The 72,089-nt window shown below is 34.5% G+C and overlaps 2 protein-coding genes across 2 annotated transcripts; one reads left to right on the forward strand and one right to left on the reverse strand.

Annotated features, from left to right (window-relative positions):
* Positions 1-30,048: 30,048 nt before the first annotated feature.
* LOC128230760 (neurogenic locus notch homolog protein 1-like) lies at positions 30,049-49,378 on the reverse strand. The gene is made up of 10 exons (XM_052943201.1): positions 49,217-49,378; positions 42,239-42,317; positions 41,186-41,362; positions 39,579-39,695; positions 38,116-38,241; positions 36,654-36,779; positions 35,194-35,319; positions 33,463-33,623; positions 31,718-31,823; positions 30,049-30,278 (listed from the first exon to the last, which is right to left on the reverse strand). Exons 1-10 carry the CDS (start codon positions 49,376-49,378, stop codon positions 30,049-30,051), a joined length of 1,410 nt encoding a protein of 469 aa, XP_052799161.1.
* Positions 49,379-55,050: 5,672 nt separating this feature from the next.
* On the forward strand, positions 55,051-72,088 carry LOC128230761 (multiple epidermal growth factor-like domains protein 11). Its single transcript, XM_052943202.1, has 11 exons — positions 55,051-55,068; positions 58,085-58,145; positions 59,286-59,426; positions 60,506-60,637; positions 62,786-62,917; positions 64,765-64,908; positions 65,916-66,053; positions 66,826-66,957; positions 68,566-68,712; positions 69,627-69,740; positions 70,481-72,088. Exons 1-11 carry the CDS (start codon positions 55,051-55,053, stop codon positions 70,555-70,557), a joined length of 1,236 nt encoding a protein of 411 aa, XP_052799162.1. The 3' UTR covers positions 70,558-72,088.
* The last annotated feature ends 1 nt before the right edge of the window (position 72,089 follows it).

Here is a 72,089-nt window from a genome sequence, read left to right on the forward strand (position 1 = left end):
TCGCGCCGACCTCCAGAATGCATCAGGGGTCAGAGTTTCTACTCAAACCATTCGATCTAGGTTGCACAAACGTGGTCTTAGGTCACGGAGAGCGTGTATACGCATTCCGCTTTCTCGGAACCACTGCCAGACACGATATGATTGGGCCTTGGATCATGTTGGTTGGCGTAGAATGGATTGGCGACATGTACTCTTCACAGATGAGTCCAGGTATTGCCTTTATTACACCGATCGGCGTGCAAGGGTGTGGCGGAGACCAGGCGAGAGATTCCATGCGGCAAACATTGCTGAACATGATCGCTATGGCGGCGGCTCCATTATGGTCTGGGGCGGGATCAGCTGGGATGGACGCACGGATCTCGTGGTCCTTAACCAAGGTACACTGACTGCCCAGCGGTATCGAGATGAGATCCTGGATACCCAGGTGAGATTGTATGCTGGTGCAGTGGGTGATCAGTTCATTTTAATGGACGATAATGCCCGCCCCCATACTGCCCATATTGTACAGAGGTATCTGTACATAGAGGGTATAACACGTATGGACTGGCCAGCACGATCCCCTGACCTCAATCCCATCGAATACATGTGGAATGAGCTACAGGTTAGACTTTCAGCACGTCAGGTCCAACCAAGAAGTCTCCAGGAGCTTGGTGTTATGTTGGTCCAAGAATGGAATTCCACAAAGAACCATCAGGAACCTTATAGGGAGCATGAGGAGGCGATGTGAAGCTGTTATTAACAGCAACGGGTCACATACCCGATATTAATCCTATACCAGCTTACAATATTCCTTTTTTAGCAAATTTACAAAATTTCACATTCAATCAATTTTTTTTATTTTCAAGGGTCACCTTACTAAACTTCTAAAAAGTCACAGAGAACAAAAAAAATCCTTTAAAAACTGTCGACATCATTAAATAAATCATCTATCTAAAAGTATAAATACTTTTCAAAACTGTATTTCAAATGTAGTATAAGGTATGCATGTGTATAGTTTTGGTGCTTAGCAAACTTTGAGTAGTAGTTTCTTTGATACATGAAAATGAAATAAATATGACATAAGGGTCATAACAATATTGGTACAATGGTTACATGAAAATGAAATGAAAATGACACAAGGGTCATAATAATATTGGTACAATGGTTACATGAAAATGAAATGAAAATGACACAAGAATCATAACAATATTGGTACAATGGTTACATGAAAATGAAATGAAAATGACACAAGGGTCATGACAATATTGGTACAATGGTTACATGAAAATGAAATGAAAATGACACAAGGGTCATAATAATATTGGTACAATGGTTACATGAAAATGAAATGAAAATGACACAAGGATCATAACAATATTGGTACAATGGTTACATTAAAATGAAATGAAAATGACACAAGGGTCATAACAATATTGGTACAATGGTTACATGAAAATGAAATGAAAATGACACTAGGATCATAACAATATTGGTACAATGGTTACATGAAAATGAAATGAAAATGACACAAGGGATACATGAAAATGAAATGAATATGACACAAGGGTCATAACAATATTGGTACAATGGTTACATGAAAATGAAATGAAAATGACACAAGGATCATAACAATATTGGTACAATGTTGCATAACTACAACTGATCGTCTGTAAATATGAGCATATATGAAAGAAGCCATGTATAGTTTATTTTCTTGGCCAAACATTTACGCAAACGACTAATCCATTTAAAGGAGTGCGGAGGGTCAACTGTATAAACGTGGAACTGATCTTTACATTCGCCGGATGTCAGCTCTGGTACATCGACGTGCTGCTATTTATGCTGCTTAAAGTTATTCCGTTTAAACCATGATGGAAGAGATGTTATGGGACTGATTCTATGTCATAGATGCATTGATTCTGTTTCTATGTCATAGATGCTTTGATTGTAGTTATAATATAACAACACGCTTACCTGAATGTCCCCTCTCATCATTTTATATAGCACCTTTAAAGTTAACCTTAAGATTTAGAATTTTATTTTTATGGAGAAAACCTACAAAATGGTGGTTAGTCCTATGAGGATTTGCATGCGTCTTTTCAGAGAAGACAATTTTAAGTTTGTTTCGGAAAACAACTATTTCATTAATGACAAGTGATAAGCACGTTTGAAAAACCAATACTGCAACATTTTGAATACATAGTAAAGCACACTTTTGAAAAGCTTAATTTTAATCGCATGCTTTGACTATCTTCAAATAACACGTAGACCAATGAAATGTATCAATACAAAACAAGAACGGTATACGAATTTATTGAATATAAAACAGGGGTCAGGGGTCGTCTTTTGAAAGAAAAATATACTGAATACCACAATTTATTGCTCCATTAGAAAATATGTATTGGATATCTGTACAAACTATTTTTAAGAATAATGTTGGTAGACTAACATTGAGTCAGATTTCCAATATCACATTTAACATTTAAAGAACAAAGACGTAAACATTTTTGCACTTCTTTTGCTTATATTTTCCATTTTCTGGAAAATAAATTAGGTACAATTTATCTGAGCCGGCTGTAAAATAAACATGAAGTTAAAAACATACATGGTTTCAAAATCAGATTATGAAACGTAAACCTTTAAAACGGGATAAAATTGTCGAGTCTAAGTGTCAGACAGGCCCTAAACATAATATGGAACACGTTAAAAAACAATTTACATTCAATTTCTAGACTCAATTCCGCATATTGATTCCAACCCGGCTCCAAACAACAATTCAGTTATTTTCTTAGCATTGTTTAAGGCGACAAATCGCTGCATTCATAGCTGTCGATTTAACATTAAGGAACAACACTACTGTGTTGATAGAGCAATGTAAATATTATGATCTTATACTATACCAATCAGTCTAGAATAAAACGTTTTTAAAAGAATAAGTATTTGATTGGTACAATTTTCAGAACGTTATAAAATGTGTTAGTGGTAATATAAATGTTCCTTACGATAAAGCCTCGAAAAAAGGTCTAGTTACAAAGTATCTAAATGTTAACTGGAAACAAGATAAGAAGCAAATAATAGCATTTATTTGTAAGAAGCGTTGAACAAGTTTCATAGACCCTTAAATATATTTCATCCATATCATTTATGTAATGTGTCTAGTGCAAGTATCAGGAGCTCATGTTAATAATCCCTTTTATTTGCCATACTAATTTGTTTGGTCTTGCACTCTCTTCGACATTTCAAACCACCGCCCGTTTATCATATTACTTGAAAAACAACCTCGTTACCATTTGGTTAATATAAGGTATACAGCAATAAAAAATACATGACTGACCTACATGAATGATAAATGTTGTGCTTGAGCGTGTCGAAAACGAAACTATTTTCATTATTTCTCTTTCCTTAGTTAAATAATCCATTTCAAATATATGTATATATATTTGAAGTCGGATCTCTATCTTTGTCTCTGCAATGAATATAGAAAAAATATGTATTGAATTACACGGTATTGTATTATATGATACGCTTGGTTTTAATATATCAATCAATTCGTTTGATATGACATTTCAAATGGACACCCTAACATCATTGTGACCTACCAGACAGCCCACAAACGATGAACGGTCCTCAGCCAAAGTGCTCTGTACTATTTTTAATTATTTCAATGCGATATGATTTTAGTTTCACTAAATAAATAAATTATGAGCTGCAGATATTATTTCCGTATCTATGGAGGACATAACTGTCAGATGTTATACGCCTTAATATGCAAAACATGAGTATCATCTATTATATTCCTAGATAAAGAAGACATGATTTTAAGATGTTTAACCCTGAATATAGAAAATAACTTGAGTGTCAGATAGTGTATCCATTCACGTAGGAAACATGAGAGTCATTAGATAGTATGCAAAATAATTCTCCCGGTACATGTGTATAATTAACTTCTTTAAAAACACCCAGGATATTTAAGGATACTTCGCAATTATCTGATTTTCTTCTTCAAACATCATTTTCTCATAATCTCAGATACAATCAACCACGTTTACTTATTGAATTTCAATTTTATTTTGATAGCAAAACTTATAGATATCGAAAGAGTTATCAGTTGGCAGTCTGTTTGCATAACTGTGCATCAAAACTGCAAGAAACATGGCTGCAAATAAATGTAATGTTGCAAATTTGACATGTTCAATGCAATATGCAATAAGCAATGTATTGCAAGGAAAAACTCAAATATCACGATGTCACTTGTTTAAAGCATGTTAAAAATATGATAAAGTATTTCATGATTATTTGAACGCCATTCAATACCCCAGAGCATTATAGTTTTGAATTTGGTTCTTTTTCCATGAACAAAACAACATTTATTCAGAATGTCAATTATAAAACAAGGTTTTGTCTGAGTAAATATTTGACGGAAACTGTCATTCCGTTTTCTTGGTCTGAAATCTACAAATCCATTGATCTGATTTGCGTTTGAGATTTATATACAGAAGACATTCGAGGAATTATTTGCATTTTCTGTCTGACACTATGTGCAATATCTGTCTGCCATTTACTACAAGAAGAAAACATTTCCAATACGCAATTAAAGATCTTTTTCCCTGTATAGCTTTTAACAGAATCCAAGAAGTTTTAACCGTGTGAATATAAAATGTCAAACTTATTCAGGACGCCACACACAAGATACCAGAAATTCAGTCTTAAAGCGAATTACGTAAGCTTATAGTTATGATTTTTTGAAAAAAATATTCGCGTTAATACTTCACATTTAAATTCATTGTTTATTCCTTATCATTAAGATCGCATCCAGGTATAACAACGGACATATCCAATGAAGCGACGTTTAATGTACGGTTTTTATGTTTTAACATAACAATGAAAATATGTGCCTTATTTTATATATTTTATTATACTATCATGTTTACGCCATATTATGACATCCTTCCTATATGTTTTGTGCAGTTCGATATGCCTTTTAACGGAGCATAACGTATAAAAATTCTAGTCAAAGAGTTACAGTAAAAAAATGCCATTCGCAATATTTATTCATAGCAACAGAATCGTGAATAACCGATATATAGTAATGTAACATTATTATCCCAAAGTTCGAAGCCATGCAATTGTCAAAAAGTCAAATTTTATGAAATTATTACCAAGAAATATTTTTTTTTTCTTCTTACTACAATACAAATTACATACATATATTGTATAAGCCCATTATTGTTTTGGTAAAAATGGTAAAACCTACAAACAACACTATGATATCATGGTTCGAATTCAAGGAAAGCGTTACTTAACTATTTTTGTTATTATGTCATTGATTCCTCAAAATAAGAAAATTAATTCCCGCCTAATGAAAGCAACAAGCTCGGAAGCACTCTTAAGCAAGTGCATTGTTGTTGTTTTCCTAAGAGAGTATATTTGTCTGTTTCATATTAGATCGTTAGACAATGTGTTGTTATCTTACAGTAAGAGGTTGAAGGTTGGATAATAACTCCGGCAATGGTATGATATTGGCTACACTTAGTTATGTGTTGTCTTCTGTTGACCTTGTTAAAAACATACGTCAAACTAGACACACATTTCTAAACTAGATATACGTTGATTAGATTGCATGGCTCAAGTTGTTTGCAAATCATAATCGTATACGTTTCTACAAGTCCGATGTAACTTGGACATTTTTTACTTTATAAAATTTAAAAAATATATAAGAAAATCATAATTTTCATAATAAGATTTAATTCTACTATTTTATGAAAATATGGTTGAAAAAAATATAATTATGATTGGCCTGAATACATTAAAATAAAATGTATGAGACACATAAAGGGCAAACAAATACTGGAAAAAAAATATAACAACAGCTGATCTGTGAATAAAACTCGTATTAAAGAGGCCATATGTATTTTAATTGTATAACTTAACGCGTTCCCAAATGACGGATTCCATCCAAAGCAGTGCGGATGTACAGCTAAAGCGCCAAGGAAGTGACATTTCATGAGCCGGAAGCCACCACTTGTACATTGACGTGTCGCTGCCATGCTGATATAGGTTATTTTCATCAAGACATCATGAAGGAGCCGTTATGGGATTGATGCTATTGATGGCAGCGAAGCTAAGATCGGTATAATAATATAATAAAACACTTACCCGAATGACGGAACCTTCTCTAAACAATGCGTCTTTCCGGTTGTCCCCACAGCTGTAGCGCCGTGGAACCGACTTTGACATTCGCCGGATGTCACCGCTGGTACAACGACGGGACGTGATCATGCTGTTTGTTATTATTCCACGATAGAGGAAGTATCAATAAACGGATCCCTCCGATTATTCCACTTTCACGAATTTAACACACTAACAACATGATTTTGAAGAATCGTTCCTTCACTTCGCTTTAAAGATCAATCATATTTATTGTCGACAAAATATTTGAAGTATTGCACAACCACTAGATGTTTATAATGGTTAAATAAAACAACATTTGATGCAAGGAAACAAATGTTGCTTCTTTTTAAAAACTTAATTAATTTAACATACCGACTTGAGCATTGGTGTCATTCACTAGGTGTGTTCAGAGTGACCAAATGCGGCAATGGTCAAGTTTTCAACTGAAACTTTTTTGTTAATCGAATTATTACAGTGAAATATTGTATCAATTATAATGACGGTTATATGAAACATTTATTGACTATCTTTTTATGTTATTATAAAATGCCGGGCAGAAACGACTGTTAAAAATGTTCGTTACATCTTATCAAGTTACTGTGTACTATATTTCGATTTGAATTTTATCCTTCGTTATTTTATATGGCATATTCAAAGAATATCTTTAATAGCTGCTTTTTGAAGTAAATACATGTATATTAAATAAACCAAGACCTGTGGTTGTTTTCTGCTTTGGGTAGTATTTGCATGCTTCTTTTCGGAGAGAACAATTTTCCGAATTCACATTTTTCAAGCATGACAACTGATTAGCACGCTTGAAAGCGCAATACTTTTTATGTTGAAATCATATTTAACCACTTTTTGCATAGCTTAATTTCCATCACATGTAATTATAATTAATCCTAGACCAATTAATTGTATCCACAAAAAGCAAGAATTGTCACAGAGAAATCCATTTATATAAAATCACAATCAAATTCAATACTGATTGAGCACTTGAAAGAACTTCTCCAAAGAAAACTTTGTTTATACGGAAATTTCGATGGAACTGCACAAATGAACGAGACATTCCGCTACGCGACAAATTCGTTGTGGTAATTGACACAAAACCGATCCTGTATGCATCCAGTCCTTAATTAGCTGGCTGATTGATTGTTGAAAAAATACCCGATAAATCAGGTTACATTAAATCTAACTATTGCGCATTCATATTTCATTATATATAACATATTCGTCGGGAAAACGAAACTGTATTTGATTAATAAACATTTAACCACATTGCTAAGAATGCATAACATAAAAGCGTTCCGTAAGACATTGGGTACCATTATTTAAAAAAAGTCACTGACTTGTAAACATGCAATATTGGTTTATATTTGCATATTAAATCATACTCGCGGTTTTTGGTTAGACAAAGATTATGAACAATTCTCCTTATTCATTAATAATGAACAAACAACCTAATGTTTATTATATTATTTTTTTACTTATTGTTTCATTGGACGGGTAGACACAATAACTAATTAATTTTCAGCTTCATTTCAAACATCATCCGTGCGAGTTCTACGTTTTATTTTAAATATTTGGTCTGGTATCTCATTACACGGTTATGCATGTACGGGCAAACATTTTTTTTAATTAATATTTAATGAAAAACCATACAACACTTCACTTTTGAAGCAGTCGTGACAGGACCAATAAATAAATTAATTGTTGGACAATGTCATGCGCAATGATTTAAATAACAGACAGTATAGGCAATTATCAAATATGTTATACAGGAGACAGGGGTCGTTCACAGCTTAACAACGCATTGAACGAGCTCGAAATACTTGGTTTATAAGAATGCGATATATTTGAATTCCAATTTTAACTTCCAAAACATTCAAAAGTTTGATATTCCATAAAAAGTCATATGTATTTGTTTCTAGGTGTCACAAAAGAAAAGAGAACCAGCTGGACACGTAGTTTCATCTCATTGAATGTCATCAAGTGATATGTAGTGGTAAAACTCTATTATAAGCACATAACCAAAGAGAACCTACTGGACGCGTAGTTTCATCTTATTGAATGCCATCAAGTGATATTGTGTGGTAAAACTCTATTATAAGCACATAAAAAGCTCAAGCTCGCAAATGAGGTATGAAATAGATTTTAAACGAAAAATACATGCGATCAAAGTTTTATCCGCCCGCTTTGTCCTTAAATAGATGAAGGTGCCGATTCAGAAGCGGCATGGCACCCACTGACCTGTCATATTCTTTAAGTTTACCCTGACATCAATTAGTTACGAACTGGGTTTGCATCCCTGCCATCCCATTCCCAAATGAACTGGCATTGGTTTTAAATGTGTCCTTTCTCAGCTTTTAATTCGCTATGTTGGGGATTTTTCCTTACTGTAACAATATAAACAACAATTATTAAAACAGAAAATCTTCGATTTAAAATAAATATTACCGTTCAATGAGCCCGAGGGTCAAAGGCTTCATCATATTCCTGAGATGTCTTCGAGGTACTCCGCTTCATTTTCAAGGTCTTCGGCTCCCAAGATCCAGTCTAAGATATCTGCAATGCTTACAGACTTACTGTTGTTATTTTCCGTATACCTTGTCGTGTCTATTTACATGATGAATGCCCGACAACATGGAACCGCACTCTTCGCATGAAGTGATGGCATTATTATCTATTGTTGTATTTTCCTGCAAAGGGTTATTATTAGCATTCGCCCTGTTTTCGTTACCTGCCGAGCTCGACTGCTCAAAAGTATATTCCAATTCTCGTTAGAGTTTACAGCTTTTTCAGTCGCCCCTCTTACATATATTAATGAATTGTGTGCGCATGCGCAATACCTACTGTTAAGTTGGTTTCAAATCTACCAAAAGGTTCCCGTAACGTTGACTTAAAAATTATATAAACTGTCTTAGAAGCTCCTAAACACGGGTACAATTTTCTGTTAGCGTCATGACCGTTTTTCTGTATATATCATTGTTAATATATCTGTTTCGTTGACAATATAATCAGATATAACCCGAAAGGGTACAACACGTGTAGTTTTATTCCCAAACGTATTCAAAATATGTTAATAAAACATATTATATACAAAGTAATTGCGCCTATTTCATCTTTCTTTTTGTAAAATTATTTTCGGTACCATATTACACATTCTTGCTCTACCTATTAAGCCCTTTTTAAATGATACCGAAATTATAAAAAGGTCACCATATACATGTATAAGTATAATTATATAACAAAACCATGATTATACATATGATAACTTCATGGAAAAACACATCTTCAACGAAACAGTTTTGGTTGCAAAAAATATATTTTATTATAGGGGCAAATGCAGCGTCAAATATTGCCTGCTGTCACATAATTCTCTTTCTTATGAAATAAATCTGTAGCATTGTCTGTGACTTGCGCTATATTTAGATATCTGAGGCTCATAAAGAAGGTTTTAATGTTTGGTTCACTCCCCCAAGATGCACATCTCAGGATGGTCAGGTTGGGCATCGGAGTACAAATATCTTAATGTCATGAAACACTTTTGAATCTCGTACCATCTACGTCCAAAAATATCTTAACAAAATCCTTAGGGTATAGAATACATCATATTTGTCCTGGACTTTGTAGCAAATTGCATACGCCAACCACACAATATATATTTATTCGTTCGTCAAATTAACGATAATACGCTTCTTTTCTCTATTTAAACGGCCGCTCCTTTATATAAAAAAAGAAATGTTGCAAATGTTGACACTCTTGGATACTAAGACAGCTTTTGTGCGAAACAATAATTGTATAAATTAACACAATCATTCGATACAATTAACTCAATTATTTGTTTGGAGTTATTTCATTTTTTTTATTTTCCTGCACACCTAATATACGGTATGCATTGTTAAATTTGTTAAATGTATATGTATTTCAAATTCAGTATTTTGTTGTAAAATAATCTTGTTTCATTTTACTTGACTTAGATTCATTAAAGTGAACCTTTTGTTTCCCTGTGAATTTATTTATAAGGATAAGTTAGAATGGGTTTGAATTTTTAATTTAATCCACATACAGAAGTTTTAAAATAAACAAGATTCGTGTAGAATTTGAGAACAAGATTTTGAACAATCTGTAAACTTTTCTGATCTAGTATTTTGGTAAAATTAAATTGTTTCTGCAAAAGTTTCACACATGCTTGATTTTTTAAGGGTCCTTACGTGAGGATAACCTTTCAACCTTTTTTGGGGAATTATTCTGAAAACGATTTTGGATTTAAATAATGCTGATATAGTTGTTCAACAAATCATGTATATTTAATTATGTGTACATACCAGAATTAGTGGAGCCATTGGATTTTGGTAATTATTCTTTATTCTAAATATTCAAAATTAAGCATTATTTATTTGTTTATTTGTTCTGTAATAACTGTTGTCAAAATTTTAGTAAATAACTTCAAAAACATCTGACCGGCATGAAATATCCCTGTGGCGGCAATGGTGTAGGTGATCAGTGATTTGTTCCTCTTTCAGCGTCAAATGCGTAACATAATGATGTAAATCATCAAGTTATGTCACTCAGACAGACGACCGAGGTCTTACCAGCTTACTTCAGACCACAATAATGTTGAGAAGGTGGCGACGCAGTATGTTTTGCAAGTGTTATTGACGTAAAAGCAAATATTCTTTACCTGCTTTGGAAAGTTTAAATTGTGATACAGCCATGATTGTACTGTTAAGCGGATATTCAATGTGTTCATATAAATATTAACGTATCATATTGTTTGCATTGTAATAACATAATCCGTTGCCAATTGTATACATCGTGGTAACGTTTTCCAAAGGTTATGGTTTGTCTAAATGTCACATTTAAATGATACCATTGGTTTATAAAAAAATAATTGGATACATATTGATCAATAAATAAACAGTTTGTTTCCTTATACCAAATAACAACATAAACACTTGAATTTAAATGCCTGCTGATATCGAACATGGATTGTATCTGCTTCAAAAGTCCACTTTGCATATACGTAACCGAAATAGGCAGACTGTTATACACTGTGAAAGAGTTATCATCTATACAACCATACGAGGTTTGTACAGAAATAGCTTATATTTCGTATCTTTAGAAGCGGAATAAAGAATACAATAACGCGGCAATAGCAATGAAACCCTTAAATATCAGGATAATTACGAGGATGTTATAAGAGCATGAATATAGTATAATATGGGATAGATAATCGTGTTTTATGCGAGAGCGCTGAGTTATGAATTCTTATCAAATATTTAGTTTCTGGACCCAATATCTGATGTATGCGTTGTAGTCATGATTTCACTGGTAAAATCAATGAGCAATTGCAGTTAATGAAATATTTCATTGGAACGAGCATTGCAATATTCAAGTTTGGTTATATTCAATCAGAAAAACCAGATAGGCAAATACAGACAGATGGACATATTGAAAATATACAGTGTTCAAGTTAATATCGAGTTCTAAATGCTGGATATATTTACATTAAGGTATACCCCATATCGTTTCAGTCAGTTTCTAAAATGATTGAAGTTAATCGACAGGTTATAGAACTTTGCACGACCAAAAATATAAATACAATATTACATACTTATTTGCGTCAATTAGCCTCCTCAGTAGTTTGTTCTACGTGATACGTAAAACTATTCGCCAAATTGTTGATGGTGACACTCGGTTTCTCCGATGTTGCACTCAATTCAAGATTAACGTCATATGTTGGGGCGGATTTAGAGCCTTCGTAGTTCAATGCCTCCAAATATTGAAGTTTGCAAATAGCCGTACCCGTTTGCCAACACAGGACAAATGCACTTGTTTAGGTCTAAACACGACCAATATTTTTCTTAAAAATCACAGGCTTTGTCTTCTAGTTTTGTCACGTAACGCCAACGCTCACTTAACTTTCGTGATAGTTCGTTCAGTAACCAACCAACAACTGTTCAAGTGTTCTAAGTCTTTATTGTTCAACGTTCTTTCTAAGTATAATAATCAGTATATAATAAAGTATCATACGGGCCATATGTCTAGTCCACGCCCCAAAATCTAACCTAACTAAAATGAGTAACATGCGTTCATATATACTGCTGATCTCGTCCAGTTTGTGACAGGTATGCATATCTAATATCTTATTACAGACGAAGGGATGTATTCTATAGTCATGAACTGTCACGCTAATTGGTCTAATAGCCAGCGGCTATCACGAACTGTCAGCATCTAAGTGTATCTACATTTGATCCCATGATGGAGTATTTGCTTTTTGATACAAATATGGAGTATTTACTTTTTGATACAAATAAATTTTGAATTCTATTATTGATTTTTGGTAATTACTTTAAAGTGTTTCATACGTAACTTTTATGTTACGTAACACTTTAAAGTTGATACGTAACGACGGTTACGTGACATTCGTCCGATTTTTCTTAAAAGAAATATTTCATCATGGGAATTATTTCATCTTACTTAATATATTTTAATTTAATTTCGTTTCGATATCTGAAACCAGAGAAAAAAATTAATGTTTCGTTTTGCCACCAATAATCCTTGCGTTATACCTTTTATCCCAATAATTTTTTCCAATAATTTTTATCAATTTACCAAGCGCCAATTTAAATCTAACAAGCGGCCCAAGCAACGCGTTTCCGCCCTAATCTTATTTTTAGGAAGTGTCATAAAGAGGTGATAATTATTTCGGTAAAGATCGGAGAAACTATCATTACTTAAACCCGCAGGGTTAATTGGTGTCAAACTGAATTGCTCGCGAGAATGATGACACTTGCTAATGATGAGGTGTCAACAGGAATGGTGTTAATGTAGACTTTTAATCGGAGAGAAATACTCTGCGGTATTTAAACTTGAGAAAAACTCTGTCAACTATAATTGATTAATGATAAAGTAGATGATTGGTAACAAAAATTTAAAAGGAGTTGGTGAATATGAAGGTACGGTTTTGTGTTGGTTTTTAAATGAAATATGAAGAAAACAAAAATACATGCACATAAATTATACCCGAAACCAAATATGAAAAATAATCAATAGAAACAAACACAATACACTAAACCGAAATAATAATAGTTCAACACTTCTGAAAAGTCACTGAAAATGTCTCTAGTCGACACTGTTGACGTCTAGGTTAAAGTTCGTGGGTGGTGACCGTGGGCGGTCACTCGAGCAGCCCGAGCACGTCCATGTAAGTGGCAGCACCGGGAGGAGGGGTGACGCGGCCGGTCCTTGAGGCGGCAGCTCTAGATGCGCTGTGGCACGTGTCCAAACGCTTTGGAACACGGCCGTTTTCGTGGTGAGGGCTCTCACCGACCTGCGAGAAACTGTGGCCTCGCAGCAGCAGACGCAGACATGGACCTGGCGTTGGGTCGCTACCCGGTGAATTTCTTCATGTACTTCAGTGAATAAGTCCATAAATATATAACGAATCTTATGTACAAGTCCATTAATGATGTCCATCACTATTGTGGTATCGTCGGCTGACGATCTTTTTAGTGACATATCAGAAGTCCTGGTGGCTGTCAACAATTTTAATTGTGGCCCTCAGGGTTTAAATCCATCCGATCCAAGCAAGGATAAAGTGGATGGATGGCTTCGGACATTGGGTTCGCAGCCGACGTTGATTGGTTGCAGATACCCGGTTTTTTTCAGGCCTCGCCTCTGATTGGGCGAGAGTAGATTCCTCACTGGCCTTGTAGACCACCTGACTGTATTGTGGGTGTTGTTTGGGACGCGATCGGTCAGGAATACATTTCAGAAAGGCAGAAGGATATTTACAAAGAATGAGAACGGTCACACTGACAAGCAGAACACCAGCTGCTATGAATGTAATTATTTTCCATAGTGGACACCCAGAGGATACGTCAAGGACAGAATTGGGTAAGTAAATTAATTTATTCATTAAAGCTCTTAAGGGAAGTTCGTGTATCTGTTTCAATTCATCAGGCATTTCAATTTTTGAGACGTTAGTAAGAATCTTATGGATAGGTTCCCAGATTTGAAGTGATGTGAAATTGGGAAGTACTTGATAATGTACATAATTATTTAATAGTAGTCTTGAACTATTTTTAAACCATGATCCCAGTGTAAAATGTTCATTATACGCTTTGCAGTTCATTTGCAACGATAGCAAACTTAAAGGAGCTTCTACTGTCTTTTTGCTATGAGTTTGAATGGAGTTTTGGCATATGATTACAAATGTTAAGTCCGTTTTGGAAGCGATCATCCAAATACCATCATATAGATATTCCGCGGCTGGTAGGCGTTTATTTGGTCTTGTTATGGTAGAGCATTGACTTTTGACTTTATTGTCTTGTTTCATAAATAAGGCTGTAATACAGAACTGGGATAAACTCATTTGATAAAGCGCCGAGCGAACTTCGCAGAATGGACTAATGCTTTGTACACAAGATTGTAATTCAAATTCAGTTAGGATGGAGAATTGAGTTCGTTTTTTTTATAAGTAATCATTCGCGTAGAATTTATTAATCTCTGATCAACTTGATCAAGAAAGTTTGCAAACACCTTAGTGTCAAATGCAAGTGCTAATAGCCAGTGTGATTTAGTATTCGAAATATCTTTAAGTTTTTGAAACATGACATTATCGTATATTTCTAAAGTATCACTCATGCCAATCGCGTACCAGAGTACAAGGTAATTAAGGTAATTCATCCTTGTTTTTGAAAATAGATGATTAATATAATTGATAACAATCAATCATTAATAATCGATGTGTAGGTATTTACAGTATTTACAAACAATTACAGTATTTTCACACAATTAAAGTATTTTCGCACCATTACAGTATTTTCACACGATTACTGTATTTTCACACAATGCACTTATATAGTGTGAAGTCTTCTACATATGTCAACATTCTTAAAGCAACTCGTAGTCGCAAGGTGTAGGTGTCTGATGTATAGCACATCGTATTCATAAGAAAGGTATTGTGATTACAGCATAACGGACAAACATTTTAACATTGTTTTTATCGCGTTCTTTTTATGCCTCGAATCCTTCTTATGTTTTTTGACGTTAAGTGGGGGAGCTGAAACAGCCTCAATATTCATTGCTTCATCGTCGCTAGACTCAGGGGTTATCAGATTATCAGAATCAATATGATTTGTATCTGCGGGTGGGTTATTTAGATTGATGCCGCTCATAAGAGATTCAGAATCAGAACTGCTTAGAGTATCATTTGTCACCTCTGTTGGCATCTCTGTGACTTTAGATTTATTTCGTAGAATCTTTTGGAGTTCTGCGAGGGGTATTTCATTTTCACTATCAGAATCGGTGCCAAGTTCTTGCTTAACTCTTTTTGTTATAGGAGGTAAATTAACTTGATGGGGTTCTGAATCAATGGGCTCAGAATCAATTGAATCAGAACTTGATAAGTCACTTGGTGGGACGACATAGTTTGCTCTTCGTATAGGTCGTTTATTAGTTGTTTTGGGAATTGGCCATTCGTCAATTTTTGAATGTCGTATTTGTTCAGCGTGCACTTTAACAATAGAGTTATCAAGTTGGTTTTTTATTAGGTAGGTTAGTGGTGATTTCTGTTCGATTATCCGATAATACGGTTTCCATTTAGCATCCAATTTATTATGTCTTTGAAAGTTCTTATAATAGACAGGGTCATTTAAATTAAAGCGTATGTCTTTGGCATTCCTATTTGCATACTCTGCTCGTTTTCGTTTAGATTTTTTAAGCTGTCTGCGGACTTCTACAAATGCCTTATGTTGCGCATTAAGCATAATTTGATAGTACTGTTCTCCATGGTATTTCATTCTGGGCTTAAGTAGATTATCGATTGGAAGAACCGGGTCTCGATTAAAAAGAAGGAAATAGGGTGAATGTTTAGAGCTCTCTGATGTTGAAAATCTCATTGCGGCCAAGGTCATGTTAAGATGTACATCCCATTGTCGGACATTACCCTCTACTAGTTTTGATAAAATGTTATTGATAGTTGCATGAGATCTTTCATTTTGACCGTTCGCCTGAGGGTGGTAGGTGGAAGTTTTTACATGATCTATGTTTAATTCTTTCAGAACGGCCTGGAAAGCACCGCTAGTTACTTCGCTACCATTGTCGGAGATTAAACGAAGGGGAGTTGAGTATCTACAACAGATTTCTTCTACCAGTAAGTGTATTAAGGTATCTGAACTTTTGTCAGGTGCTGGAAAAGCCTCTACAAAGCCTGAATACATATCTAAGAAGCAAATTATGTAACAATTCCGACTTAGCGTTTGGGGTAGAGGCCCCTGGACATCCACAGACACTACTGAGAATGGGTATGGTGCCATGTTGAGACGGTCTTGCATGGGAGCTTTTATTTTGGTTAAATTCCGACTTTGACAGGTAACGCATTTTTCAACATATGCGTGTAATTCTTTAAACAGTCCAGGCCAAAAGTATTTTTGTTTAATGGTTGCAAATAACCTTTGGCTACCCGGGTGCCCGTTATTATCATGATATTGCGTAATGACTAAAGGTGTTAAATGGCTGGGAATTACTAATCTCAAATTTGGCTCCTCATCGGCGTTTGATAAGTAATACAGAATGCGGTCTATTTCAATATATTTATTCTGCTCCGTTTTGCTAGGCTGACCATGTCGCAGTTTCATCTTTAATTGTAAAATATTGGCATCAAGATCTTGTTCATTAGCCATTGACATACTTTCAAATTGTTTCACTGGTTCTACGAAAGAATCTTGTTCCTCATATTCTTTATCAACAACCTGTTTTTTATTTAGATAATGGGAATTGATGGCGTTGACTTGCTTAATATTCTCTGGAACATAATTTTCGGAAATTTGAAAGGTGTTATCACTTATATCCGGTTCGTAATCCGTGGGTGGGTCAATCTGGATAGTATCGGACGATGGGGGGCGACTCAAGAAATCTGCTATGATATTAGTTTTTCCGGGTATATATTCGATTTTACAATTATAACCAGCTATGCCTAACGCCCAAAGTTGAATTTTCTTGTTTTGCATGGGAGACTCTAAAAGATATTTTAAGGGTTTATGATCGGTCCTAATAACAAATTCAGCATTGTGTAAATAATGGTCTAATTTTTGTAATGCGTAATGTATGGCAAATGCTTCCTTTTCCACGGTACTCCACCGCGTTTGTGTATCGGACAATTTATGTGAAAGCAGATAAATTGGTTTTTCATTAGCATAATCCCCAATCTCATTTTCTTCACATTTTTGTGTGAGGCATGCTCCGATATTTTTATCTGAAGCGTCTGTATATAAAATGTAAGGCTTGTTTATGTCCGGATAAGATAAGTAGGGAATTTTCGTCAGATTGTCTTTAAGTAGTTGAAAACTTCGTTCACAGTCTGGTGACCAAAAGAATTTGACTGTTTTCCTAGTTAAGTTAATCAATGGCTCAACCATTTCGGAATACTTTGGACAAAATCGGCGGTAAAAGCCGGCAGCTCCCAAGACTGACCTAACATCTCTTACACATTTAGGAGTTGGAATTTGTCTAATTGCTTCTACTTTCTTAGGGTCTGGTCTGATTCCTAATTTATCAATAACAAAACCTAAGTACTGTGTTTCTTCTTGCATGAATTGGCATTTTTTTAGTTTTAATTTGAGTTTATGTTTTTCGAGTTGTTTGAATACTTTTTGGAGATGTACCAAATGTTCTTCCTTTGTTTTTGAAAATATTAAGATATCGTCTAAATACGCAATGGCAAAACTTTCACAGCCTTCTAATACTTGGTTAAGTAATTCTTGGAATCGTCCAGGAGTTCCACAGAGTCCGAAAGGACAAGTATTAAACTCATAAAGACCTCGGAATCCGGTCGTAAAAGCAGTCTTTTCTTTATCTTGTTCTGCAAGTTTCATTTGGAAATACCCTGATTTAAGATCAAGCGAACTAAACCATGAACTTTTACCTAAAATAGCCAATATGTCATCTATGAGAGGTAAAGGATAAGATGTGGGTTTTGTAATTTTGTTTAATTGTCTGAAATCTACGCAAAATCGTTTAGTGCCATCTTTTTTATCTACTATTACAATGGGAAAACTCCAAGGACTATGTGACTTCCTAATTACATTGGCCTCAAGCATTTCGTCAATTGCCTTGTCAATAATTTTCCTATTATTCAAAGGTGTGCGGTATGGTCGTAATTTAATTGGGGGGTGATCTCCTGTCTCGATTGTCATGGTAACGGTGTCAGTTTGAGTAAGATCGGAGTCGTTTTTAGCGAAACGTTTTCGATTTTGCATTATAATTGGTAAGATCGTTTCAGCATGATCTTTGGGTACTCGTAAGTCTGTCAAAATTTCATCATCAGTCATTGGATTACCTTTAACCGAAGTATTTTGAACAGAAGCAATCTCTTGAGCCTCTAATTTTTCAATTTTGCCTATAGCACTGCCTTTCCTTAACTTAATTGTTTTATGAGTGTTATTTATAATTGCAATTGGAAATGTACGTTTGCTTTGAAATTTAACCACGGAATTAACAATTACAAGGCCTGGTTCAGAATCTAAAAATGAATTGTTTATGTTTTTAATCTCATAACATTTTTTTGTATCTATATTGGGATTGGATTTTACTTTACCATTTAATAAATACCGTGTTTGTGGTTTCAAGACAGTACATTTTTGAAGTCTCACAATTGATGCAATATGTAAATCTTCTTCCAAAGGTACATAACTGTCATCTATGCGCATACATTCTAAATCAAAATAGAGTCTTACCCCATTTTTTGATAAAAAATCCCTGCCTAAAATGATATTTCTATTTATGTTTGGGACAACATAAAATTCGTGCACTTTGTGAACTCGGCCGATTTTAAATTTTAATTGTACTGAGCCATCAACTTGTAGCGAATTACCGTTAACTGATTGTAAATGAGCGCGTTTATTTGAGAGTTTAGGTTTGTTTTGTAATAACCTAAGGGCCTTTCGACTAATTAAACAAACTTCAGCACCTGTGTCTACTAAACTTCTAAAAGAAATGTTTCCTATTTTTATCAGACATGAATTTGGATTCCCACAAATTGCTATAGTGAATGTTGACATATGTTTTCTCCTATCACCGACTTCTTTATGATAAGAGACTCCTAGTTTTTTTGATTACGTGAGGCGTAATATGGTCTCCTGCCATTTCGACATTCCCTTTGAAAATGACCCATTTTCCCACAATTCCAACATTCAATCTTTGATTTCCAATCGTTATTTGGCCTATCACTAATTTGGTTATTTTGAACTTGAAATTCTTTACCTATGGCATTTATTTCGCGTTTTCTTGATTTACAATCTTTTATGTTATGACCGGGCCGTCTACAGTATATGCAGTATTTATTTGGTCTTAAATGATCAATTTCCATAGGTTCATGCCTATCATTGATGCTAATATCATGCCTGCTATTTTGACTCGGCGCATTACCTATTCGAAGATTAAATCTAGTTCTAAGATTTTGTTCATTTGTTGCACTACGCACCGCGGCTTGAAGAGTATCTGGATTTTCTCGCATTACTTTCATTTTTAGGAAATCATGTGCCAAACCATCAATAAAGAACCCTATTAGTTGCCTTTCAATAACTATTAGGTCGCCGTTATGACCTACAAAAGCTTCTTCCGCCATCGTTAAAAGTCGTTCTGCATATATTTGAACATTTTCCCCTGGTGTCTGTTTTATTGCCCTTAATAGACAGAAAGCATGTTGTGGATCTTGTACTTCCGAAAATCTTGATTTTAATTCCCCTTTTAGTGTATCCCAGTTATCATCAGGGTTACTTTTTAGATATCTTTGTATAAAATCACTAACTGCATTTTTGCTAGACTGATAAGCTACCATTTTTAACCTTTCGCTATCTAGACCCGTAAGAACGCCGTATTTTTCAATATTTTTTATCCAATATTTGAATTGTTTCGTATCCCCGTCAAAATATGGTACTACTTGTGCTATACTCTGAGTGCCTACTACAGCCGATACATTTTGTAATTGTTCCCCTAAATTTTGAAAAATTCTACTAATATCTGGTTCTGCCATTTCTCTATGTTATCCAATAAAACCGAAATTGTCACTCACCCCTTTTTCGTTTCAGGTTCGTACTTCGCCGTTGTGTTCCACGTCAACTTTGCTCTTATCCTTGGTCAGCAGGCGCCAAACTTTTACGTGTCACGTAACGCCAACGCTCACTTAACTTTCGTGATAGTTCGTTCAGTAACCAACCAACAACTGTTCAAGTGTTCTAAGTCTTTATTGTTCAACGTTCTTTCTAAGTATAATAATCAGTATATAATAAAGTATCATACGGGCCATATGTCTAGTCCACGCCCAAAATCTAACCTAACTAAAATGAGTAACATGCGTTCATATATACTGCTGATCTCGTCCAGTTTGTGACAGGTATGCATATCTAATATCTTATTACAGACGAAGGGATGTATTCTATAGTCATGAACTGTCACGCTAATTGGTCTAATAGCCAGCGGCTATCACGAACTGTCAGCATCTAAGTATATCTACATTTGATCCCATGATGGAGTATTTGCTTTTTGATACAAATATGGAGTATTTACTTTTTGATACAAATAAATTTTGAATTCTATTATTGATTTTTGGTAATTACTTTAAAGTGTTTCATACGTAACTTTTATGTTACGTAACACTTTAAAGTTGATACGTAACGACGGTTACGTGACAGTTTCAATTTAATTCGTTGCAGCATACGCATGACTGAGCCCTGTTATTATAAATGCTGATAGGTTTGCAATTAACGAGCAGAACAAATGGTTTGAAATAACGATGTAAAATATATTTTAGTAACAAATTTCGAACATTGATTTTATCTGTTTTAATTTATTTCTTATCGTTGAAGCATACGCATGACTAAGACATGTTATTATAAATGCTGATAGGTTTGCATTTAACGAGCAGAACAAATGGTTTGAAATAACGATGTAAAATATATTTATGTGAGAAATTAAAACTGTTAAAATCCAATTAAAACATCGCTCTGGGAACGTACTTGTTAATAATGAAATAGTAGATCATATTAGAAAGAGCGCTTTTAACAACAAAACAATTCATTTAATTCGGTTAGTGAACTCGAAGACAAACGAAAGTCTGTATATTTTCGATTTTCCGTTTTTTCTCTCAACAGATCTATACTGTCATTTGCAAATATAAAATTTAAATATCTATTTAAATGTGTTCGGCATTTTAGTATAATAGACATATGGTCTCTTTAGCACAGATCGATACCTTTGATTAGTGGTGTTTATTTTGTTGAACAAAGTTTTATTTAGATTTGTATAACAATGCAAAACTAACAAATCGAGAAGTTCATCAGCTAAACAAAGCAGTCATTTCAGAAAAAACACCACCGGCATTTATTTGATTTTCTCCGATTAGTTTTAGTTTATTCCGCTTATGAAGTCATAATCATTAGCCTCACACTTCCTGTATAGTTATAGATTGTAACATTTTGTATTAATCATTAAATAAGTTGATGTTCATTTACTCCAAAGCGGTAACAATTGAACGACAAAGTCAACCAGACAAAATATTTTTTGTGGAATAAATATGTGAGTTCAGGCCCGTCGGATTTAAAAGTTGCCTTTTAATAATTGAGAAATAGATTGACATTTTTTCTCATAGACTTTCCTTGTTGTTTTTTTTCATCTTGGTTGACAGCAAACTACATTTTTCGAAAAGCGGATTGTTTTACACATTTATTGTCAAACAAAAGACAGCAAGACAAGCGAGATGATTTTTTGCTGTTTACAATTGTTATACACAGCCTCATATAGAAAAATCCTATACTAGCAATATTATTATCGGTATGAAAATTATCAGACATAAAAAAGTCTACATTGTTTTGTCAGTGAGTTTTGATTAGATTTAAAACAAGCGCGTATAAGATTAAGCAATATGTCTTTGGTGGTCCATACCATGTGACATGGCTTAACGAATACACATTCGAATAACCACAGCTTATTTAAGCTCTGAAATAAACATTTAAGTTCCTCCCTCGTTTGTTTGTCCTACAAACTTAGACATATCAAAGCATTCCAGAAGCCTTTGAGGGACATAATGCCAATAAGAAATGACTGTTATCGTTTTGAATCGTCTCCTTTGTAAGGAAAAGAAGCATTGGGTTGTTTTAAGTATTTTTATTATAAGGGCAAATGTAGCGTCAAATATTGCCTGCTGTCACATAATTCTCTTTCTTATGAAATAAACTTGTAGCATAGTCTGTGAATTTTACTAACATATTAAGATATCTGATGCACATAAAGACGGTTTTAATGTTTGGTACGCTCTCCCGTGTAGCACATCGCAGACTATCTAGTTAGGCCATAGGAGTACAAATATTTTAATGCCATGAAACACTTTTGTATCTCGATCCAGCAACGTCCAAAAATATCTTAACGAAATCCATAGGGTATATGATACATCATATGTTTGTCCTGGACCTTGTAGCAAATTGCATACACCAACCAAAATCTGTCATTAGGCCACACAATATCGTTCGTCGAATTCACGATAATGCTTCTCTTTTCATTTTTTAAACGGCCACTCCTATATTCGCAAAATGTAGTTGACAAATGTTGATACTTTGTATACCTAAACAGCTTTTGTGCTTAAGAAAGATTGCATCAATACACACAATTATTTGATATGCTTTACTCAGTCTTTGTTTGGATTATTTCATATTTGTTTCGCTGCATAACTTATATACGGTATGCATTGTAAAATGTATGTGTATATTTTATTCAATATTTCGTTGTTTAATGATCTAGTTTCATTGTAGGTGACCTAGATTCATTAAAGTAAACTTTGTTTTGTCCATGTGATATTTGTAGAATGTAATAATCAGGATTGTTTAAAATATGTTCGAATTTTCTATTTAATCCATGTAAAATATTTTTTGAATGCTCAAGATGTTTGAAGATTTGAGAATAGGCTTTTTGTAACAAGTTCTGGAACTTTCTGCAAACTTCTCTGATCTTTGGTCTTAGGGTAAAATTACATTTGTTTCTATTAAAGTTTGACCTATGCTTGATATTGTAGGATTTAATTGCATAATCATGTAAGGATAATCTTTTGTGGAAATTATACTGAAAATATTCATATAGTTGTTCGACAGTCCCTGCCTATAAAATTACGAGTACATGCAAGAATCAGTAGAGCTATTTGATTTTGGACATTATTCTTTATTCTAGGTATTCAATTATGCGAACTATTTATTTGTTTGCCAGAACTGTAATTACTGGTGATTAACTGTTCGTTAATGAAATGTGTCCGTGTCGTTTAAGTTTGTTGCTGGTTTCACCGTGTTTGGTGGTCGTAACAGACTTTTAATTTAGATCTCCTTTGTGTGGTTAGTTGTCACGGCTGGAGCCTCAGTTTTAAATGAAACTTTTTATAATGCCGAAAGGTTTGCAGACATCAGCTTGAATGTCCGATGCTTGAATGAACAGTTTACAAAATATGTGTTCTACAAGGTAATATCGGGTCCTTTATTCTGGATATGTCCATTGACATACACTATTACGCAGTGGAGTCGTTGCGCAGTTCAAACGCTGTCATCAGTTACTAATAGTAGTGACATAAACATCAAAAGCCAAACGTTGACCGGCACATGCTTCTCAACTAGGCATCCTGGGTTCGATTCCAGGCCAGGGCGCATGCGAGTTTAGTTTGTGGTGACTAAGCCGGGCAAGGAAAATGTTCAGTATTTTTACTAATATAAGCCAACAGTTTATTACTTTCTTTAGAGCCTATTAGCTTCGGTTCCATGACGGAGGGGCTGCTTGTCATAATCGACGTGCCACGTTCACCCTTGAACTAAATGCAACTTATATATGTTCCCAATCAGAAAGGGACAGTGATTGTGTATGGTATTATTATCGAATATTACTACTGTTTGCGAATTAGACATGCAAGGCCGTTTTAAACCAAAAAGACGGTCAATTTGAATCGTCCCTAGTTTTACGAGTGTAATTCAAAATTATGGTTTTATGGATCAGAAAAGATTAAAACCACATTTAAAAACCGTAAATTTATGGATGATTTGCAGGGATAACAGTCCGCGTGTTCAGTAGTTTTTTCAACGTGATACGAAAAGATATATACGCTAAATCGTTGCAGGCGGTTTTGTAATAGTGTAATGTTAATCAACAGGTTTCAATTATTTTAATGGTTTTGGGCTGTATAACTGCCGCGACGTTCAATGCATAGAAACTGAAAATATATGATCAACATTAGTTCCCTTTGCACACCTGAGAACAAATGCACTACTTGTTCTGAACATGAGAAATAATATCACCAATTATTTTGCTTCAATTTAACTCTACAGTATTTTTCCCTACGTGATACGTAAAACTATTCGCCAAATTGTTCATGGCGACACTCGGTTTCTTCGATGTTGCACTGGATTCAAGATTAACGTCATAGGTTAGAGCAGAGTTAAAGCCATCGTCACTCAATTCTTCCACATTGAAATTTGCAAACTGCCGTAGCCTTTTGCCAACAAATGCACTTGTTTAGGTCTTAACACGACCAATACTATTCTTAAAAATTACAGGCTTTCTCTTCTAGCTTCAATTCACTTTTTATCGTTGCGGCATACGCTTGACTGAGCCCTGTTATTATAAACGCCGATATGTATGCATGTAACGAGCGGAACAAATGGTTTGAAATTACGATGTAAATTATATTTATGTACGACATGCAGACTGTTAAAATCGAATTATAACATGTCGTGCCCGCAATTTGAAGTTAACGTATTATCGCTCTGAGACCGTACTGGTTAATGATGAAGTAGTAGACCATATTAGAAGATGATCAATTTGCAACTATGAAATAGTTAAATGTGTTCGGCATCTCTTATTACAATGGAAAATAGTGTCTTTAAAGCTGCACTCTCACAGATTGAACGTTTTGACAACTTTTTTAATTTTTGTCTTGTTTTGCGAAAATCCATGGACACCAGTTATATACGACTGCTGACAAAAAATAAGATCGAAGATTTTTATATTTAAGTTCAAAAATTGATATTTTATGCATATTCCTTAAACCGTCAGTAACGGTTTAAGCCAAAAAACATTAATTTTCGAACGGAAATATGAAAATCTGCAATCTGATCTTTTGTCAGCAATTTTATATCATTTCGCAGATATATACGCAAAAATTTGCTCTTTCCAAGACAAAAAATAAAAAAAGTTGTAAAAATGGTAAATCTGTGAGAGTGCAGCTTCAACACTGATCGATAACTTTAATAAGTTGTGTTTATTATTTCAAACAAACTTTTATATGGATTTGTATGACAATGCAAGAAAGTAACTTTTTATGATGTCGTAACCATTGACCTTTCCACATTCTGTATGGTATAGGATCGTTACATTTGGTATTAATCGTTTAAAGAAATTCATGTTCATTTATTCCATTATAGTAAAATAAAAAAAAATAACGACGCAGTCAGCAAGACAAAAGATTTTGTTGGAATAAAAATGAAGGTTTGGATTCAAAAGCTATTTTTCTTAATATTTGAGTTATAGATTGACTTTTCTATATATAATATAATATAGAATATAATTCTGATCAACAGCAAATTATCAAAATAGTGTTGTTGTCCGGGAGACAACAAAAAGATGAGCGAGAAGAAAATTTGCTGTAAACAATTAGTATGCACAGTCTCATATAGAAATTAGCCCTTCAATAGCAAAATAATAATCGGTTTAAAAATTATCAGTGCCATTTAAAAAGGTATATCATCTTTAGTCGGTGAGTGTTGGTTTAATTTGAATCAAGCCTGTTAAGCAATATTGTTTGGTTGGATAATGACCGTTTGACTTGATTTCACGAATTAACCGCAGCTTAAAAGGCTCTGAAATAACCATTAATTTTAAGTTTCTCCCTCATTCGTTTTGCCTACGAATTGAGACATATTGAAACCTTCCAGAAGCCTATGAGGGACATAATCCAATACGAAATGATTGTTATCGTTTTGAGTGTTCTCCCTTATATATTTACCGATGTCTAGACTAAAACTTATCTCATACACTATCATTTGAAGCATATACAATTAGCTCTTTAATGTTTGTTGTTCTTTTGTATACCCTGCAGCATTGTATAGCACGTGCTTATATTGTCCACATGCTATCTTTTGGCTATTATTATTTTTATTGATTTAATTGGTTAATAGTTTTCCTTGAAAACATATTGACCAACCAATTAGAAGCTTTTGATAACCGAAAAGCATTTTATGGTGTCAATGACAACACTGTCTAGATTCATATTTGTTTATATGTATATACGAGCAGGCAAGACTTTGAGATGCATGGAATTGCTCGAAATATTATTCTTACGACAGAAGTAATCATTTATACTTGACAATAACAAACACTGTTTCATATAATAAGATTGAAAAACTAATAGTTAGTGCAAAAGAAACAGTTAAATAGCTAGGGTAGTGTTTCTTAATTTCATTGCACCTTTAACATATTTAGACGCTTAAAACAGCATTCTCGTTGCAGTTGATATTAAGAACGACCTTAACCTATTTATAGAAGGCCATGATGTATTACCTACATAGTTAGATATTAGTTCACTGATGAGTGAATAACACAACATAAGGCGATGCTCTACCATATTTGAAGAACAATATCTACTTTGCAATACCTTTATATCTGCCTGTTATTATTTCAAAAAGAAGAATTCCAGTCGTGTTTAAATTAATCACGTTTTCTTCATTTAAACATCGTAAGATCAGTCATATACAAATCAAAGTAAGCTTTATATTCATGAAGCAGTATGGAATTAAAGCGAAGAAATAATAGAGCTAGTTTTGTTATATCGATCACTGTACCGGCTAAAAAAAATTATAGTTATTTTAGAGCGTCTTAGAATTTCAGATATTTCAGTGACTAAAGTCTTAAAGTTCCTAAAGAAAGATAAAGCCAAAAGATCCTGAGCTACTTTGTCTGCTCCTTTATATATTACCAGTTGCATAACAGACCCAAAGTCAGCCGATCAAAAAGTTATGTTCTCTCAAGAGTTTCTTGGGGTAGTTTACATAATATTTGGGGTAACTTACATAATTTGGGGTAACTTACATAATTTGGGGTAACTTACATAATTTGGGGTAACTTACATAATAGTTGGGGTCCCTTGCATAATAGTTAGGGTAACTCTTGTGTAATAGTTTGGGTCTCTTATATAATAGTTAAGGTCCCTAAAATATGTACTTATGTAATAGTTTGGGTTTCTTGAGTACCTTTGGTCACTGAGTGCATTCATACTTATTTACAAATATTCATTCTATTTCTACAAAACTGGGAAGGATAAGAGTGGCAAGAAGTAAAGTAAACATTTCAGCTACTATACTAAGGAGCTTATTTTGAGTATACAAATCTCATTAAGATGACACCATATGTGCAAAGAATACCAACAAGTAAAGCAAAAACTTACTTTGAGTAATTAACTATGTTTTTATTGATAATTATGCAGTACTTTTAAAATTGTTACACTAATACGCATGGCTCATACTCATCCTGAGACAGTTCTAGCTTTCCATTTCATGTCAACTATTACAGGATGCATAATTTTTATTTTTATATATTATTTTTATTCCTTCTTAAATAAATGAAGATACCAAATCTTCCCTTTTGTCCGCTTAATTTCTATTATTTTTCCTTTTCTTAATAATCAGGTTAAAAGTAAAAGTTTGTAGCTTTTTACTTGTTTTCTTATATAATTTATGTAGGATGTTCGCTGTTGCATCTTTTAACGATTGCATACCAAATATATCATATTGAATATATTAAGTAGTATATTTAGTTATATATCACGCCTCCAACATAAATGACGCAACGCCATTGGTCCAGGACTGGTCACGTGGTGACCCCATATTTTTCCATATTGGTTCACCAAATTTATATCGTACCAAAATGGCGTCTATTTTCCGATTCCGATGAATAAATGAAACATTTAAACATGTAAACAGGTTGTCGACGTAATATATACGTTACGGAGTTAGTAAGTGACCCGATATGGGATATACGGGGTGCAGGAAACCATATATGGTTTCATTTTCCCCGTATTTCCCATATTGGGTCACCTACTAACCCCGTAACTTATAATATTGATATAGATATGCTGTAAAATCTGATGGGTTTAAAGCTTCCAATGTCTCTTTTATCTCCCACCTCAGATAAGTAGATCCAATAATTTAGCTATGCTAGAAATTCTTATCTTGCCCACGGGCGAAGATAAAATGCCCGTATGGAACTTCTTTTTAATGGTATCCACATTGTAATTACCTCCCTTGTTAAAGACTGTCGTCTGTAGCATTATGAAAACATTTTTGTGGTAATATTTAGAACGCTAATTAATTATTTCTCCCTTCAAATGTCACCATAAAACAGTTATCACGCACCTTTCATGAAATAATACTTCAGTACTATTTAAAGATCGATTTGACTAATAACATCATCTGAATCGCTACGCGCATATCCATGACAACCACAAATTATCGCATATTCATGCGCACTTATTTTTACTAAGCACAAAAGAGTTCCAGCAAAAAATACATTTTTACTTAATTTTGTTTAACTGAGGTGGGAGAAAAAGCATCTACCATAGCCGCTCGGTAAACCTCTTTCCCTACGCACAGGTCGGGATGAACCTATCTTACACCCGCGGCCATGGAAGATACTTATAATCTCGTTATAAGTAGTTATGTGTTTTATGTAAATGACTTTTATATGTTTTGTCCATGTACAAAAATGAGACGGAAATAAACGAATGAATACCTTTTAGTTTATGGTCTGCTCAATTTCTTTATTTACTTGTATAATAAAAGACAATCGATGTGGTAAACACTGCCATATTAAACTGACATAATACCATTACTTGAGTATACTGTTGTAGAATTTGTACATCAATACGCTTTTAATATTCTATAAAAAGTGTATATGAAATTCAATTCATAATTTGTTTTCGTTGTTTATTTCCGTTTGATTTTCTTAAGAAATGGTTCTTTAATATATAAATGTACAGATACGAATTTAATTTGCGTTTAGATAGTGTTAGTAAATTTGATGAATATATTTAAATATTATTAAACTATAAACCAGTGGTTGTGGCAGCGGATCAGAAGTACAGGATTTAGGTTCTTCATATTGCCTTAAGTAAGTACAGATAAAGAGTTTCTTCTATATACTTTATAGTTTCTCGCCTGCATCGCGGCTTATTAGCGCACTGAGTTTCTATTTCTTATATGAACCAACGTATCGGGATTCAGCCATCATGTTAGTTTAAACTTATTTAATTTTACAACGATTGTGAAACAAGCTATTGCAACTTATATTTATGACTCTAGTTAGCACGATGTTGCGCGAGAGTGTGGTCTTGAGTTGTGGGGGAAACCGGAGTACCCGGAGAAAACCCACTTGTCCGGCTTGGTGACCACTAACCAAACTCACATGCGCCAAAGCCGGGATGCCTTGGTGAGAGGCGGATGCGCTAACATCTGCCCTAACCGGAAAACCATGATGTTATCATAAGTTTTGTAGTTATTCACCCGACTTTCAACGCTTAACAATATCTGTATTAAAAAAGAAATGAACTTATTCCTGTATTGAAATAGATTCGTGTAATTTGTACAAAAATATTCTGTAGAAATATGTACTGAATTGATAAAAACTAAATACAATTTCCTATTTCATATAACTCATTTCATCATGCTAATTAAGAGGTTTTGAAAAAAACGTATTTTGTCATTATCTTAAAAACAATACCAGTTAAATATTAACAGCTATAAAGATTAGGATTATGGGAGCTTTAAATGAGACTTTATATCATATATAATATGACTGTGTCACACAAATAGTTATTTAAAGGTTAAGTTCATACTCGCATATGAACCAAAATCGTGCTCCACAGTCAATGTCGTTCCACTGAAGCTGTATTCCTATCCATCCATTGACACAGTCGTCATTGTCCGCATAATTATCTGGTTGACCCTTTTGCCAGTCTGTGAACTCAACTGGGCTTCCGTCAGATAATTTGTATACCCCTTCCACATCAAAGTCCTGCACAGACATCCACACGCCGTTAATTGTATCTAAAACAACAATTGTTAACATAATATTAGTATTTCCAACAATTTACAAAGTATGAAAATTACTTTGATCGTTAAACCATTTTTTTATTGCAATTCATCTTTCAATGTTCTTGCTATTGTAGCACACGCCCACTGTATTCAATTCTCAATTGTAGACATACGCAAACCATAATTATCTTTAAGAATAGCTTAATTTTTGATAAACATTATTTCATTACAATATCTACCACTATTAAATATTTCTATAAAGATAAGGATTAGGGATCAAGCCTATGAACCATGTACTTGGTTTACAGCATGACCATGTTATTGATTTACTGGCGTAGGTCACAAATCCGAACACATTTTGAGGTTTATCTTTGAGAGTTTTTGTTGATGTAAGTTAAAATTGCGTATGAAACATCTTTTGTTAATGTGACAACATCTGTCAAAGTACAGATTCACGATCTCATCAATTTTATGTCGAAAATCGTTCATTTTATAGACAGTAAATCACCCTTAAATTTATGCTATGGAGGGCACAAATACCGAACACTTGAAAAGCGAAAATACATTGTCATACAATCATAATTAATAAGTTTGCTATATTTAATAAACACTTAGCTGCAAATTATTTATTGTTTCCGATGTTTTTCAAAACATGCAATTCAAATGTAAAGCGTGATTTCTTTTTATAAATATTTTGAATGTAGGTCAACATAACTGCAAAACCTAAAGTTGCGCGTACGTCCTCTGACGTCATTCCCCGTGTTCTACATTTTGATCTTTGAGCATTGAATGGCATTTGTTTAGAGAAAATGCACTCAACAAAACAAGATAAAACTCCGCAAGTGTGACCAAGGCAAGCCTTTGTATTGATCTAGGTCATCGAATAATCGATCACGGTAAACAAACATGTGTTTTAGCTGGTGTTCGGGGGTTGTGCCCTGTTCGGAAATGTACCGTCAACCAGTATCCATTATGTAAGAATACATTTTATTTATAAAATGCTTTCCTATATTGTAATGTTAGGAATTTGTATTTAAATATCTATGTCATTGTTTATAATAATTAAGGTTTATAGGAACAAAAAGGAGGCACATGTTTAGTATAATCCTATAGTCTGCTCGAACCGTAAGAAAATCACATGTTCATAGGAATACTTGAGTCTTATAACAACAATAAGACTTCTTGAAATAATATGGAATGGTTAGAACAGGATGGAAGCAAATGCTCAAAACTTTTGTCTTATTAGAACAATAAAGAAACACATTTTCATTATTATACTGAAGGCGTATTAGAACAAGGAGAGAGGCACATATTCATTAATGTGGTCTTATTAGAACAAGAAGGACAACACATAATCATTGTTAAACTTAAGACTTAAGAAGAAGAAAATCACATATTTATTTTTATAATGTAAGATTATTAAAAGAAGAAGGACATAACAAAGAGCATACCAACATCGCTGTTGTATTGTTCGTAGAAGTATGTTTTAATTGCCTCCCACTCTGCAGCGTTGTTAACATCGAATATATGACCATTGTCCCAACTAGCACATGACCACTGAAGCACACAAATCATCACAATGATACATTCCAAAAATGTGATCAAAACTTTGTAATAACAGTCTTAAATTGGGTAAGCAACTCGAGTAACACAGGTTTAGAAGTGAACAAGTCGAGTAAGACTATTATGAATTCGCTTATTCGATTACTGCAATCACCACTCAATTTGATTATGGTTGACTAGTAAGATAATTTAAGTGAACTTTAACATGAGAACAGTAAATTGCAAATAACATCCTTAAACCTGTCAAAGAGAGCTATATAGATGTGTCACCTCCTATGCCTAATAATCAACCCGGGTAACAAGAGTAGTTAACCCGAAAAAAATCATGTTTAAAAAGGAACACAAAATAATTGAATGGTTAATGTTACAAAAATTATGTGGTTTTAGCTTTATGTTGTATGATCCCAGGAGGGTAATCTAGGATTTCCAAGAAATACTCTGGAATTGACATACACAATAGCGGCATAACCCCTGCGGTCCTTAACACTTTATATGCAAAGTCGTGAGTGTAAACAGTTTCTTTCCGCTTCTCTATAGAAATACACTTGTTCATATAAGACGTGCTCTCTGCTTTAAGAAGCGCGTCGTCATGCAACCAATATGATACGACGGAACATTTCTTAAACGAATGATATAAATTTCCGTGTTCTTGTTTTCTAATTTCTAAACATGATGAATAATAATTAATACCTTGTAAAACATAAGTATTATACGCATGTGTTTCGTGTGTAAATTCTGTATGAGCGAAGGAGGGCACGGATGCAAGTGTTTGAAAACACGTGAGCATTTGATCAATCCTTAAATAAATAGAAGGAGAATACTTGAATATGTAAGCATGATAACATTTTTTTCTCACTCACCATGCATTTATATAAGCTTTGATAGTATTGAAATATATTTATCAAGTTAACAAAATACTAGTTTAGGTGTTTTTGTAATAATTAGAAAGGACCGTTTTGAGTGTCTTTAAGTGCATTCTGGTCAACACATGTTAGGTGCATTTTTAATTACAGATCCCGTTTAAAGATGGCGTCATTACACACACTCACACAAACATTTTTGTCGGGTCCGACATCGTCCAGTGTTACATAATATATCCTTAAGACAAAATCTTACATAAATTTATATTGTTAAATTCAAAAGCGGAACTGTGACATTGGGCACAGTTCGTTAATATATATATATTCTTTTATGCCGTTTAAGATTGTGCTTTTGCAATCACCAATAAAACACATAATTCATCAATGGAAAAAAATAATTTACAGATAACTAAGTCTGAAGCAGAAGATAACAAACACCAAATCAACCCTAAAAATCATTTTTCAATCAAGCCAGAATTCAAGTGTTATGCTGCAATTTTTTTTTTTTTATCTTTGGTTGTTTTTCGGATATCCAAAAGCACTTTGCTTTCATATGTTTCGCTGACAGTGTATGGTCGGTTGGTATATCATGTAGATGGAAAGCAAGAAAGGCCATTGCTTTTTGGCACCTCCACTTAAGTTGGGCTTCCCTAATGAAACGAGAATTTGGTTTGTAACACGGGGCGGGGCATAGGAGCGGTTATATTAAAATTGTTTTTCATGGTTTGATGCCATGTTTTACCTTTTCCCTTGAAATGCCCATTGTAACTTACCTCTGCTGCATTTTTGTCTACTTTATCTTTCTCGAGCAGGTAACAAGATCCTCCATAGTACATCCAACCACTGGGACAATATTTCGTACAGGAGAAACTTCCTTGAGTGCCGACACATTCCTCGTCAGACTGACACGGAGAAGACAGACACTCGTTTTCTTCTGCAATAATGAACGAGACTCGTTCACAGAATTTACGTTTAGGATTTTGAATTTTTTGGCTGAGCTTATGGGACAAATGAATTGATGAGCATCTTTACTCTCAACTGGTATGTCGGGTGCCTGGCAGGAAGGCAATCGGTTCCAATTTATTTAACCAGCTGCTGGGTCAGCAACCGAGCATATCAAAACAGGCCTCGTTTGGTGCTCGTCCTTTCAACCTCAGAGTTACTTTGTTATATAATGACTGAACACACATTTACCATTAAAATAACAATTACGTACGTAACTTTGCTATATTCGGAAATGTAAATCAACAAATAAATACTCCTGATATCAATTGAATTTTACATTCAATACGATATTTGTTTAACTACTTGGTAAAAAATGATATATAACTCGCCAAGATTCGTGTTAATCAATTTTAGAAAACTCGTTTAATTAATTCCTTACAGATTTACCACTAATGTGATATAATCTTTAAAGTACATAGAAGACAGATTATATTAATATATAAACAATTTAATTAAGCACCTTTATGCTTGTTATGTCATTTTAACATCGCAAGTTAATATTTCTTACGACGTACCACCAGCAGAGTTGAACACGATCTTATTGCACCAGATGGACTACGGAAAAGCGTACTTTGAGATACTTATTCTTGCAGGTTTATGATCTTTATGTAATAATGTTGTAATATTCACTTATTTTATATGATTTTCTTAAGATTTCACTGCACATCTAAAATAATTGTTGAAATATTGTTATGCTTCGTTTTGACCTCAGTTCAATTTGGGAGGAAGATTTGTTATTGGTCCCAGGTTGAAACCATACAAATAGGAGGAGTACGGAAAAAGGTACCTTGAGATAAGTATTTCTTGCAGGTTTATGGTACTATCTAAAGGTAAGAATGTTATAAGATTTTTCTTATTTCATAGGATTTTCTGTAGATTTTACTGCACATGTTAAATAATTGTTTAAATTTTGTTTTATGTTCCGTGTTGATCTCAGTTGCATCCTTACACATTAGGGAAGCATAAACTATAACTTAAAGCGATATTCGTATTCGAAATTCATTTTAAGATATTTCAATAGTTCAAGTGTTTAATTCTCTTTTGACACTTTCACCGTATTTGGTTTGTAAACTAAAAAGTGTAATGTACACACAATATAGCTCCGCAGACACCATAAACCGTTTAACGTGTCTGTGATCGTTTACGCACAACAGTCAAACTATAACGGGCGGTATTTAGCGTATGTCTTCCTTCTGTTTACGACAAGGTTGCAATTTACATCTCACATACGAAAAGAAAGCTTTGCTGCATGTATGCGTATTATTCATTTTTTAAAAATGCTGGCATTCCTTGGTCACAATGCATTTCCGTCAACTCACGTACACTAGTGAATGAGAAACAGACATTCGCTAAGTTCAGATTTCAGCGGACCCACACGGATCGGAAATGCATTGATCACAAACTGATTCTGTTTCGGGTCAATTTCATGTTTATTAATCTTCCCTTATTGACAAATCAAACTATTTTTACTCGTTTTTGTAAAGAAATTGGTAGCCTACCTTGTTCACAAAGTGGCCCCGTCCATCCAGTTTCACAGTCACACCAGTAGCTGTCAACCGTAGCTACACATGTGCCATGCGATCCACACGGAGTGCTCATGCAGGGATCAATGACAGGTATGCTTTCTGTAAATGCAAAGACGTTTTATTCGCATCGTGTAAACAGATGCACTATTCTCGATTTTTTACATCCAGACCCAGATTGCGACATGCATAATCTTTTTATGAAATCCTGCCTCGGTCTGGAAAAAATGTGTGGATTTTTTTTAAGATCGTATTATCGTCCGATAGACTCCACGCGTACTCTAACCAACCCAACTGTGTTTATTTCCCCGATAGTGACACCACTTACGGAACTCATTAATTTTATTTACACCAATAGCTCATTATTTCTTACCAGAATTGTTAGTAAAATACGTAATTTCATTTATGAAAACCTAACTGTAATCCTTTCTCACCCATGCTGTAAATAGAAAGACCCGACCGATTTCATATAAACAACATATGATAACACTTTTCATATACGGTAAGCACTGTTTCATGTGCCAACTAATCTAGTTAAGATGTCAATTGGGAAATCATTATAAGTTAAGATCGGATGTAATACTTTACTATTGTATATACCCGTTGTCATTCAGTACGTTTTCTGTCCCATCTCTTAAAACGCGCGAAATAATACTTTTTTGACGTAACACCAGCAGAGTGGAACTCGACCTTATTGTACCAGGAGGAGTACGGAAAAAGGTACCTTGAGATAAGTATTTCTTGCAGGTTTATGGTACTATCTAAAGGTAAGAATGTTATAAGATTGTTCTTATTTCATAGGATTTTCTTAAGATTTTACTGCACATGTTAAATAATTGTTTAAATTTTGTTTTATGTTCCGTGTTGATCTCAGTTGCATCCTTACACATTAGGGAAGCATAAACTATAACTTTAAGCGATATTCGTATTCGAAATTCATTTTAAGATATTTCAATAGTTCAAGTGTTTAATTCTCTTTTGACACTTTCACCGTATTTGGTTTGTAAACTAAAAAGTGTAATGTACACACAATATAGCTCCGCAGACACCATAAACCGTTTAACGTGTCTGTGATCGTTTACGCACAACAGTCAAACTATAACGGGCGGTATTTAGCCTATGTCTTCCTTCTGTTTACGACAAGGTTACAATTTGCATCTCACATACGAAAAGAACGCTTTGCTGCATGTATGCGTATTATTCATTTTTTAAAAATGCTGGCATTCCTTGGTCACAATGCATTTCCGTCAACTCACGTACACTAGTGAATGAGAAACAGACATTCGCTAAGTTCAGATTTCAGCGGACACACACGGATCGGAAATGCATTGATCACAAACTGATTCTGTTTCGGGTCAATTTCATGTTTATTAATCTTCCCTTATTGACAAATCAAACTATGTTTACTCGTTTTTGTAAAGAAATTGGTAGCCTACCTTGTTCACAAAGTGGCCCCGTCCATCCAGTTTCACAGTCACACCAGTAGCTGTCAACCGTAGCTACACATGTGCCATGCGATCCACACGGAGTGCTCATGCAGGGATCAATGACAGGTATGCTTTCTGTAAATGCAAAGACGTTTTATTCGCATCGTGTAAACAGATGCACTATTCTCGATTTTTTACATCCAGACCCAGATTGCGACATGCATAATCTTTTTGTGAAATCCTGCCTCGGTCTGGAAAAATGTGTGGATTTTTTTTAAGATCGTATTATCGTCCGATAGACTCCACGCGTACTCTAACCAACCCAACTGTGTTTATTTCCCCGATAGTGACACCACTTACGCAACTCATTAATTTTATTTACACCAATAGCTCATTATTTCTTACCAGAATTGTTAGTAAAATACGTAATTTCATTTATGAAAACCTAACTGTAATCCTTTCTCACCCATACTGTAAATAGAAAGACCCGACCGATTTCATATAAACAACATATGATAACACTTTTCATATACGGTAAGCACTGTTTCATGTGCCAACTAATCTAGTTAAGATGTCAATTGGGAAATCATTATAAGTTAAGATCGGATGTAATACTTTACTATTGTATATACCCGTTGTCATTCAGTACGTTTTCTGTCCCATCTCTTAAAACGCGCGAAATAATACTTTTTTGACGTAACACCAGCAGAGTGGAACTCGACCTTATTGTACCAGGAGGAGTACGGAAAAAGGTAGTACCTTGAGATAAGTATTTCTTGCAGGTTTATGGTACTATCTAAAGGTAAGAATGATATAAGATTTTTCTTATTTCATAGGATTTTCTTAAGATTTTACTGCACATGTTAAATAATTGTTTAAATTTTGTTTTATGTTCCGTGTTGATCTCAGTTGCATCCTTACACATTAGGGAAGCATAAACTATAACTTTAAGCGATATTCGTATTCGAAATTCATTTTAAGATATTTCAATAGTTCAAGTGTTTAATTCTCTTTTGACACTTTCACCGTATTTGGTTTGTAAACTAAAAAGTGTAATGTACACACAATATAGCTCCGCAGACACCATAAACCGTTTAACGTGTCTGTGATCGTTTACGCACAACAGTCAAACTATAACGGGCGGTATTTAGCCTATGTCTTCCTTCTGTTTACGACAAGGTTACAATTTGCATCTCACATACGAAAAGAACGCTTTGCTGCATGTATGCGTATTATTCATTTTTTAAAAATGCTGGCATTCCTTGGTCACAATGCATTTCCGTCAACTCACGTACACTAGTGAATGAGAAACAGACATTCGCTAAGTTCAGATTTCAGCGGACACACACGGATCGGAAATGCATTGATCACAAACTGATTCTGTTTCGGGTCAATTTCATGTTTATTAATCTTCCCTTATTGACAAATCAAACTATGTTTACTCGTTTTTGTAAAGAAATTGGTAGCCTACCTTGTTCACAAAGTGGCCCCGTCCATCCAGTTTCACAGTCACACCAGTAGCTGTCAACCGTAGCTACACATGTGCCATGCGATCCACACGGAGTGCTCATGCAGGGATCAATGACAGGTATGCTTTCTGTAAATGCAAAGACGTTTTATTCGCATCGTGTAAACAGATGCACTATTCTCGATTTTTTACATCCAGACCCAGATTGCGACATGCATAATCTTTTTGTGAAATCCTGCCTCGGTCTGGAAAAATGTGTGGATTTTTTTTTAAGATCGTATTATCGTCCGATAGACTCCACGCGTACTCTAACCAACCCAACTGTGTTTATTTCCCCGATAGTGACACCACTTACGCAACTCATTAATTTTATTTACACCAATAGCTCATTATTTCTTACCAGAATTGTTAGTAAAATACGTAATTTCATTTATGAAAACCTAACTGTAATCCTTTCTCACCCATACTGTAAATAGAAAGACCCGACCGATTTCATATAAACAACATATGATAACACTTTTCATATACGGTAAGCACTGTTTCATGTGCCAACTAGTCTAGTTAAGATGTCAATTGGGAAATCATTATAAGTTAAGATCGGATGTAATACTTTACTATTGTATATACCCGTTGTCATTCAGTACGTTTTCTGTCCCATCTCTTAAAACGCGCGAAATAATACTTTTTTGACGTAACACCAGCAGAGTGGAACTCGACCTTATTGTACCAGGAGGAGTACGGAAAAAGGTAGTACCTTGAGATAAGTATTTCTTGCAGGTTTATGGTACTATCTAAAGGTAAGAATGATATAAGATTTTTCTTATTTCATAGGATTTTCTGTAGATTTTACTGCACATGTTAAATAATTGTTTAAATTTTGTTTTATGTTCCGTGTTGATCTCAGTTGCATCCTTACACATTAGGGAAGCATAAACTATAACTTTAAGCGATATTCGTATTCGAAATTCATTTTAAGATATTTCAATAGTTCAAGTGTTTAATTCTCTTTTGACACTTTCACCGTATTTGGTTTGTAAACTAAAAAGTGTAATGTACACACAATATAGCTCCGCAGACACCATAAACCGTTTAACGTGTCTGTGATCGTTTACGCACAACAGTCAAACTATAACGGGCGGTATTTAGCCTATGTCTTCCTTCTGTTTACGACAAGGTTACAATTTGCATCTCACATACGAAAAGAACGCTTTGCTGCATGTATGCGTATTATTCATTTTTTAAAAATGCTGGCATTCCTTGGTCACAATGCATTTCCGTCAACTCACGTACACTAGTGAATGAGAAACAGACATTCGCTAAGTTCAGATTTCAGCGGACCCACACGGATCGGAAATGCATTGATCACAAACTGATTCTGTTTCGGGTCAATTTCATGTTTATTATTCTTCCCTTATTGACAAATCAAACTATGTTTACTCGTTTTTGTAAAGAAATTGGTAGTCTACCTTGTTCACAAAGTGGCCCCGTCCATCCAGTTTCACAGTCACACCAGTAGCTGTCAACCGTAGCTACACATGTGCCATGCGATCCACACGGAGTGCTCATGCAGGGATCAATGTTTTCTGTAAAATCAAAGACGTTTTATTCGCATCGTGTACACAGATACATTAATCTTGGTTTGTTACATCCAGTCCTGGATTGCAAAATCCAGCGTCAGTTTGTGTTATTCTGCCTAAGGCGGGGAAAATGTTTCGATGTTTATTTTGATATCTTGCTATTTTATTGTTTGCCTTGCCGATTTTCTTTGTTATCTGTAAGTTATAAGAGATTGAAGTTAGTAATATACAGGCGTAAGATAAGAATGCCACTGCATTAAATACATTCCTTTACAGTAGAAGTTCGGTTGAGGTACGTTTTTTACATACACGCTGGTGATTTGTTAAGAGCTCATTCGATACCAAAGTATATTCAAAATCGCTGTGCATTATTGTTCATTTGTGCCTTAGGAAAACAATGCAATATGTTTTAAGTGCATTCCAAACATTGTAAACATGAGTTTATATTTACTTTTAAATATTACCTCTTTTTAGTCAATGTTGTCAAATGAACATCATAATGGCCTGTATTATGTATGCCTCTAATCATTTGATTTTTAAATTTCAACTATTGGACATGTCCTTGAAGTTTTTATTTTATTACTGTCAATAACGCTAAACAACAATATAAAAAAAAACAATATCTGCCATTTAAAGATTCAACATAAAAACTACACTTTGAAGTTTCTTAATTACATGGCTAGTTAGTGTTTTCTGTTAAAGTTTAATGGTCAGTTGCTGAGCTGTTTCTTAACCAATCAATGTTTATACGATCCGGTTGGACATCAGTGCGTGTATACCATGTGATGAATTACGTCATATATGCTACATCGGAAGACAACATTTTACTTAAATGAAACAAAGGGCAGTCTATGCCGCTTTAAGAGCCCCGCCTTCGTTTTAATACCGGAGTTTGATAAGGTAATTAGTTTCATCAAACACTTCGACAAACTTGTTTTCAAAATAATGTTTTGACAGTTCTCCGTCAGACGGCCGTTTTGTGAAAAGGTTTGTCGAAGTGTTTTAAGAAACAAAACTCTCAATCAAACACTAGTAAAAGACCGAAGGCGGGGCTCCGTAAGCGGCGTAAACTGCAATGTTTCATTTCAAATTGGTGAGGAAATAGCGAAGTTATCTTTGTTTAAAGTCTTCATTCGAAGCAAAATATTGCACTCCCACGTAGCATTTATGATGTAATTTATCACGTGGTATTTATAAACTGACATTGGTTGGATAAAAACCAAATGAGCAACTTTCCATGAGATCCTATGTTGAGAAAAACGGTATGCATACATATGTCATTATAAGAATGAATGTTGGTATTGCTTACCATTGTATGTTTTATGACCATTGTAAATATATACAATTACATTGTATTTTTCTAGTAAAGATGACATCACGTGTGTTATGTTAGCGATTTTCTTCATTTGCCTCGGTCAGTATGTTTTTTACCGCAGGGTTATAGCACATGCATGCAATGAATTGAATTATAATGTATTCAAAAAGTATATACCAACCAGGATTACAAGAGAAGTTAGTCTCAGACCACTGTCCATCTGGCTGACAGACTGCGGTATCTGTTGTCACAGTGGACATACTAGTACCCTCTGAACACGTGAACTTGACTCGCATGCCTATGTTGAACATGTTTCCTGATATTGAAGCGTTGTCAGGCATGCTCGGCAAACCGCAGTCTGCAAAGACAAGTGAAACTTCATGTACGCATATCAAATACTTCGAGGTTGTCGTGGTAAAGGTGGAATATTTATAATGCGGTATGGTTAAAGGCAAAAAAACACCATTTATGAAAATTTAAGATTTGCATGTCTGAACCTAAACTTTAGACTGCTTGTTTACAAGGACCCAGTGCTGTATTTTTCAGCTTGAGTCTTCATCATTTATAAGGACATTCGAGCTAAAATGGATTAGTATAAAGCAAAATCAGATACATCATGTACTTTATACAGTCGGAAATAATTGTGTACTGTGAATGCCAACGATTGTAAACACTGTTATCAGACTCGACTCATCCATCATTTTCTTACCCATTTAGGATGATTATGTCGACACATTTTGAAACAAGCGACAAAAAACCACACGTACGCGAACTATATTAACTATACATATATGGCTTACTAGCTGTATTTATACTGCCCTTGTAAATATGTTTAACAAGTGAATACTTTTTACAAGGCTAATGTAAGCGTGCTTAGGTCCAAGAACGATACCGAATGCAATGATACCATTTACATGGCTGTCTTTCCCGACATACAGACATTAGTACAAATAAGTTTCCTCATTCGTGTTTTAGAAAATGTAATCGCATTTACATTTTATAAATATTTGACAATAAATTATGCACCGTGTGACCGTGAATGATTCCTGACAGGCGAAATTTGGACAGGACCGGCAACAGACTAAATCGGCTGATCGATTCCTGGAAGTACCCCGAACCCTATTTTCTGCTCAAGAACTGGAATTTAGCCAACATAATTTACGGTTTGCAATCCCCCTGTATGTGCTCGCCGTCCTTTGGTAGGGTCAAACATGGATAGGTCAATTATACGTACCAGATGTTAGACATTCCACAGGAGCCGTCAATCCATCGCAACGGTCCCTATCCGAGCAACTGTCACACGCTGTGTTTGGCTAATAAATGACAATAAATGGCAATCAACGAACATGTTTTTGTTATTGTTACCACCGCCTTTAGGTTTTGATTGATCTGTCTTTGCAAAATAAGATGATTTTCTTTTGTATATATTGCATTAATTTTAAAGATGGACTCTTACTCCCAAATAAGATTTGACAAAATTGATAAAATTGTTTAAATATATCAAAAAGGATGAAGAAATGTCGTTTTTATAAATTGTTTTCTTTTTAATTAATGGCTACGTGGCCACGTATTTCTCAGTTAAAAAGATTCAAAGATCGTATGTATTTTTTGTTTTGAACATTCAAGTCAATTAAGTCATACTTGATAATGGATTTAAATTTAAAGAAATTCATCAACATATATTTTGCGCTTTTATTTATAATATCAGTATATCTGTAAATGTCTAAAAGTATACATACACTCGGTAGATCTACTTTTCTGGCGTAAACATATCCAGCCTTTCGGTCTACTTGCAAAGATGGTGTTGCGTAGCCGTAGTAAATGAGAGAACACATATGGAATCTTCGTTGGTAGTTGATATAACTGCAACCCGGCGATGATGCGCATTCATCGACACATTCCCTTATAGGAATATTCAGTAAAATCCTTCGAGTGAATGAAAGTGAACTAGGATCTCCTTGCAGTATCACTTTCCTCGATAAATATATTTTGTTCGAATACGTAGAACATACTAAGCACACTAGCAGAAATGTGATATATATGTGCGACATGCTGCATGGTATAGTTCACGAAAGGTATTCAATGATATCAAGTTGCTCCATATTTTCTCCGAAATATATATAGTATGACACGGAAACAATTGTTTGTACAGAGATGGTCAATTGACAGACTAGTAGGTAGTGTTTACATGCCTTTTAACTGCGTTTTGTTTAATGTTTATCTATGATTTTTCAGAAGAACACATTTATTTGGGATAAAAGTTCAGTCAATAAGGTTAACGATAACAAGTTATATAGAGTTTTTAAAACACGTTTTCTCAGGAAAAGAGTTAATGTATACATCAGCCGATTGTATTAAAATGGTTAACTATTTGTTTTAGCCTAAAAGTGTATTGATTTGTAAATATTGGTCAATGTTTAGCGAATAGTTAATACCATTAACAAGTTTTATCAAAGTGGGTGCGGTATTCTCTTATGTTTAACATGAACAAATATTATTGCTCACGTGAACTGCCAATTTAATGCTGCATATACAGTCGAACCCCGTTGGCTTGAACCCTCAGGGACCGGCGAAAATACTTCGAGCCTCGAAATATTAGAGCCAAGTGGGAATGCTTACCTTCAGTATAAAAAGGTGGGTCCTTTACATCCAGTTCGAGCCAACGAGGAACTCGAGCCAAGCTAATTCGAGCCATCGGGGGTTGACTGTACACATTACGTGCATGATACTTTCATCTAGCACGCGCGTCTAAAAAACTGTCTTAGTGTCCCAAGTTTTCGGTATAAGAAAGCGCTTATCAAAATGTGTTGTAAATTTGTTACTTCCATGTATTTTCAGCCTCCACATCATCTGATTTTTTTTATTATACCGAACAACTATTGTAAACACCGGTTCCATTTGCAAGTTGTACAAGGAGTTTTCAAAATCACATCGATTATGAAGTGAGTATTTTTTCCGGCAATAGTAATGATATGATAAACTGTTTCCGGTTTATTGATTTTTTAATTGATTTTTGCGCCTCCTTTAACACGGAGTTTTTGGTACATTTATATTCTTATTTTATTTGATATCATTTTTTAAATGACATTTTGTTTCAAGATTTATGACCGCGAATTTGCTGATTTTTTGTGCATCAATACTGTCTTTGTTACATTTTTAGATTTATATCAATCGTAACAGAAAGAATTACATTTGATTTCATAAAACTTGAAATTTGTGAAAGGACTATTTGTAAATGTGTTTGGTAAAATAAAATATTATGTTGCATGAATAAAATTGCATGTCTAAGTGTGACAGTGTTTGAATATCATATTGCAGCATGTGTGACATTGATATTGTCAACCCGAGAGCAGAATATCGCCCGAGGCGTTAGCCAGCGATGACTTTCTGTTTCAAGGGTTGACAACATTAAGCACATAAAAAAGTTATAAAATGATTTTAAATCCTTGAATTAAACAAGTTTAACAATGTAAACAAAATATAACATAATAAAATAATTATATCAAGAAAAGAATCACCGTTAAGTATGCTAAATGCTGACAGTTCCTGGCGTTAGATGCCTTTGTGTACACATTGAATAGTGACGTCACTGTTGTATGTGTATAAGGGAGGCAATCACGTCATGATTAAGCTTAAATATTGAAGCAGTTATTTGCCCTCATATGACATTCTAAATATTACACTGAATTTTCGCTTGGTCACGTGTCAAAACGGTTGAAAATGTTTCTGATCATCAAAATATCTCTTTTTCGGGTAATGGGATCTTACCATTGTAGACAAAAGTGAGGTATACTAAAACATATTTTCAACGGCTTCGCCTCGGGCAACAGTATTTCCATCATGTTGACAAAATATATTGTTACAGTGTAAGCCATGCGTTATCTATCTGATATTTCCCTGTCCGCAAAGTTTACTGAAACACGAGGACTTAATCTGTAGATGAAAACATGAGCAATAATTGTTTATTTTTGCGATCGTCTTATATTTTACGAGTGGCTAAGCATATTAAAAGTGATATTTTCACTGTTAGTATTTATATGATAAAACTCAATATTTCATATAAAAGAATAACAAAATATGATAACACTTTCCATATATGGTAGGCACTGTTTCATGCACCAAATAATGTAGTAAAGATGTCAATTGGGAAATTAGCTATAAGTTAAGATCGGATTGAATGCTTTAGTATTATCTCTACCCGTTGTCAGTCAATCCGTTTTCTATCCCATTTCTTTTAATCACATTTTTTATTAAATGCAACAATATATGCTCTTAAATATGCAGTAGTGTTATATATTTCGTAAACAATACTATGGTCCTGAAGAAAAACGGTTAGTCACACAGAAAAACAGGATTTCTGTTTTCCTATTGAACTATTTTGATTTGTATTGAGCTTTTTGCGTACTATTGCTTTAATGATAACGCCGTGCGCGTTCAAAGATGTAGGAGCGACAAGCCTGCATTATTTACTAAATATGATACAATTATGTTTACAGGCAATAACAATTAAATCCAAAAAGACTTTCGAGTAGCCCATAACAGTAACCGATTTTGAAGTGCCTTTCATTACATAAGAATAGGTAATATAAATTGATGGTTTTTTTAATACAATAAGCTTATTTAATAATATTAACTGTTAAACCTATATGTACAAGGATATATGAACATTGCTTTTAAGTTGCAAGTTTATTTCTAGGGTAAAAATAATAAAATGAAACCCGATAATATCTTTATTTAGAGCAGGTATAGACACACTATGACATAATTACAGGTTCAACCATAACAACATCATATTTACAATGTGGCTTTCTATGAAGAAAAACAAACAAACAAAAACAAAATGCATTTGGTAACTCATAAAACATCTGCATCGCACTTATACATTCGTATACAAGAACTATTGATGTTTTGAAGTTAATTATTCTATACAAATCATGTTAAATTAACAAAACAATTTAAGTTATTTCAATATACATCATGTACACGCGGACATACACTCATTAAAACACAACAATTAATAAAACAACAGTTACTTCAATCTTTAAAATTATAAAAAGATGATATACCTTTTTTAAACTAATGATATGTACATTTCAATAGGTGCGCTTTGTATTTATGCTTAAATGTGTTTAACTTTTTTGCATTTCGTATTTTATCCGAAATAGTATTCCAAACCTTCATACTGTAGTACAAAATCTTGTTTTGAAGTTGATCTTAGAGAAAAGCGTTCATTTTTTGCAAAGATTAGCAATTCAGACATATACCTCGGGGCCTTTCCATTAAGGGTATTATAGACAAGTTTATCAATGATCTGTTTTAACTCAAATGGTGATATATATTTAAATTCGAATGTTTTGTGCCCTAATTTAACGTTTAGGTCATATTTCAGTTTGCTAAAACGTTCGGGTTTAAAGGGAGTTTTTTCTATTATATTTGATATATTGATTAAGTGATTGTTAAGTTCATTAACAATATTGAGTCATCCAGAAACTTTTCTTTCACCAATTTGTAGTTGCTCCGATAAAATTATCTTGCTATTTTTTTTCGAATGAGAAATATCCTTTAAATTCTTCCAGATAAAGCTTGGATCCATTTTATCCTTCACACCGCTTGCTTAAACAAGAGCTGTCACAGTATGTGACAAATGCCCCCGAATGTGACATTGACCTATGACAACCTACACTCTTATGACATTTTATTCAGCATTTCATTGTGAATAAACACTAAGTGAATCTTTCACCTTAGAGGTTCAGACACAGGTCTTGCACGCGACACGTCGTCTTGGTATGTGGAACACATGTGGCAAGTTATTTTAAAATCTGTCCATACAAGGGAAAGTTACAGCCCGGACACGACAACCTATACTCTATGTCCTTATATGCAGCTCCCTATTGTGAATAAACACTAAGTGTGACCTTGACCTTAGAGGTGGGGACACGGTTCTTGCACGCGACACGTCGTCTTGGTATGAGGAACACATGTGGCAAGTTATTTTAAATTCTGTCCAAACAAAGGAAAATTACAGCCCGGACACGACAACCTTTGCTCTATTTCATTATATGCAGCACTGCATTGTGAATAAACACTTAGTGTGACCTTGACCTTAGAGGTGGGGACACGGTTCTTGCACGCGACACGTCGTCTTGGTATGTGGAACACATTTGGCAAGTTATTTTAAAATCTGTCCAAACAAGGGAAAGTTACAGCCCGGCCACGAGCTATTGAGCCGGACACAACGGACGGACGGACGGACAGACGGAGACATAAAAATGCCTTCTTACTTTTTTAATTAAGGCTGTAATTTTATTTCTTAATATCTTATATTTGTCGTGTTCACCATTTCTATGGTACTCGTCTCTTTCAAATATCATTGTTTTTATTTCATCAGTATGGTGGCATACTTCTGCCAGAAGATAACCATATAACTAACTAGTTAATTAACTAGTTATTTATGTGGTTAACTAGTTACGTAACTAGTTAATATTTTCAATAAATAAAAGATCATAACGGGAAATAAATGCATGTTAGTGCCTTCAACTGCCATTCTTGTATTATTTTACCAGCTTAATGTTAAGTGGTTAACTAGTTACGTAACTAGTTAACCACTTAATTAACTAGTTAGTTATATGGTTATCTGATGGAAGAAGTATGCCACCATACAGCAGTAAACCAGTTAGGTTGAAAATCATGTTTTTCTCTTTTTTGCTTAATAGGAGCATGTAAAGATAATACTTGATTTACAATAGAATATAATACATTTAAAGCATCGTTCGGATTGTCTATTGTTTCAATCATATTAACTCCTGAAATAAGATCATTTTGAAATGATTGTTCATTGAAATTCTTAAAACATCGGTAAGATATCGATTTGTGATCAAGTGGTTTAAAACATTTTAATTTTTTTCTTATGTCTATTGAAACATATTGGAAAGTGATCACTTAATGACAATGGTGTTACATGAACGTTAAGCACATTTTTAATACAATTTGTATAAATATGGTAAATTATCGTTGATTTTTTTCGTTACCCTAGTCGGTGTTGTAACGATATTTTTCAATCCGTATTTCACTCTAAAGTCAGACCATTTAGTATTGTCGTATTTTTGATCACTAAAGTGATTAATGTTAAAATCACCAAGAATATAATACTCTACATTACTAGTTTCGGCAATGTCCACTTGTGAGTCATACATGTTAATCCTAATTTGACTCGAGTTTGGGGGACAATAAACAAAATTTACTAAAAACGTTTTATATTGTTTTCCAATTATTTCTTACCAAATCGATTCAATACCAGCAGACTCTTTATCATGTCGTCTTTTATATTTTATATGTTCTTGTATATAGACTAAAAGTCCGCCGCACTTTTTATGGGAACGGTCTCTCCTCTCGAAAGTGTAATGTGTTATATGAAGCAATTAATTCTGTATATTTTCTGTTAAAAACGTTTCGCATAATCCTAAAAAATGAGGGGAATTTTTATTCTGTAAATAAAATTTTATTTCATCTAATTTAGGGAGTTTATGCTGAATATTAAGGTTGGCGAAATGGAGCCCAGATCCAGTGCATTTGAGGCCTATTTCAGCTGTTAAAGGTACACTAGCATTTTTCTTATCGCTTTTACACGTATTAGTTTTATAAAACGATGTATCACAATTAGGTGATTTACGGTCTACATTTTCTGCACAATAGAAACTTGTTTTTGTACAATTTAATGTGTCTTTAGAGCTACTGCAGTCTAATGTGCACTGTGAAATGTTAAAAGCATCCATATGATTTTCTTGACATTTACTATGCAGTAAACTGCAATTAATGCATACTTTATTTAAAATAGAAAACTTATTATTTGTAGCATACCGAGAGTGTCTGTCGGAGCCCTCCTAATGATAAATAAAGTTTTGAAGTGTTCCCTGTCCGTCACAGTTGTGTTTATCTTGTCCATGGATGTAATGCCATGTATGTCCATTTTCACTACCGGAAGTCTGCCAAACCGCATCTCTGTAATCGCCCGACTGCCGACAGTTTGAAACGGAACTTTGTTGGTCACTGCAGGACATCTGCCCGGCTTTAAATCAATTTCCGCTCAAATGCCAGTTGTCTTGTATAGGAGTTTGCTGGTAACTACCGGACATCTGCGCCGTACTGCATCCACTTCTGCTCGACCGCAAATGGTACGATCCTGGATGCTGTTGGTAGTCTATTAACATCTCACCGTCACTGTAACCATTTCCGCCTGTCCGTCAATTGTGAGATACTTGGTGGTGTTGGTAGTTACCGGACATTCCGGCACTGTATCCATTTCCGCTCGGCTCTCCTTGCTGCGATCTAGAACGTCGTTGTTTATCATATCCGGTCTCCAATCCTCCTCTTCCATACATGATGACTGTTCAGAACCTGACAGGACGTGTTAAAGGCCTAGTTTAATCCTTCTTAAAGTGCCACCCACCCCCACCCCCCCACCCAAAAAAACAAAAAAAAACAAAAAAACAAAAAAAAAACAACAACACCAAACAAACAAAAAACAAAACAAAAACAACAGCAACAACAACAAAAAACGTGTATTGTACACAACCTCTGTGCATTAATCTATATCCAACTGCCTAATTGTTCCTTAAACTAGGCCTTTAAGCACCGAAAGAGCGTATTAACAACCGAATTAGGTATTCTACAACGTGACACGAGCGTACCATAGCCGTAGTATATGCATGTAGAGCATTAGGGGAGAACTCCATTGACGTAACAAGAACGCAAACGCGATTGTTCTAATATTTCCCGTCCAGTACCACGCTTTCACTACGTCTACTAGGTTTTAGCTACGCCATCACTACGTCTATGCCGTCGTTAATACGTTCTTACTAAATTACTATTACGTCCTGATATCACTTCAATAAAGACCATTCCACGTCCTTATCGGTGTCTCCTGCATTCCTTCTACGTTCACCAGGTTCTGACTGCGTCCTGTCAGAGTTTTGAGGACGTAGTGGGAACGCGGCCTAGTGTGATGGGGAATTAAGAATGCATAAAATTTTGAATAAAGTGGTATTTTAATTCGCACTATTTAAAAACCGTATAACACGATACGTCCCATTTTGTAACCCCGGCATATTAATTAGATTAACATGTCATGTAGATTTGAAGAAACCTGACATCGATTTGCGGTTACTAACTTTTTTTAGCCTAAGTCTAGAAACGAACTTGAGACTGTTCGTAATCATGTGCAATGTGTTGATTTCAATCCATTTTTTAACAAGCCTGATTTTTCAGAAAGCAAATGCCAATGTCTTGAGAAAGGAGTGGACACATTCGGAACTCCTCGGTCATTTTTATCGGAAACAACCTCGGATTTTTGCCGGTACATCAGTGGAAGTAGTTCGTAAAATTTTGAATTATATCATTAGTTAAATTTAATGTTTTAGCTTGAATTTATTAATCTAAGTTTGAATTGATTGCCAGTGCAGTGTTTTATTGCAGACATAATTAAAATTTATTAAAAGTTAAAGTTAAGTCATTCAGTTTAACTGCTAAATTAAATTACTACGCGATCTTCTTCAAGCGGACTTAAAGTGTACCGATTTATGACTTTGTAATTCGTCCATATACATCCGAGTTGACAAAAATGGCAGATGAGCTCCCTATGGATTGGACAATGGTTCAAGAACAAAATCAATGAAACGAAAAAAGAATTCGACATTAAAATGACAATGAGCGAAGCGTAAACGTTCGAAATTATGGTTGCCTACTGCGCAGGTTCTTATTTCGTATTTGTCTCAATTTACTGGTTAACATCTGAAAGACTAGCAGATGCAAATGTATAATTGATGAGTAACTTGTTTATGTTTTTTGTATTGTAAAAAAGGTCCCGGTAGCACTTAACATGGCCTCACAGAGTATATGGAACACTGGTTCTCAATTTTATGCACCATAACTTCCTAAATGGCATTGCTTTTTTTATTGTATTTCTACGATCAGAAGAAAACATGATGCAAGTGATTATGTTAAGGCAGTATGACAGCTTCTCGACAATAAAACTATATAACAGGATTGCCTCGCCAGTTCATGCGAGGTTGGAAATTTGAATAATTTATAGCTAGCCTATCTATAAAGCCATACAGCGTTTTGCTATTCCTTTGATAAATGTGGGTAATGTATTTTATAACAACTATAAATTAAGATGGATACTTTCAAATGTAGTGTGTGTTTTATTAAACAGACGATAATCCATTCAAGTGTATTATTACCCATATATCTTTAATTTTAACATTGTTACAAGCCCTATCACACAAATAAATTCCATGTCTGACCAATTAAAATCGTATACATGTTTGCGGTGCGCATTAAGAAATCCGACCCACAACATTGCCCAAGGGTCGGATTTTCATTCGCCCCGTATACATGTGAACGATTCGTTTTCCTGCATTATTTAATTACAAGTGCGATCTTGACGGTATTAGTGTTGTCTTAAGATAATCAACCAAATTGCGCGAGGGAAGTTGTTTATTGACGTCAACGTCTTGATACTCTGTAATTTAAAGTGAACGTCAACTAGTATATAAATGTTGACTGCCTTAAGTGAAGTTACGGTTTAAGCCATAAAACATTAATTTTCGAAGGGAAATATAAAAATCTGCGATCCGATCTTTTGTCTGCAGTCTTTATCACTGGTTTTCAGATATTTACGCAAACAACTGCTCGTTCCAAGACAAAAAAATAAAAAAAGTTGTCAAAACGTTCAATCTATGAGAGTGCAGCTTTAAGTAAAATATGTACTATCACTATAGAATCAGTAAATCCCTCTTTTAGTAGCGTATTGACAATTTGTTGTGTTCTGTAGAAGTGAGGTATTATAATAAGTGTATTTTAAGGTTGCAATGTCAGTTTTATTAATCATAATTTTCACATAAAAATCCAACATGCATGGCGGAGTGTTTTTAGCGTATTGTCAATTTAATGACGTCAGAGGGTAACAGTGCGGCAGAGGGTGAAAGAGCAGGATGATATATTCTAGCACACCGGATAGGCATTTCCGGTGAATTCAGCCTTGCTGGAAAACTCCATCTGGCATCCCCCCATGCCAGATGAGTCACGTGCTGTGACGTAATACTTTTAATTTCTTTTATAAAACACTCAATGTAACCATAGTTATGAGGTTTCAATAGATGAGTTCCATTAAAACATTAAAAAACGAAACAAAATAACCCCTAAAACACGTGATATCGAAGGAACTTATTGACGTATGCAGTGAATACAAATTACTGCGCGTCATGACGTCAGTAAACATCATCGCACGCGCGTTTTGGTGAAATGTACAAAAACGCGCTTTCTTGTGTATTTTCTTCACAAAAAAAATGTAATTAAATGTATGCTAGAAAAAATATCTATCATGTGTGTCCGTCCGGATAGAAAAATCCGACCCTCGGGCACGCTGCGTAGTCAGTAACTCGGCAAGCCTCGTTACCTGGCAACGCAGTTGCCCTCGGGTCGGATTTTTCTATCCGGAACGGGAATACATGACAGATATTATTTTGGTATAATAATTCCAAATATCCCATATGTTCTCGATTGACGTCGCCGTTTTGGGTTTTTCATTCTTAATTAATATTTTTGTTTAAAACCATTGTTCTGGCTCTGCTCTTCAAAAGGTTAGACAGATGAAAGTGTTATATGTTCATTAAAGTGAAATGAGTTTAACCTAATGATGCATTGAAATTAAAACTATTTTGTTTACATCTTGATCTTTCAAGTGTAAACCTATAGTGTGCTCTTTTAGATGTTATTCTAACAAAATATAAATAGTTTCATTGATGGTATGATTCGTTATCATAGGAACGATTGATGTTAAAGTTAACAGTGTTGATAACATTGATGGTATGATTCGTTATCATAGGAACGATTGATGTTAAAGTTAACAGTGTTGATAACATTGGTGGTATGATTCGTTATCATAGGAACGATTGATGTTAAAGTTAAAAATGTTGATAACATTGATGGTATGATTCGTTATCATAGGAACGATTGATGTTAAAGTTAACAGTGTTGATAACATTGATGGTATGATTCGTTATCATAGGAACGATTGATGTTAAAGTTAAAAATGTTGATAACATTGATGGTATGATTCGTTATCATAGGAACGATTGATGTTAAAGTTAACAATGTTGATAACATTGATGTTATGATTCGTTATAATAGGAACGATTGATGTTTAAGCTAACAGTGTTGATAACATTGATGTTATGATTCGTTATCATAGGAACGATTGATGTTTAAGTTAACAATGTTGATAACATTGATGTTATGATTCGTTATCATAGGAACGATTGATGTTAAAGTTAACAGTGTTGATAACATTGATGGTATGATTCGTTATCATAGGAACGATTGATGTTAAAGTTAACAGTGTTGATAACATTGGTGGTATGATTCGTTATCATAGGAACGATTGATGTTAAAGTTAACAGTGTTGATAACATTGATGGTATGATTCGTTATCATAGGAACGATTGATGTTAAAGTTAACAGTGTTGATAACATTGATGGTATGATTCGTTATCATAGGAACGATTGATGTTAAAGTTAAAAATGTTGATAACATTGATGGTATGATTCGTTATCATAGGAACGATTGATGTTAAAGTTAACAATGTTGATAACATTGATGTTATGATTCGTTATAATAGGAACGATTGATGTTTAAGCTAACAGTGTTGATAACATTGATGTTATGATTCGTTATCATAGGAACGATTGATGTTTAAGTTAACAATGTTGATAACATTGATGTTATGATTCGTTATCATAGGAACGATTGATGTTAAAGTTAACAATATTGATAACATTGATGTTATGATCCGTAATCACAGGGCCGATTTTTCAGACCTTGTTAAAGTTAACCTTGTTAAAGTTAACAGTGTTGATAACAGTAACGTTGTTAACTTTTAAAGGTGATATCTTTCATTATGTTCACATATATTTAGATCAAACAAGCATAGCTGATTCAGATATCTCAATATGTGTGTCAAATACCACACCTTACATGTGAATCCATGATACCTTTTAGAGTATTACAAATTTGAAAGTTAACAACGATCCAGCGTTGTTAACTTTAACATTTTTCTTAATTATTTGTTTATTAGTTTGATTTTAAGGCCGCATTTTCTAGAAATTGTAAATAAAATTATTAAAACAAATACATGGACACAATATTTCAAAGTCATCAAATTACATTTTAAACATTATAAGTAGGCGACCCGATAGGGATATACAGGGCAAAGGAAACTCGAGCCCGAATATGGTTTCCTGCGCCCCGTATATCCCATATCGGGTCATCTTCTAACCCCGTAACGTATATATCACGTCGATAACATGGTTTACTTCTTTAAATGTTTCATTAATTCATCGAAATCGGAAAATAGACGCCGTTTTGGTACGATATAAATTTGGTGACCCGATATGGAAAACTATGGGGTCACCGCGTGACCAGTACTGGACCAATGGCGTTGCGTCATTTGTGTTTGAGGCGTGATATACTACAATTGCCATTGTTTTGTAGAAGTAAAGATATAAATTCTTTAAGCTGTAAACGGTGTTTATCAAATTATTGAACATTGCATACCCATTGGGTTAAATTTCCACTACCCTTTTAACGTAAATAATCAAAAGTGCGATCAAATAAATCAAAATGCCGCATTTCATTTATCGCCTGCTAGAAAATTCTCTGTTTTCTCTAACGGCGTTTTATCAAAGAAATTTTTAACAAGGACAACTCACTAGAGGCAAAAATGACTTCCTTTCAGTAGAATATTTATCAAAGCAAAAACATTAAGGAATGTCAGGTTGTTATTATTAACTGCCCAGAGAATAACACAGTTAAGGTAAACTGAAACTTGGAGCATCGATTTTGTACAAAGTTCGTCAAAATATGAGCAATCCTGCTGTGTTTGTTATTATTGTTATGGAGATGATTGCGCATAACCAGCAGCGGGTATAAATACCGGTGCCGAGAGGCTAACTCTCGCTGTTGAAGTTGATGAAGTAAGGGAATACACGATGGCGGCTGACGCTTCTGTATGTATGAATATTAAATGGAATAGAATTGTGTTTTTGTAATGGCAAAACTGAGACTTTTTCTCTTCTTGGCGTTCAAAATTGTTATTTGTCTTATCATAATTAAATGTACATTTTTGATCATATTACGGAATACTGTTTCTGCGAAGCCCTATTATTTATTAAATTTTATTTATTGACTATTTGTTGACATTTTTTATGTTATCCCAGTGTTTAGGCTCAAGCCAACGCTAATGGAATCACTGGACGGATTCACATTGAACTATTTAGAAGAGCTTAAATAACCTAAAATTACGCGTGTCCTGCTCACATAAAGATGCACTTGTACTCCCGAATAAGATTTACCACGATTAATACCATTTTTTTAGTAAACCAAAAAGGATGAATGCATATCGAAAACATTGATTCTTATGAAGGATAGCGAGTTTATTTTTGAAAGAAAGAAAATGAGGAGACACGGTATTTCTACCTTATAAGATGATACTAGATCACACACAAAATTTTAGCAATTACTTAATATTTTTGCGTTTTCAGCAATTAAATACACGGCTACAATCTTGTTATCAGTAATTCATATTTTCCATTTATAAATGCATTATTTAGTTTGTAGTAAAGGTTTATCACTCAAAATGTGTGTTGATTTTGAATAAGAGTGTCAATATAAATAACCTGAAATTGCGCGTGTCCTGCTGATTTAATCATTAAAATAAAACTAACTATTTCTCGAAGGGACACGTTAACGTATCAAAGGGTCAAACATCTTTTATCATTATGTGCGAAATGCAAAGCAAAAAAATGCTTCAATCATACAACATCATCAAGTGTCTAAATTAGAGGTCTATTGTTAATAAACTTGTGGCGTATAAAAACTTTTCGCAACGCGGTTTTGAATTTGTATTGTTTATTACATTAATTGTGTTCAAATAAGTATCTGTCAGCTGTTGTTTAGTTAATGTTCATAAAAGTAAGAAAAATAATTCAATATCAAAAGAGTTTCAAAATAATCCTTGCCGACAGTATGTCTCTGAACGAGTCTTAATTCATAAATTGCAAACAACCTTTGACTGTAACAAAACTACACACATACGTACTGTTTGTATTTGTTTAAACATTATTTCATCGGAATGCATTTTAATATTAGTGTTGACTTCTAAATGACTAAATTTAATGGAAAGGAAATCGGTAAGCCAGGCGCAGAGCGGCGCCGACAAATCGTTCAGCAGATCAACAACAAATTAATTTCCTAAGTGATCAGTGCGAAGTGCCACGCGAATACCTTTATAATAGCGAGTGCGCATGCGCGAACTTCAAAATAAATCGCTTAATAAAAAGAATTAATGACAATGATGTAAAGCGGTTGTTTTCATTACTACGTGGAAATATGGCGGTTTCGTAATAAATATGGATTTTTGGTTGGCATGGCTCTTTTTATTGATAAATATTAACCTGTTCGGCAATCCAGTTGGCATGAGTTAGAACACTGAGAATACTTTTCGCAAGTTATTTGCGTTTTGTATGTATTCTTAGTATATGCTCTCCGATTCTTAGGCGGCATACAAATGATACTTCACAATTTCATACTGTGAAAATAATAAATTGCTACTTTTGAGATATTAGATCGCTCTTTCATATCAAGTGTAAGCACACACAATTTCAACGACGTCATTTCCAAAACGTTTTGTTCGCTTACAACTTGGCACGTATTTCCGAAAAAAACTACAATTAAATGTCGTTTTCTAATCCATTTAGGCATATAATAAAAAATATTTTTTTTTTACAGTAAACACCAAACGTACATAGTTCATTTGTGAAATAGCCTTTAATTCTTGTTTGGGTCAAAAACGAGCATTTAATATGAGACAGAAATATTGAACTTACTTGAATGACAAAATTAAGACTTTCTGAAGTTAGGGACACCTAAATTTATTTGCGATACTGTATAACATTAATTTTATTTTTGTATATCAAACATTGTAGAATACTACTCAAATATAAGAAGAAGCTGTATCTTCCATTTCTCCTAAAACTATATGTTGTATTGTTCTGTAACCTGACAGTTTTTGTGTAACAATACATGCAATCTTACATTGAAACAAACAATAATCCTTTATCTCTTAAAATATTATTATCTTATCAGTTATTTGTTGATTAATGTTTACAATGCAATTGCTGTATTTTCCTGTTAGTTGTTTTTGACGATGAACTCCTGTAGATCGGTCTACGTAGTCGATCAATTAGTGTGTATACCACGTGATAATTTACGTCATAAATGCTACATCGGAAGGAAACATTATTGCTTAAATAAAGTCTTAAAACAAAGATTACTTTTATTTTACTACACCATTTTAAATGAAACAAAGGACAGTCTATGCCCCTGAAGAGCCACGCCTTCGTGTTATTACCAGAGTTTGATAAGATGATTAGTTTCATCAAACACTTCGAAAAACCTGTTTCTAAAATAATGTTTTGACAGTGCTCCGTCAGACGGCCGTTTTGTGAAAAGGTTTGTCGAAGTGTTTTAAGAAACTTAACTCTCAATCAAACTCTGATAAAAGACCGAAGGTGGGGCTCTGTAAGCGGTGTAGACTGTACTACGTTTAATTTAAAATGGTGAAGAAATAGTGAAGTATTCTTTGTTTGATGTCTTCCTTCGAAGCAAAAATTCCGACGTAGCAGTTAAAGTTGTCTGAAAGGAATGAAACATTTAGTTTCAAATTACAAATATAATTACAATTATCAATAATCAGAATAAAAATTATGTCAAGTTAAATCATTTTAAAACAGAAAAATCAACGTTATGGCAATCCTCTAAATTCTCAGGAAGAGGATGTCCTTTTAAGGAATATAGCATAGGAGGATTCTCCAATTTTATACGCCGAATAAACGAGTGCATAAATAATAAACAGTTTTTAACACTAAGAGGTAAACGATTTTTAAATGTGTTTAACAAATATTGATAGTTTCCTAAAATCATTTGCATTCGTACTTGTAAGTAGAATTATTACTTTTCCTTCAGTTACGTTCGAAAACAACAGTGTTTGTTGTCTTGCTGTCATTCATCTCTGGCGGACAAGCAGGTAAGTTATCTATACGAAAGACTCGGGTAGCACTGCTTGTGGGAATGAGTGTGCCTCCAATATTTTTACCCATTATTTTGTCTATTACAAAGCCGTATCTGGCACCACGTGCTCTGCTGGCGTAAACGAGTGCGCCTCCATTGTTTTTTACATTTATTTTGTCTATTACAAAGCCGTATTTGGTACCATGTGCTCTGCTGGCGTAAACGAGTGCGCCTCCATTGTTTTTTTACTTTTATTTTGTCTATTACAAAGCCGTATCTGGTACCACGTGCTCTGCTGGCGTAAATGAGTGCGCCTCCATTGTGTTTTTGCCATTATTTTGTCTATTACAAAGCCGTATCTGGCACCACGTGCATTGCTGGCGTAAACGAGTGCGCCTCCATTGTGTTTTTTACCATTATTTTGTCTCTATCAAAGCCGTATGTGGCGAACCGTCGACCCGGGTCTGAGGATCAATTAAGTCAATATGCATAGTTAGTTTCAAATTAAACTATTAAACAATCCTACGCGTATTTAAGAACAAAACATTTCCCCGGAGTTCAAACTTCCCATCCAGCAAAGCAGAACGGACCTATACATGCAAGAAGAAGGTGGGAGAAAAAGCAATTTTCTGAAATCATGAGCTAAAAATAATGTTCTTATGATCACATGGAACTTACACGTGATACGCGTGGTAGCAGAGATTTCATTCAAAATAATATACCTGGAGATTGTACGCACAATCTCTTGCAAGCTTGTCCATAGACATTCCAAACGTGTGCATTCCGCTTATTTTTACCTATATTCAGCGCGCATCATGTTGTAAAAATAATGAGTATGTATTGTATGTGATATGCCGGTTTATCTAGCAATTATAAGTTCTTTTTTTTATTTAGTAGCGTTGAGAAATTGTAGTTGTTGTGAGTGAATGGTATTACCAGTATTTTTAAAATTACATCTCATCTTGTTTTTGTTCAGGGCTCAAAATTTAATGATAATTGAAGGAGTTTATTATGTTATAATTTATTTCTATCGGAATTTCTATCTATTTACTATTATTTTGTTTATTTCAAAGCCGTATACGGCACCACGTGCACTGGTGGCGTAAACGAGTGCACCTCCATTGTTATTTTTACTACTATTTCGTTTATTCCAAAGCCGTATCTGGCACCACGTGCACTGCTGGCGGACAAGAGTGCGCTGCCATTGCCAACTCATTCTGTGACACTGTGACTAATGATTACTGCATATGTGTCGACATCGCCACGGAAGGAAGCTCCGACGACTGTGGATTCACGGGTTAGTATAATACCGAATCTTCCATTGTATAATTGCAGTCAAAGCATCCAGGTATTTTTCAGTGAATTTACCAGGAAAATAATACAAACAGTTTTTATGATAATGCTGTATGCTTAAAAGCTGCACACTCACAGATTGACCGTTTTGACAATTTATATTTTTGGTTTTGGAATGGAACTTTTGCGTAAATGTCTGTAAACCGGTGATATGAGACTGCTGTCAAAAGATCAGACCACAGTCTTTCATATATACGTTCGAAAATTGAGGTTTTATGGATAAAAGCGTTACTAACGCTTTAAAAAGGAGTTTTCGGCAGTTTTTCATACAATAGAAATCTGCTCTATTGACTGTGTTTTATCTGCTATGATTGGACAGAAGGCACTGATGCCAAAATACATTTATTCTGAGACAAAAATAACAGAAAGGTCAAACCAGTCAATCTGTGAAAGAACATCTTCTATCTATCAACAACAGGTTTGTATTTGTTTCAAAATTAAGATGTTATTACTGAGTATATAAGTTTATAAAAAAATACAGGAATTTACATTGATAACTTATCCAATAGTATGTCATGTACCAAACCTGTCCTGAGTTATCTTAAAGTCTTACAGCCGCTCACGTTAGCAAATTGTTTTGCTGGAATTCCACAGTAATTTTTCGTCCGGTTCAGTAGAAGTAAACAACAAACGTACAGACCGCAACAATTAGTCATTAGTTGAAATTTAAGTCTTAAATTATACATTCAAGTAATCTGGAAGCAATTTCCTTTTAAATAATACAAAAATAAAATTGGTCACCAGGCACCAAAATTTACTTTTATAACCAAAGATAGAATTGAATAAAAATCTTATTTTAAGATTGAAATCTTAATGTTAATATATTTTACATCTGATTACCAACGGAAAGGGCCGAAACAAATGTTCGATAAACTCGTGACCCAATCCCTTTACATGTCATTTTATATGAAAGTAAGCTTTGTTACATTGCACTGTTTCTGTTTCTTTGTTGTTCTCATCATCATGTATTGTGTAAATGAATCGCCGTGCAATAAAATATGTTTAAACTAAATTTAACAACAGATTGTTCGAGTGACGATTCCGTGTGCGGCACAGCAGATACGAACTCTGAGTGTGTCAGCTCTACAGAATGTGCCTGCAGTCAAGGTTATGAACTAACAGGCGCCGACGATCAGAATGAATGCATCGCTAAAGGTACGTTGCATGGGCAGTTTCTATCATGTAAGGTTGTGGACATAGTTAAGAACAGAAGATACCCCTTTTCAAATATATCCCCGCTCTTTAGATAATAACGTACACTGAAGTTTATTTCCAATGTCATTTGGGAGCCTGTTGTAACATTCCTCCCGGAAGACGCTTAGTACATTATATGTAGTAAGGCTGCAATCAGACCTCAGAACCCAGGGTTGTTGATCAGGTGCCTTACTCATAAAACCACGGATCTGCCACTTAAAGGCCTAGTTTAAGAAATGTTTGGCATGATAATCCCATGCTGTGCATCTCCTGCTAATTGCACTTGTGTCACAGTAGAGGCTAATTTCCTATATATTGGTTTATTGGCTCAGGGCCATTTAGGGTCCATTTCTATAATAAACTTTCAAAACTGCACAGCAGGATACCAAGATCAGAGATCTTTTTCTTTTTTTTTGGGGGGGGGGGAGGGTGAGTAAGGGGGGGGGGGTCACTTAAAGAAGTCTTAAACTAGGCCTTTAAAGGCATGTGAATGTTTTACTCACAAGTAAGCGAGTTATGGCTTCTAACCAATGAACGTTGTTGTTCTACTCTGGCTATGTCTTCCCTTCGAGATATACGGGTGTTCTACTCTGGCTATGTCTTCCCTTCGAGATATACGGGTGTTCTACTCTGGCTATGTCTTCCCTTCGAGATATTCGGGTGTTCTACTCCAATTAGCCAGTAATGTAATCCACGGAAGCTTTATAAATATAGCCTCAGTATATGTTCATAGTTCCGATTCTGTTTGTATATTTACATTTACAACGGAACGCTTCCATATCCCTGTGGTGTCCATTGTTTTTATCTATACATAAAGGAAATACCAATGTTATCGCAATGTGAGTAATTACAGTCACATGTTATATTCGTATACATGACTGTATTTTTACGATGATGACTTTTTTATGCTTTTCTAGTACTTTTTTGTTCTGATCTGCTCCGATGTATTTTGTCTATTGCCTATGGTCCCTTTTCTATGGCAAAAAAAACAATTGTGTCTCACCAAATGACGGTTTCGTGTCTCAACGACTTGTGTTACTGTGTTCAACTAGTATCTTAATTGGTTTCAATATTATCGACAGGCTGTGATATATACATTTTGCAATCAAAGCGTATATATGTATATAAGTATATACTCTATTCATTGATGAGCCTAGCGTCCTAACGGCGTGAAGTCGTACGCCTAACGGCCTGGATATAGAGACATGACGGCGTGAATCTATCGCCTGTCGAGCTCAAGATCTATTTTTGTGGCTATACTATAGTAACATCCCCTTTAATATTTAGAACTTATCAATAACTGCATTTGTATATTCATTATTATCATACTTGAAATGGATGTTGACCATCACCATAAATAACTCCACAGATATTTGATGCGAACTCACTATTTGGCTGCTATTATGGAGCGATACATGGTTCACAGTCAAACATCTCTTGTTAAATACAAATACAGTGTGTGTACATACCACGTGATAAATTGCGTCTTAAATGCTGCGTCGGAAGGCAATATATTGCTTCGGATGAAGCCTTTAAACAAAGATAACTTTACTATTTCGTCAACATTTTTATGAAACATAGCGCAGTCTACGCCGCTTACAGAGCCCCGCCTTCGGTCTTTTACCAGAGTTTGATTGAGAGTTTAGTTTCTTAAAACACTTCGACAAACCATTTCACAATACGGCCGTCTGACGGATTACTGTCAAAACATTATTTGGGAAACAGGTTCGTCGAAGTATTTGATGAAACTAATCACCTTATCAAACGTCTGTAATAACACGAAGGTGGGGCTCTTTCAGCGGCATAGACTGCCCTATGTTTTATTTAAAATGGTGTAGTAAAAGAAAAGTTATCTTTAATTTAAGTCTTTATTTTAAGCAAAATGTTACCTTCCGGCGTAGCATTTATGACGTAATTTATCACGTGGTATACACACACTAAAATAAGACAATCATTTAATTGGTACCACCATATACGAGTCATTCACAGAAGATATAGTCTTTTGATACAAGTAACTCTTCGTTTTTTGTTATTGTTTATTTTTTTCAACATAATTTTCTGTGGGAATATAACCTTGCGTAATATTTTTTATACACATTTTCGCTTCAGTGGTTGGCTCTTCTTGCTCCAGCGACGCCGATTGTGCACAGACATCTGACACCGTATGTAACACAGTGTCAGGCACATGCGCCTGTGAGGCTCAGTTTGAGGCAACGACTGCTGGGGCCTGTACAGCAAAAAGTAAGTACATACATGCTTTAAAAACATCGTTTCAAGCCATTGATTTTTTTGTTTTTGTGTGTTTGATGTTAAATTAATTTAGTAACAATGAAATATCGCCATCTGAAATGTATAGCTAATAGATGCATTGTTCATAACTTTTTTCAAAAATGGCAAAACAATCCTATTCATGTCAGAAAAAGCACTCGTAACGCAACTTAAAATGATCCTTTTTTAATATTTTGAGCTTGAATTTACAAATATACATGTCAGCACCGCGGTCGGCCGCGAGTCTTTTTGCATTGGTGAAATAAATTTTCATAGGAGGAGCGTCGTTTAAAATGATGCTATATAATGTTTATATTAATAATCCTATAAATTAAGGATAATATATATATAATTATAGAAAGTATCTTTTTTTTATCTCTGATTCCTACCACATAGCATACAGAGATATCCCTAGTTATAACGAAGTAATGACGATATGACAACCTGTCCGTTTTTCTATGGCGGCAGACGACCTTGATAAAAGTTTTCTGTTGCTCCAACATTCCGTATAGTTCGTTCATGGAAACCCCATGTTGGTGCTAGAAAGACATATGATAAGCATAAGAGGGGTTTCCATGAATGATTTATACGAATTGCTGTGTCAAAGGTCAGTATTATTGATCAAGAGTCGGAATAGTAATTCATCTATATACATAGACAGGTCAATATTTGTTTGTATTGGTTAATTATGGCAAACTATAAATAGACATGTCAATATAAAATCCAATGATCAATCAGCCGATCTATCTTTAAACACGTCAATATAGGATCCTAAGATCAATTAGCCGATCTATCTTTAATCACGTCAATATAGGATCCTAAGATCAATTAGCCGATCTATCTTTAAACACGTCAATATAGGATCCTAAGATCAATTAGCCGATCTATCTTTAAACACGTCAATATAGGATCCTAAGATCAATCAGCCGATCTATCTTTAAACATGTCAATATAAGATCCTTACGTCAATTAGCCGATTTATCTTTAAACACGTCAATATAGGATCCTAAGATCAATTAGCCGATCTATCTTTAAACACGTCAATATAGGATCCTAAGATCAATCAACCGATCTATCTTTAAACATGTCAATATAAGATCCTTACGTCAATTAGCCAATCTATCTTTAAGCATGTCACTTTAAAATCCTTAAGTCAATTTACCGATCTATCTATAAGCGTGTCACTTTAAAATCCTTACATTAATTAGCCGATCTATCTATAAGCATATCACTTTAAAATCCTTGAAATAATAGGGCAATCTTTATATAGAGAGGTCAATATTAGCCCCTTTTAGTCAATTATTGCAACCTATCTATAGACATGGCACTATTAGATATTTACGTTCACTAAGGCAATATATATACAGACAGGTAAATGTTTAGTCTTATTAGTCAATAATGACAATCGGTCACTATACGATCAACCGGAGCAAATCTATATAAAGACATGTCAATATGTGTTCCTATTGGTCAGTTATTGCTTTCTATATATATACATGTCAAAATTAGATCAATTAATTAGGTCAATTAGCCAATCAATCTATAGACATGTTTCTATAAGGTCAATTGGGCAATCTATATATAGACATGTAGACATATCAAAATTGGACCCTTAAGTCAATTAGCCAATGTATCAATAGATATGTCTCTATAAAATCCTTAAGGTCAATAGGGCAATCAATATATAGACAGGTCAATATATATGGTCCTATTGGTCAGTTATGGCAATCTATCTATAGAACCGTATAGGTCATAAAGGTAAATGTGGTATTGTTTATATCGTATTATATCATAATCGTCATATTCACTGTTAATTACAGCCGTTGGGGATAGCTGCACACCTGGAGGAGGTGAATGTAACGACATTGCAGAAGGCGAGTGCAACACAGTGCTAACCAATCCTGTGTGTTCCTGTGGCTATGGGTATACAGGAAGCTCTGGTGCCAGTTCTTGTACTGCTAACGGTATGGAAAATGTTCTTCTCATTGGGCCGATTGTGCAGAACATTGTTAAAATTAACAACCTCGTAAACGCCATAGTCGTTATCTGATTTCTACTCCGAAAGTTTATTGGATACTCTTTTCATCCGCAATATTTCTAGCCAGATTTGAAACAAATGTTCCATCTGTACTTATTTATATTAAAATATGTGAATATGTAACGGGGAGTTCATATGTATTAAAAAATGTCGTCGTAATATAGTTTAATGAAAAGATAAACAGTAAACAGTTTCAACAAAGTCGTAGCGTTCTCTCAATTCCAAATGCCCGTATTTGACTCTCGATTCTACCAAATTGTCGTGATGCAACGTCTTACTTTCCTCCGCATAATTCAAAAAGTAGGAAATGTTTTAAGAGTGACCGTTAAAAAACGTTATGATATTTAACGGATAATAATGTTCTACGGAAAATTTACGGAATTTTATTTAACGATGTTAGTCATGAAATCGAAATTGCCAGTGTCAGAATTTCACAGTCATGAAAAGTTTATTGTTAAAGCTTATTTTAATTTGAATATGCTGACATTTACATCAAACGTTATGATGTACATTCGGAACTTCTCAAACAATAGCCATCGAAAACAACTCCGGACAATTTTGACGGAATAACTTTGTCAGAAATCCCAACATTTAACTACTCTGCAAGTAGATCGTGATGTTTTTTTTTCAATTTAGCAGTTAAACTTAATGCCTTTTCTTTTGTGAATTTAATTATTTACGCAATCAAAATCTTTATTGGCGATAAATTTTAACTTAGTATAAAATACACGTTAAAACACTACAATTGATTTAGAATAGTATTTAAAATTTCACTTCTACCGGTGAACCGGCATAAAATCCATATACACTCAAGCATGTTTTTGATGAAAATGGCTAAGGAGTTCCGAACGTATGGGGTAGTTTGTACGAGCAGAAGAAAAAATGGTACATGTTGGCATGAAATAATTCTGTCAAATTCACTCACATGTTCAGTTGTTGGCGCAACCTGCACTTCTGATGGCTACCAATGTACACCTATTACGTGGGGCTACTGCAACATTGCTGTCGCAAGTCCCGAATGCGGCTGTGCAGCTATTACAACGGCGTCTGGCACAACATGCTCCGTGACAGGTAATTGAAAGTGCAACATTTCATGAGGAAAGTTCAATATGCGGTCGTGCAGCAATATTATCGGCATTAAGAACACACAATACATAACATGTAATGTATAGTTTTCACTTTTTGTAATTCCCACTTGTGGTGGTGCAGGTATTCTATCCACATTAACGAAACATGAAATTCACAAGAAATATGAAATACACAACGAAACATGAAATACACAACGAAACATGAAATACACAACGAAACGTGAACTATATAGCTTTCACAATCTTTTAAAAGTCCCACGTGTGGTGATGGAGATATTTCATCAGCACCAAGAACTAATGAAGCGCAACAGGCGATGTATAGTTTTAACTGTCTAGTGAAAGTCCCACATGTGGAGGTACGGATATCCCATTAACATTTAGAACACACACGACGAAACATGCAGTGTGTAGTTTAAACTGTTTAGTGAATGTCCCACAGGAGAAGGTGCAGATATTTCGTGGACATTAAGAACACACGTAACGAAACATGTTTAGTTTTAACTGTTTAAGGAAAAATCAAATATGTCCCTGCTAGTTAGACGGCATCTGGAACAGCACCCAAACAGAAAATGTATAATTATAGTGAAAACTAATAATTGTTTCGAACTGCCAATCATGATTTTGAACACACATTTAATTTCATTACTATCATCGAACGCTTGTATTTTGAGAGTTTTTTTAATTTGTACAACATTAGCGTTATGGATACAAATCGTCATTGTGAATCATACGGTTTTGCATGGCTATTTTTCCAGCCTGTACCGCTGATGCGACTTGTGAGGCGTTAGATTCCAACTCGGCGTGCACGGGAGGTTCCAGCAACGAATGCGAGTGTGTGGCAAACTATGAAATATTTGCCGACGGGACAAGCAACAAGTGTCAACCAGGTAAAACAGTGTTTGTTAGCTCGTCTGATTTTCGAAAAAAAGAATTCAAGGCATTATGATAGGCTTGTTACTAGTGATGTATCGATGATCGATTATAATCGAAAATCGATTGGTTGGGCCTGAAATCGGCGACAATCGATAGTATTTAACTATAATCGATTATCGAAAAAAAAATATTAGTAAGTGTTCAGATGTTATCTTTAAAAAAATGGCTGATGAAAACCATAATGAGCAAGAAAATAAACTATTTTTTATACAACAACACTTAATAACTTCAATCAATCATAGACATAAGGTTTATGCTTATAATGATTAAGAGTTTGATGCTGTACATGAATAAAACTACAACTCAGGTACTATCTAGTATTTTAAAAACCGACTGTACTATCGATAATCGGTTACTTAAGTGGAACCGATCATCGATAGTAAAATTGCAACCGATTCCCAACACTACTTGTTACCGTCGTCGTCATTTTGATAATTTTTCAGCATGATTACAATAATAATATATGTTTCCAGATATTGAAACTTGGTTTATTTTTTGCAAAGGTAATTCCCACCAATCGTAATTAGGCTACAGTCGATTTATGACCCTTTAGACTGAGGGAGAATACCGCAAACAGACGAATGTTTACATCCGTTTGGGTAATCTTGTTTTTTACGTTAAACCATGGATAAAGCATTCGGAACTCCTCGGCCGTTTTTATCGAAAACAACCTCGGATGTATGCCGGTATAAATGTAGAAGTAGTTCGTATTTTTTAATAATACCATTTATTAAACGTTGTGTATTAGCTTGAATTTGTAAATATAAGTTTAAATTGATTGCAAATGAAGTGTACCATTGCAAACATAATAAAGATTTTCAAGAATTAAGTCATTAAGTTTAACTGCTAAATTAAATTACTACGCGAACTACTTGCAGCGGACTTAAACGTACCGTTTTCTGAGTATGTATACCGTCCATATACATCCAAGGTTGTTTTCGATAAGAATGGTTGAGGAGCTTCGAATGTGCATACAATCACCAGTAAAACACACTCTTAGCAACTGGTTTGGTTTAAACATATTTTATTGAGCAAAATAAATAACAATTCAATACAAACACATACTCAAATTTCAGGATTGGAACGTGAGAAATAAACTAATAGAGTTCCTTTCCCTGTTATGATACATAACAACTGACATTTGATGCAGTTATCAGTAATGAAGTTATTTTCATACAAGCTTAAAGATGCACTCTTACACCCAAATAAGATTTACCACATTTAATAATATTGCCCAAATATTCCAAAAATGATAGATAAATAAGAAATAAAAGGTTCTTATGAAGGATACGGAGTTTTATTTGAAAGAAATGAGCATAAAACGTGGTATTTCTACCTTATGAGGCAATAGTAGACTACAGTAAATCTTTTAGCATTCACAAAACTTTTAATATTTTTGCGCTTTCTGCTATTAGATACACGTTTACAATCTTGTTATCAGTAATTAATATTTTCCATAAATGCATTATTTGCTAAATAGTTAAAGGTTTAACAGTCAAAATTGATGTTTGTTATACATATGTATGTATTGATTTTGAATAAGAGTGTAACTTTAATTTCAGGAGTCGGAGCTACTTGCTCATCCGCAGGTGGTGAATGCATGCATCTTCTTGGAGGCTACTGTGACACAACGACAACTCCGTCTGCCCCTGTTTGTGCTTGCGGAGATATTTTTGACGTTTCAGGAGGGACATCGTGCTACTTTAAGTGTAAGAAAACGACGCACACACAGTCTAAGCTCGCTATGATGAACTCTATTATTGCGCTATTCTGTGCCTGCATTCAATATTGACCTTATCCTTATCCTTAGACATGCCTCGATGATTCAGTTCAGCCTATTGGTCAGCTAAATATACCGGCCAATCACAACACCTAGTTTCTTATCTCAAATTTCAGTTCAATTTAAGTTGCTTATTGAAACGGCCCCTGGTTAAATCGAACATTTTTCGATTATTATTTTTTCCCGTTTATTTACACACTATATATAGTTTGGTTATGTCGAATGTTCGTTATCTCGAAGTATTTTGAGAGGTCCTTACAACTTCGACATAGCTGGTTTTTACTGTACCTGGAAATGAATTCGGACAAAAATGTGTAACCATAGATGCAGGGATTAGAAATAAGACTGGCTATAAGTTGATATAGTTTTCTAAGTAAAACCACCTTCTTCGACCTCATGGTAAATTCTTAAAAGAATATCAAAGTTCTAAATACAATAGTTTTCTGATCAATAAACTTAACTTAATTTGAAATGTTGATACTTCGTGACCACATAGTTTGGGGTATCAATTGAAGGGTACAAGTTTGCTGTTTTCTAATAATGATATAGTGTCAAGTACAAGTACATCATGCATAAGTATATATACGTAAATTATTATATAATGTATATTTGAGCTGAAACCGAACATAAAATTTTGACATATTTCGCGATCTTTGAAGAATATAAACACTCAATTAATAAGTGTACTTATTTTTCTGTATTAATTTGTATCTTTTGCGCACACAAAACCTTTTCAAATGATACCAAAGTTATATGATATATGGGATCACAAGGCATCTAATTATTCACATATGTGTGGGTTGAATACCTTAAATTAACCCACGGTGGTAAATGTTTTTTCAGCATGTGCCGCGGACGCTACGTGTACAGCTTTGGACGCCAATTCCGAGTGTGTGAAGGACATGTGTATGTGTAAATCCGGCTACTCCATCAATACCTCGAAACTTTGCAGCATGAGTAAGTGTTAACATAAATATACACGATTTGTTCTGAAAAAAATATGTTGAAACTTCAGCAGTCCTGAAGATCAGGACCGGTATAATTCAGAAAATAACTTAAATCATTTCCGAATTTCAGTTAGTTTCTTTAATTTATTATCTCATTGGTCATATAATATAATGAGTTGGTAAATACTATTTTGATAAAAAATCATAACATTTTGTTGTTGAAAAAAAACAAAACTTTATACATCACGTTTGATGTGAGACAGAAATATTGCAAGAACTTGACATGGGTATTGTAATTACTTCAGAAGTTTCATGAATAACGGCCCTGGGCAACAACCAAACGGAACTTGACCCTTGTCCCCGTTTTTCCTATTATATTTTTGAATTTTTTTCTTTGGACAAAGTAGCCATTTCCATGGGTGGATCCCAGAACTGACGTTAGAGGTGAATACATTGAAATAATTGAAAAGAAAGGTTTAACGATTTCTATTCCTAAATGGTGTATTTTGAGAGTATTTTATTAATGTCTTTCTACGGTATTGTATTGGACGATTTAAGGGAGGGCGCGCGACGAGTTCGCCTCCCCCCCCCCCATTGATCTGCTAGTGATAAAAGTCACCCGCTTGTAACAAAAGTCGCCATTAGAGTAGCTAAGTAGCAAAGTTATTATGTCATTGTCAAAAAAGGAAACAAGGTACGCTTATATATAATTGCAGACAATTGTATAATAATAATTTGTAATATTTTCAGCGGGAGGATCGGACGGTATCAAAGCTTCGATTGTAGCGATGCTAGGCTGCCTTGTCCTCAGTTACCTGCGCATGTAAACTAGCAGTGCATCAGGAGGAGAATGATATCCGCATTGGAAACGAAATAAGACTGGCAATGGACTCTGAATAGTGATTTTGATTATTTCCATCTGGGCTTGCTTCATTTAAGGATCTTAGTCGTTTACATTAATCATCTAATGAACCAGTCCATGTAACCACGCCCCCAGGTATGGGGGTATACAGGGGATAGCGGGGATATGGGCCATGTTTTAACTTGGATGTGTCACCGCAGAGTCGAGTGAATGCTATGGTTTTGTTTTCACGCAGAAAAAAATAGCGGGGGATGGGCCTTACCTAGGATGTCACCAGGGTGTGGGGGCATTTGGCGTACATTTTACCAGCAGTTTGAGCCCGTAGGGCGGGGATTTTATAAAAATTGAAACCAATGTCCCCGCTTTTCCCAGGACCTGGGGAGTGGGTCGTGAAAACAATTGACTGGTGCATAAACTATGCAAAATCTGCAAAATTAGCAACCAGAATTTCTAAGAAAGTATTCAATATTCTACTTAAATAATTATTTTGACCATACATCATTGCCCCTATTCATACTATTGGTCATTTATGAATTACCAGTTAGCCGATTAGATGCATCGTTCTTAAGTCTAATTAAGACAAATATTGAATACCTGTTCATAAACCTGTTCATAAAACAATTGAAAAAAACAACATGCCATTAAGTTCAGTTAACGAATATTCTTCGACTAAGATCTCTAATGAAAAGCCTTCCAGCTCATATCATCAATGTGCAAGAATCGTTATGAGATAGTCAAAACCAACAAGACTTAATTTGTAACATCCAACTATTCTTACGTGAACAAAGATGCAAACCGATAGCTTTCAACAAATACATCATATCAAATAGCTTAACGGTGGTATTTAATACACGGCTGCATATATGATCGTAAGAAGGTTCCTGCACGTCAACAAGAGCTCCATCCTATGAATTGTTAAATTTGAATTCCGTCACTAAAAACAATTCGTTTGAAATAACATGAGGTGAATGGCCTTTATTTTAAGATACAGTGTATTTTTCTCACACTAATTTGGTATTGAAATACTTTTTCCCCGAACGTAAAAGTATAAATCCCAATTTTACGTTTTAAAAACTAAATGTTTAAACCCTCAGACCATTTTTGTATGTAGGAGTCGGTATAATCAATATTATCCCGTCATTAATTTTAAGCATTCTTTATAATTTACAGGCAAAATTTTAATTCCCAATTTAATAAAGACGGGACATTTTTCCCAATCACAAAGGCTCATTCCCAATATGGTAAGAGAAGAATACACTAAGATAAAAAAGGTGACGTTGAAGCTTCATCAGAAGCAACCATAAACAAAATTGCTCCTGGCAGATCGGTTGAGCTTCAAGCCATTGCGTTGGATTTCCTGATTTGTCGGGTGGCATTTTGTTATGTAAATATGTTTCACACGTTGTATGCTTTTGTATGCATATATCAACAACATATAAACAATAGTTATACCGCTTTTTAATTACTTTTTTATATTGTTCCGTACCTAACTTAAAT

This window comes from Mya arenaria, chromosome 4 (assembly GCF_026914265.1).
Source record: "Mya arenaria isolate MELC-2E11 chromosome 4, ASM2691426v1".
Lineage (NCBI taxonomy): Eukaryota > Metazoa > Mollusca > Bivalvia > Myida > Myidae > Mya > Mya arenaria.

Bases quoted from the DNA above. Each gene is read 5' to 3' on its own strand.
- LOC128230760 (XM_052943201.1), bottom strand. From the start codon at position 49,378: ATGGAAGAGGAGGATTGGAGACCGGATATGATAAACAACGACGTTCTA. The intron at 42,318-49,216 runs GTGAGATGTTAA...GTCATTTATTAG, and splicing joins CGGAAATGGTTACAGTGACG to CCAAACACAGCGTGTGACAG. The intron at 39,696-41,185 runs GTTGGTATATAC...TTGATTTTACAG, and splicing joins TAACTTCTCTTGTAATCCTG to AAAACATTGATCCCTGCATG.
- LOC128230761 (XM_052943202.1), top strand. The intron at 58,146-59,285 runs GTAAGTTATCTA...TTTATTCCAAAG, and splicing joins CATCTCTGGCGGACAAGCAG to CCGTATCTGGCACCACGTGC. The intron at 66,958-68,565 runs GTAAAACAGTGT...CTTTAATTTCAG, and splicing joins AAGCAACAAGTGTCAACCAG to GAGTCGGAGCTACTTGCTCA.